The sequence below is a fragment of the Telmatherina bonti genome (assembly GCF_933228915.1).
Source record: "Telmatherina bonti genome assembly, chromosome: 23".
Lineage (NCBI taxonomy): Eukaryota > Metazoa > Chordata > Actinopteri > Atheriniformes > Telmatherinidae > Telmatherina > Telmatherina bonti.
In genome coordinates, this window is record NC_136632.1 from 27,644,170 (window position 1) to 27,716,258 (window position 72,089).

The 72,089-nt window shown below is 49.3% G+C and overlaps 2 protein-coding genes across 3 annotated transcripts in view; both read right to left on the minus strand.

The window, feature by feature from the left end:
- Positions 1 to 10,333: 10,333 nt before the first annotated feature.
- On the minus strand, positions 10,334 to 57,055 carry kiaa0930. Its single transcript, XM_079262840.1, has 11 exons — positions 56,926 to 57,055; positions 56,007 to 56,376; positions 21,921 to 22,069; positions 19,061 to 19,165; positions 18,742 to 18,819; positions 18,557 to 18,658; positions 18,172 to 18,312; positions 16,315 to 16,503; positions 14,774 to 14,933; positions 14,496 to 14,651; positions 10,334 to 12,284 (listed from the first exon to the last, which is right to left on the minus strand). Exons 2-11 carry the CDS (start codon positions 56,146 to 56,148, stop codon positions 12,244 to 12,246), a joined length of 1,263 nt encoding a protein of 420 aa, XP_079118966.1. The 5' UTR covers positions 56,149 to 56,376; positions 56,926 to 57,055; the 3' UTR covers positions 10,334 to 12,243.
- Positions 57,056 to 59,342: 2,287 nt separating this feature from the next.
- Positions 59,343 to 72,089, minus strand: part of fbxo7 (F-box protein 7) — a 15,670-nt gene continuing 2,923 nt past the window's right edge. Inside the window, exons 4-10 of one of the 2 annotated variants that reach the window (XM_079263331.1) lie at positions 65,931 to 66,146; positions 65,716 to 65,860; positions 65,547 to 65,630; positions 64,997 to 65,092; positions 60,557 to 60,733; positions 59,909 to 59,949; positions 59,343 to 59,829 (exon numbers count right to left, since the gene is read on the minus strand). In XM_079263331.1, the coding sequence (XP_079119457.1) occupies positions 59,533 to 59,829; positions 59,909 to 59,949; positions 60,557 to 60,733; positions 64,997 to 65,092; positions 65,547 to 65,630; positions 65,716 to 65,860; positions 65,931 to 66,146 (1,056 nt within the window). In that variant the 3' untranslated portion in view covers positions 59,343 to 59,532. The remainder of the gene's footprint in view (positions 59,830 to 59,908; positions 59,950 to 60,556; positions 60,734 to 64,996; positions 65,093 to 65,546; positions 65,631 to 65,715; positions 65,861 to 65,930; positions 66,147 to 72,089) is intronic. The other variant, XM_079263332.1, reaches the window with a different exon arrangement.

Below are 72,089 nucleotides of genomic sequence, written 5' to 3' on the forward strand. Positions count from 1 at the left end.
TCACCGCAAAAGTTTACTTTAACTCATACTTTACTTCTTCAAAGAGTCACATTTACAGTGAAGACTAGATGGCTGGAAACTACAATCTCAGCAGGTTGGACCACTTGGGATCCAACCTTATGACACATCACAGTTTACGTCCAATGGAACAAAATGAAAGAGATTGAAGCACCAGGAGAAGATAGATAGACAGACATGTGTAATCAACTGATTAAAGAAAAGATGAGTAGTCAGCCATGAAGGGACTTTTCTCCATCTGGAAGTGTGGGACCTTATAGAAACAGTGTGTTAGTCAGCAATAATAAGACCACGACTAACATACAGGTAGAAAAACCCCAAGATAGACAGACTTGATGTCTGACTGCATAGTTCAATGGTTAGCAGACAGAAGATAAACACTGGAGTGTTTGTGGACATAAGATCAAATCTTGCAATGATAGAACTTTGAATGGCAAATGAAAGAGTGAGAGAGGCTCCAAAGGCAGCAGAGCTGTGTGAGAGGGTAGCTCAAACTGGTGGAGATCTGGCTAAAGCACTTAGAAGCTCATCTGCTCCTCTTGGGGAACACACACTGTTTCACATCCACCACTGGGAAAGCTCAACAGTAGCTTTAATACTCTCCCATCATGCTCATCTCTTTGGCTCCGAAATGGATCGTTCTGTGCTACATAGGCAGTTTGTTGTAGAGTTTCTCCAGCAGGTAGATAGCTCACTGAGAATCTCATCTACTCCCCATAGAACACTGGTCCTTGTCAACCTGAAGACTCTCTCTAATGCTCTCCCATCAGAGGAATGGCTCCTTGCTTGTCTCTTTGGCTGCAAAAGAGACATTTTTACACTACATAGGCGGAGAGTTGTAAAGTTCCTCCAGCAGATGGATAGCTCACTGAGAAGCTCATCTGCGCCCCTTACGGGACACGTTGGTTTGACAGAAGGGCAGCAAAAGATAGGGAGGGGGTGGCAGGAGGAGCTGGAGCAAGCAGGATGAGGGAGGAAAGGCAGAGGGAGAAGTTGGTAGAGGAGAGGAAGACAGGGCAATAGGAGGCAGAGGTCAGTGGAGGATGTGGAGAATGCCTCTGCTGGGGGGGGGGTGAAGGGAGTCAGGTTTGGCAGATAGGGGTAGCACAACAGGGAGTTTGGCAGAAAGATGTTGGAGGTGGCAGGGTCTAGTAGGGAGGATATGTGTGGCAAGTAGAAGTTTTCTGGACTACCTCCTCTTGGCCTTATCTCTCTCCCCCTGCCTCCTCCACTCCCTACCCCTCTGTTTCCCCCCATCTCCACCCTGCTAACCCTCCCCTTTCCTTCTGCCTCCAACCTCCTTGTCCCCAACTACCTGTTGTGCTACCTCTATCTCCTCCTGCCTTTCTCCACCCCACTCTCCTCATCTCCCTCTCTTGCACCACCTATGTCCCCCCCCTTCACTCAGTCCTGCTTTGCCCCTGCTAACCCTACCACCTCCCCTTCTGTCTCCTACATCCCCAACTCCCTGTTGTGTTACTTCTATCTCCTCCTGCCTTTCTTCACCCCACCTCCTGCCTCCACCCCACTCTCCTGCTAGCCTTGTCTCCTCCTGCCTTACTCACCCCCCTCTCCTGCTCCCCTACCTATCTCCCCTTTGTCCTGCTTCCCCCCTGTCTCCACCTTGCTACTCTATAACCCCTCTTTGCACTCCCCTTCATCTCTTGTCCCATACTGTTCGCCACCCTATCAATTTCTACCTCTCCTGCCTTCCTATCTTGTAGTTTTGGTAGTAAGAGCACCATCTATGTACCCCAGTGTAGCTACTACACTCTTCCTCTAAAGCCTGTGGTGGCAGCGAACCGATGAGTCCCGTAAGGGGAGCAGACAAACTTCTCAGTGAGCTATCTATCTGCTGGAGGAACTTTACAACCCTCCGCCTATGTAGCGTAGAAATGTCCCTTTCATAGCCAAAGAGACAAGAAAGGACGCATCCCTCTGATGGGAAAGCATGAAAGAGAGTCTTCATGTTGACTGAGGGTGGACATGAACCACTGTAATCCCCACATGGGGATCAGATGAGCTTCTCAGTGAGCTATCTTTCTGCTGGAAGGACTCTACAACTCGCAGGCTATGTAACAGAAAAATCTATTTAGGAGCCAAAGAGAGGAGCGCGATAAAGCTACTGTACAGGTTGACCGCAAGTGGATGTGAATCAGCATATTCTGAATGAAGAGCAGATGAGCTCCTAAGTGAACCATCTATCTGCTGGAATAACTCTTCAACTCGCCGCCTATGTAGCATAGAATCGTCCCTTCAGGAGCCAAAGCAACGAGCAAGGACCCGTATAAAGGGTGCTTCGCAGGTACTGGCCAGGAATCAAACCAGTGATCAGCACACACTCTTAACCTCAAAGATTCTTCTGCCTGAGCTATTTTTCCAGACATACAATCCATCACTTTGGTTAGTTCCTTTCTGTTTTTCTCAGTTTGTCTTGCAAGAAGGAAGAAAGGTGCTTGTGGATCTGCAGCCAGCTTTCCATCACACTGACTTATCCTCTCACATTGCTCTGCTGCCTCTGGACCAGTTCTCACTCTTTCATCCAGTTATTGTTCGTGTCTCAGACCCATAAACAGATCTGATTTTACTCTTGTTTGGAAAAAGCCCATCAGGAAGGATTTTAACCGTTTTTCTCTCCAGCACATCACACACCTGTTTGTGTCTGTAAATCAGGATCAATATTAAACTTCGTGCACGTGAGGGAGCGTCTCATCACTCACACATGTTGCCTGGAAACGGTCAGCTGACCTGATGAATATTCATCAGGTCATTTTCACGATGAGCAGCAGGTCCATCATTCTGATGGACCAGGATGAAAAACATAAAAAGTTTGATCTTGTGGACACAGGATGGACGTCACCACTGCCAGGAAGCAGGCGGGGGTCAGCAGAAGCAGTCGAGTTCACACCATCACAGAAAAGAAGAAGAAAATAATGAGAATTATGAAACCATAATCTTTACTTTTCTCCAGCATTCCCTCCAGTTTAGGATTGTTTTATTCTGTCCCTTCAAGATGCTTTCACATGTAGACACAAAACCCTTGTGGCCTGGGGAACGTCCAGTTCACCCTGTTGCCGTGGCGATGGGTTAAATGACAGATAAGGGCAAACAGCAGCTTTATGATCAGACTTAAAGGGTTTCATGACCACAAAGAAAACTTTCTCCAGGTTTTAAAGACAGAAATATTTAACATGATGCTTTAATTTGCCTGGCTGGAAATGCTGCACCTTGTTTTTACTTCAGTTCCTGAACACACCGCTGGTTCAGCTTGATGTGGATCTGCTCTGGCAGTAAAACCAAAAATGGAGTTGCGTCTGGGTCCGGTCTGAGGTTCTGATTGGGCTCAGCTGTACGGCAGCAGGTTGTACAAACCTCCGTCCACCTCATGTTTGTCCTCCACCTGCAGACAGTCAGTTGTCCTCTCTTGAGACCAGAATCTGTTTTCTCAGAGGTTCTAGAGATGCTGCACCTGCACTTTATTACTGCAGCTTAATCTCAGCCATCATCCTCCTGTTGGATCCGAGATGAAGACCTTCAGCCTATTTAAAACACCCGATAACAGGAGTAATCAGATTACTGTAATATTATAAAAACCGCAACTAGCTAATGAAACCAAATTAAGGTAATGATCAGCAGATAAGATACTTCCTTTGTATGTTGAGCCAGTCTGACGTTATCAGTCCAAACATCCATTCTGCTGTCCGCGTCTCCAGATGGCAGCAAATACCAGGTTACTACAGCAGCAGTGGCGCCGCCACAAAATGGCACCACACTCAAAATGGACATCAGATGAGTCTGTATCTCTGGGCCTAATCGTGTAAACATATAAACATGTAAACAAACTCACTTTGAAGTAGTGGAAGTGGAAGGAAGGATTTGGTGTTGCGTCGGTGGAAGTGATACCCAACAAAGACCACCGCCACCACCAGAACCACCAGCAGCACCATGCCCACCCCCATCCCATGCCAGCCTAAGGCGCCGCCAACATCTCCAATCAGGTGCCACGTCAGATTCAGCAGCTTAAAAACACGATGACATCAGTATGACATGACATCACTCACCTCCTGGTGGGGGTGGGCCTTCAAAAGGTCCCTGGAGGACGTGGATGATCCCGTTTGAGACGGGAAAGCTGGATAGAGTGACGAAGGGGCTGGTGATGTAACAAGATGACTAAGGAGGCGAAACAGGTCACTTTTTCAGAACCAGAGCTGGGTCAGACATGTGGGTTATAATCTGACCAGGACAAACAGGTTAAGCAGGTCAGAAACTTCGAGGACCGTGAGGCTACCCACACGTGTTTGAATCTGGCTGCCGTTCTTTAGTTGGCCAATGACAAGAACCTGACCCACGGACAGGTGGACCTGAATGTCCCACTGGGACAGTCTGTTGGGACAGATAGGTCAGGAAGCAGCGAAGAGTTAAAGCTGGACCAGATGCTGGATGGGACTCACTTGGTTGTCCAGCAGGGTGTCGTTGTCAGAAACGAAGAGCGTGGCTCGCAGCGAGGCGTTGTTGAGCCAGTTCAGGAACAGCCGGCCAGACTCTGACACCCCTGAGCAGTTGCTACAGAAGAGGATAGTTGAGGCTTCCATTCTGGACTTCTGTCAAGATCTGGAGGACCAAAAGCAGGAAGAATGGATCATGGATGTTCCATCATTCATGAACATTTGTCCATCTATCCATCCAGCCATTCATTTATCAAACAGATCGGGCCCAGCCAAACAAAATCTATCCACCTGTGTGAAGTGTTCAACGACTTGCTGAGCGTAAGTAGCCAGGCTGCCCCCCTGCATTACGCAGGTCTGTAGAGCTTGTAATGACCAAGCTTTGAACAGTTGTGGAAAACTCCAAATGTCGCATCTGTTCACAACCACACCATTAGAGAGATTTTACACACTTGATCCAGTTCTTGTCCATGTTTGATGTGCTAAGGGGTAAAGGACCGGACGCAGGCCTGTACCTGCTTACAAGATGAGAACCAGAGATGGGCCCAGACCTGATCTCTGTAGGAAAACTGGAAGCAGACCCAGACATGCTGCCTGGGTGAGAACTGGAGGCCTGTAGAATGTAGAAAGACAGGCCCCTCCCCTTACGGTATCGTCTTGTTTAAACCTTCAAAATGGAGGTCGGTACATTTAGCATCCAGATGGCACTGGCCGTTGTCATGGAGACACCGGATGATTGGCACCTGCTTAACCTCACCTAATACATGTACACACACACACACACACTCACCATTTCTCCTGTCTGGAGGCATTTAGTCTCTTTAGCACAACCATCAGACGGTGCAGGGATCCACCACTGCAGACACTTTATAAGCACTTCAGGCGTCTCACGTTCACATTAGGGCTGATTGGAAAGGCTAGCTGCTAGCATTGTAGAAGACAACTGCTAGCTCGCCTCTGTTCTAAAATTGTAAAACATGTCCCGGAGTCTGATGGTTTAGTTCTGAATCATCACTGAACCATCTGGACATCCTCATACAGATGAAAAATTGTTGTGAAACAGATTTACATGGAAGCACTCTGTTCATATCTGAACAGGTGTGTCCGTCTGCGACAAAATGGCTGACATACAAAGATGTTGTTTTTCTTACTGACAACTTTGAGGGAACAGGGTGGCGAAGACTGGAACACCTACATCTGGAGACAACAGAAACACTGTTAGTCTTTGTCACCTTCTTCACCTATAGAGGTGAAGAATATTCACTTGGTTTCACCTCCAGGTAAACCAGGTGAGTCACCTCTGAACCAGATTAGTCAGCCATAAGCAAGGTAATATGTTGGACTGCACAGGGGCTTGATGTTCTTCTGCTGCCCCCTATTAGTTACTGGAATACTGTAGCTGGACAACTGGACACACTGGACAGAAAGTTTTCAGATTTGAATGAAAGATTTTCTCCCAAAAACAAGTTGGATGTCATATCTAACCAGCCAATCACATAGCAGCAGAAGGCCATGTGAGTAATGCTGCTTCTGTCCCACGATGGATATGGTTTGTTTCCTTAGACGTTTCACGTACGGACTCAAGCTGCAGTTTGTCTTCCAGGTGAGACTCACTTTAGCTTCTCAGTGGAAAGAAGCTACATTTCTGACCCCATCAGCAGATTCCTTTCTCCACCCACCCCCTGCCACGAGAAGCTTTTTAACCACTTCGACGACCTCAGCCCCAGAGATAGGAAAGCCCACCCTAAGCCCCCTAGTTGATCTTCCTCATTAGAAGACATGTTGGTAGGATTGAGCAAGTCCTCAAGGTATGCCTTCCACTGACTTGCAACATTCCGAGTTGAGGTCAGCACTCCCACATTTCCACAATAATTACAGAGCACTGCTTCCTGGGAGGAAACTGGTCTGTGTCAGGAGGACTTACTGGGAGGAAACTGGTCTGTGTCAGGAGGACTTACTGGGAGGAAACTGGTCTCTGTCAGGAGGACTTACTGGGAGGAAACTGGTCTCTGTCAGGAGGACTTACTGGGAGGAAACTGGTCTGTGTCAGGAGGACTTACTGGGAGGAAACTGGTCTGTGTCAGGAGGACTTACTGGGAGGAAACTGGTCTGTGTCAGGAGGACTTACTGGGAGGAAACTGGTCTGTGTTGCACTAGGACTTACTGGGAGGAAACTGGTCTCTGTCGGTGGAGGACTTAATGGGAGGAAAGTAGTCTGTGTCAGGGGTCACATCTTTATTGGAGTTTCGTTCAACCTTGCACATGTTTTTGTATTCCCGCTAAGTACACCCTCCTGGAAGTGGGAAAAAAAGACATTCCCATGCCAATTGGAAAAAATTAGAACGCTTTTTTTTTTCAAAGTGCAACCAAGAGTTCTGGTGGTCAGTGTGCTTCAATACAGTAGTTCATGGGTTCAAGTCCCCATGTGGGGCAAAAAAAAAAAACAAAAGTCGCTTTTTTTTTTTTTTTTTTTTCCAATTTCTTATGTACTTCATATACTTATGAAATTTCATTTCAATCATCAGCATAGTTCAATAAATGGGCATTCACTTATGCTTTTATTTCAATAATAGCTGGTTCTAACTAGTATTATTATATATTATTCCGCCAAATTTTCTTGCTACTACTCCTGCACCGTTCAAGTCACTTCGATCATTCAGATCTTAAACTGTGCAGCTCCTTCAGGACATGTGTTTTATGTTTTAGTTTTTTTTTTAATCTTTGTAGTTTTTGAGATATTTAGCATTTTGTAAAAATAAATTCAGCCTTGTGATTGTATTAAAGTCCTTCAAACCCAATCCAGATTGGACGTTGAAAAAATTCAGCTCGGCGATTGGTCAGTTTTTGCATAATGAGCTGAAAACGGCTTTAACAGAGGTTCGGAGCTCTGCACCGGTTTGCCGTGTCCGGTTCGTCTCGGTCCCAGTCTCCATTGTCTTTTTTTGCAAAATCTTTGAAATGCTACTCCTCCTACACCGTTTGTCTTACTTCAACCATTCAAGTATCAAACTCTTCAGCCCATTCAGGAGATATGTTTAACTTTTTAAGTTATTCAAGTTTTTGGCAATGTATTGAAATCCGTTTCCGTGATTGGACGACACAGAATTCAGCTCAGGTCCATTTTGTGCACTGGGACAAAGGTACACATACAAGGCACTGGTTCAAATGCAGCATTAAACATATAGCGCTGTTGTAGTTTGTTGGCTGTTATTTGTGAGATGGCATGCAGCTCTGCAGGCTGCTCAACGTGAACTGTTAGTCTCAGGTGCATGCTTTAAGGAGCAAAAGACTTTATTTTCAAATGTCAAAGTTAAATATGAAAGATTTGTGGGATGGTCTTTCATATTTACAGTCAGTTTATAGGCAGTCTACTCTCACACTTGAAGACCAGCCACCATTCTCAAGCAATCTCAGTGTGGAGTGAAAGTAGCGTCCACCTGCAACAGTAGTGTGCCAAGCTCCAACGCAAGCTCCGTCCACCTGGCATCATGGAGAGAAATTGACCCTGGCATCTATTCAGGGTTCATGGCTGATCATTAAAGGGCTCAATGTGTTGCTTGGTTATTTTAGCTATCCTCATTGTGTTTCCTATTGTCTTCTTTAATCAGTCTGCTTCACCCCGTTCACCGCACTGTAGCAACTACCCCTCTGCCATTCCCTGCAGCTCCTTCTCTGCCCCGCGGTCGCTGAGTGCTGAGAAGGGTTCTAACAGGTAGACGTGCCTTCTTCTATTCCCCAGCTAGCACTCTAAGGAGCCCCTGTGCAGTCTTATCTGTCATTAAGATATCTACGCAATGTGTGTCCTCCAGTTCTTTGGATGGCATGGTGATCAGTGGACTGGTTGCCGGTGGGATTTGTCAGATTCTTTCTTTATCTCGACAAATCTTTCCCCGTCTCTACTTGGGGAAATGTTTTTGTGTGTACAGGGACCTACATGAATACTGGAAATTCCCACATTTGTTAAAAAGAGGCCTTGGGCTTTGTGGTTCCATTGCAGTATTTGCTGTCCCTGTTTTGTGTTTGCTGTTGCTTTCCGTGTATCAGAGCCTTGTTGGTTAGGCTGACACTGCCTTAAGATATTGTGTTCCTCGGCTTGTTTATGACCCTCTTCCTGCTTTGGGTCTCCCTCACTCTGATCCTTTTCGCGTCTTTCTTGATAGTGATGGCTTTTCTGATTCTGACACTGAGGCGCGAGTGTTTTTCCTCTCAGGATGTTTAATGAGGAATGTTCTTTAATTCTGCCAGGAGTGACCATATTGATGTTTTAGATATTCCTGTACCTCTTTAGGCAGTTTTTTTTTTTTCTGGGTTGTTTTTTTGTTTTCTTGTGTCCCTGAATTGTTCTCTTGTGTTGATCCTGAAAGGATCAAAAGGGTGGAAATTATGCACAGTGTGGTTTCAGTGTTACTCCTTTATTAAGCTTCTTTTATGTAGTACAAAATATATATTCTGCATAGTTTAAAGAAGTTCAGAAAGCTTGCCTTAGTAGGTTCATGCATAAAACTGAATGTTCTATTCAAGGCCTGTTTCAGCTTTGACTGTTATGTTCAAGCTGGCAGTTGTTTTGACTAGTGGTGCCAGGCAGAGGTTGTTTGTGTCTGCCTGAAGAACACATACACAAGTAACCTTTGTGTATGTGCCCTGAGCCAGGGGACAGAGCTCTCGAGACCTCTCGCTCACAACAACTGTACATGGTCAATAAACTGGACAGAGGACAGATGATTTTTAGATTTATTTCACATCAGATAAATTCCACGACAGAGGAATGTGGTCTGTTGCAGGACTTACTGGGAACAAACTGGTCTCTATTGCAGGAGGACTAACTGGGAGGAAACTGGTCTCTGTTGTAGGAGGACTAACTGGGAGGAAACTGGTCTCTGTTGCAGGAGGACTAACTGGGAACAAACTGGTCTCTATTGCAGGAGGACTAACTGGGAGGAAACTGGTCTCTGTTGGAGGAGGACTAACTGGGAGGAAACTGGTCTCTGTTGTAGGAGGACTAACTGGGAGGAAACTGGTCTCTGTTGTAGGAGGACTAACTGGGAGGAAACTGGTCTCTGTTGCAGGAGGACTAACTGACTTACTGGTGCAGGCTCTGCCGTCAGGACGCACAAAACGGGCCTTTCGAAGTAAAAGACAGGGTTATAACCACCGTTTGGCCGCCTCACTGGCGGCAGTGGGTGATGGAACGCTCGTTTCTTCCTGCCTGATGCTGGAGATGCTCCCAGTCGATCCTGTTCCCACAGTGGAGGTCTGCAGCCGGAGCACCTTGTTTTTCCCGCCAGCTGGGGGGCAGGTAGAGGACTTGTAGCCTTTAATCGATTCTCTCAGAGTGGATTTGTTTGTTTAGAGCCAAGGAGACTTGTGTTTCTGTACGAGTGTTGACGTGTGGAATATTGTATCATTTCTGACAATAAATGCAGCAAGTTAATCAATAATCAGGCTAATATGGAGTAAAATCTCTGAGAAATGTGGTGGAATCCTGTTTTAATATGTTACTCATTTATTAAGCTTCTTTTTATGTAGTATAAGTTTTATGTTCTGCATAGTTTAGAGTAGTTCAGTAAGCTTGCTTTAGTAGATTCATGCATAAAACCAAGTGTTCTGTTCAAGGCCTGCTTCAGCTTTAACTGTTGTTATCTCCAAGCTAGCAGTTGTTTTGACTAGTGCTGCCAGGCAGAGGTTGTTTAAAGAACGCTGTAACACTCTGAGCAGGGGCAGAGCTCTCGAGACCTCTCGCTCGCAACATCTGTACATGATCAATAAATCTGAACAGAAAACAGTTGATTAATAGATTTATTTCTCATCGGATAAATTCCACGACAGTTTACCAGAAGTTACCCGCTCATCTGGCAGAAGGTGAGGAAGACTCAGTGAAAAAGCTGAGTTAAAAGTGCACAGGGCCCTGGGCCCGGAGTGTGAATCAACATTTCTAACATCTCTCAGCCAATGGTACCAATAGCAATGCACTAGACTATCTGGCTTTTATTTACATTTTGTTTCATGTCCAAACTGCTGATGTTTGCCCTACGTGGTCCACACATGGGTCCAAGGTGGGTTTAGGCCATATGGGTGCCCATAATGCCCATTGGATAATCCGGCCTTGGCCGTTTCTCCAGCAGGTGGCGCCAAAGCACAGTCGCTCCCAGAAAACAGCCAGAGTCAGTTTTTCTGCTAACGTGTATTTCAGTAAATAAAGGAGAATGTACAGAGTTTAGAAAGAAGAGGAGGAGGAGGAAGAACGGCAACATGCACAACAACATGTATAAACGCTGTGATGAAGTAAACATGAGCAGCTCCAGACGGCGGGAAGCGTCTCCAATGCAGACGTGGTCGGCGTGGGTCCGATCTCCGCTTCATCTGATGCAGATCACAACAGAACCTTCACGGCTGATCTGAGGACATGAACCCACCGACCGATCAGGGTTATTGATCCGTATCAGATCTGAGTCGATGGGAGAAAAATTCTGCAGTTTGACATGAAAAATGAGAAAAAAAACCTAAAAAATCAAATAAAATTAGTGCTTCTCGTCTTTTCTGCATTAAATTCGTCCTTTTATGAAAATGAATTTAAACGTGAAAACGTGACGTTTTGCTTCAGTTTAAATCAGTTTGTGAAGAAACGATGAACTGATTAGTTTTAGAAAATAATTTTAGAGAAAAATGTGAAGCAAGAAAAAGTCTTATAAAAGCTTGTAGAACGGCGGCGGGTCGGGCGCAGAGCGGCGGGTCGGGCGCAGAGCGGCGGGTCGGGCGCAGAGCGGCGGGTCGGTTGGCGGCATGGCGTGAAACGAGAAGCTGAAAGAGGGTTAAGGCTTCAGCAGCGAATCAAACTCAAAGCCTTCAGTTTCAGTTTGGAGGGAAAGTCGTCCTGAAACTTTCATTATTTTAATAAAACTAAATATTTAAACATTAAAACTTCTGTCCCACAAGATCAAACTAATCTTTCATCATTCTTCAGAATTTATCATCAAATTATATGAATTCAGTCTTTTTTTATGAACAAAGTCAGAATTTAATGAAATAAAATCAGTTTTATTTCACATTAACTTAATATTTTTATTATTTATTCAGTTTAAAATCCAGAAAATTAAAAAAATTTTCAATAATGTACTTTTTTTTTTTTAACATTAATATTCATAAAAAGAAGAAAAAAAAGTCATCATCTGACTCGTTTTTATTCCATCTAAACAGCAGCTGGTTTTACATCGTTACTCACGGACCTACATTTGGCTTTTCTCAGGAAAAGGCGAGCCCGGGTTGTTTGGCGTCTGTCTTTCACACCGCGCGCCTCGCCCACCAAACCACGTGTAAAAAAACAGAACTCCACGACGTGCGGGTGAAAGCCAGCACAACGCCGCAGCCCGCCACGCCGCAGCCCGCCACGCCGCAGCCCGCCACGCCGCAGCCCGCCACGCCGCCAGGACATGTGGGTGAAAGCACGACCTCCAGTCAAGGCGTCTCCGTGAGTAAAGCAGCAGGAATATTTACAGGAAACACACATTCTTCCCTTCCCTCTTCTTCAGGTAAGAGTTCAGCCAGTGCCTTCTCACACTGAGGTCACATGATCCTGACGCCAGGCCCGTTTCCGTGGAGACGAGCAGGAACTGGGCAGAAGAGGAGGCACTTCTCGGATGGCTGGTTTGTCTGCGGAGCGTCTCCGGGTGAAGCGGGTGTTTGGTCGCGGGTCTCCGTCCGGACACCGGGGGGCGCTGCTGATGTGGGAGTGGCCTGATGCAGGAGGCACTTGGTAGCGACGCTCCGACGGCGTCCGGCTCTGCTATGTCATCAGGATGGGCTTCTGCCGCACCTCCAAGATGTCTGCCAAGCAAACACAACCCGTCAGAGACAGGAAGATCGGTTCTGGTCTGAGGGTTTACTGGGACGGGTTCTGGTCTGAGGGTTTACTGGGACGGGTTCTGGTCTGAGGGTTTACTGGGACGGGTTCTGGTCTGAGGGTTTACTGGGACGGGTTCTGGTCTGAGGGTTTACTGGGACCGGTTCTGGTCTGAGGGTTTACTGGGACCGGTTCTGGTCTGAGGGTTTACTGGGACCGGTTCTGGTCTGAGGGTTTACTGGGACCGGTTCTGGTCTGAGGGTTTACTGGGACGGGTTCTGGTCTGAGGGTTTACTGGGACGGGTTCTGGTCTGAGGGTTTACTGGGACCGGTTCTGGTCTGAGGGTTTACTGGGACGGGTTCTGGTCTGAGGGTTTACTGGGACGGGTTCTGGTCTGAGGGTTTACTGGGACGGGTTCTGGTCTGAGGGTTTACTGGGACCGGTTCTGGTCTGAGGGTTTACTGGGACCGGTTCTGGTCTGAGGGTTTACTGTGACCGGTTCTGGTCTGAGGGTTTACTGTGACCGGTTCTGGTCTGAGGGTTTACTGGGACGGGTTCTGGTCTGAGGGTTTACTGGGACGGGTTCTGGTCTGAGGGTTTACTGGGATGGGTTCTGGTCTGAGGGTTTACTGGGACCGGTTCTGGTCTGAGGGTTTACTGGGACCGGTTCTGGTCTGAGGGTTTACTGGGACCGGTTCTGGTCTGAGGGTTTACTGGGACCGGTTCTGGTCTGAGGGTTTACTGGGATGGGTTCTGGTCTGAGGGTTTACTGGGATGGGTTCTGGTCTGAGGGTTTACTGGGACCGGTTCTGGTCTGAGGGTTTACTGGGATGGGTTCTGGTCTGAGGGTTTACTGGGACCGGTTCTGGTCTGAGGGTTTACTGGGATGGGTTCTGGTTTGAGGGTTTACTGGGACCGGTTCTGGTCTGAGGGTTTACTGGGATGGGTTCTGGTCTGAGGGTTTACTGGGATGGGTTCTGGTCTGAGGGTTTACTGGGATGGGTTCTGGTCTGAGGGTTTACTGGGATGGGTTCTGGTCTGAGGGTTTACTGGGATGGGTTCTGGTCTGAGGGTTTACTGGGATGGGTTCTGGTCTGAGGGTTTACTGGGACGGGTTCTGGTCTGAGGGTTTACTGGGACGGGTTCTGGTCTGAGGGTTTACTGGGATGGGTTCTGGTCTGAGGGTTTACTGGGATGGGTTCTGGTCTGAGGGTTTACTGGGATGGGTTCTGGTTTGAGGGTTTACTGGGATGGGTTCTGGTCTGAGGGTTTACTGGGATGGGTTCTGGTCTGAGGGTTTACTGGGATGGGTTCTGGTCTGAGGGTTTACTGGGATGGGTTCTGGTCTGAGGGTTTACTGGGATGGGTTCTGGTCTGAGGGTTTACTGGGATGGGTTCTGGTCTGAGGGTTTACTGGGATGGGTTCTGGTCTGAGGGTTTACTGGGATGGGTTCTGGTCTGCAGGTTTCGGCTAAAAGCATCGCTAATGGATCTATGTGCTGGACTGGGAACTGACCCGTCAGATCCGCACTGACCCAGTTCAGATCCAGTTTTCAACCACTGGGTTCCCATGGCAACTGGCTCTGACCAGTTCGGATTAGCCAACAGCTGTGTGTTTACTATAATTAATAAATAATTAACTCTTATTGTAAAACTATTGATTGAATTAATCAGCTGCTCATTTAAATACAACTTGTTATTCATGAGGTGCTTTGCATCGACCATTTAAGGTTTAATGTGGGCGTGTCGAGGACGGAACACGAGGCGGAACCTTGTACGCCAACGTTGAGGTGCAGCTGGGATTTATAAAGGCAACGCTGCTTCCAGGAGCGCCGTGACGCCTTTGTGAACCAGGATTTTATTTCGCTTAAAAAAAACATTTAGAACAGATCCTATGCAACGTTTTAGAGATGAGACCCCCAGGTCCAGGTCTTGTGGTGTAGTCCGGTCGATCCAGGTCCAGATCATGGGGTTTAGTCAGGTCGATCCAGGTCCAGGTCTTGTGGTGTAGTCCGGTCGATCCAGGTCCAGATCATGGGGTTTAGTCAGGTCGATCCAGGTCCAGGTCCAGGTCCAAGACCTGCCGTTTTGTCAAGTCGGCCCAGGTCCAGGTCCTGTGGTTTAGTCAGGTCGATTGGGGTCCAGGTTCTGGTCTAGCTACCATAAAGTGGGGGTGTGCATGTTGACCTCTGACCTGTGGTGATGCGGTGCAGTGGCAGCGTGACGTAGGTCAGGTGCGAGTAGAGCAGGAAGTAGTCCTCGGTCCGGTTCAGTTTGAGCCATGAGCCGACCAGTGAGCGTCCGGTTCCTGACAGAGAGCGTGAGCGAAGGTTGGTGGCGGTGTGAAGATCTGAGGATACAAACTCATCATCAGTCAGGAAAACAGAATGTTATTTAAAAAAAGACTAAACAGGATTCATCTTCACTACAGCATGATGGCGAATTTCCCGAACCAAAATGAACTTTCCTCACCTTCATCTTCCTCCTCCCTGAAGAACTCTTCGCTGTCGTTGGCAGAGTGAGACTTTTTCATCTCTGCAATCCGGTTTCGAGGCATTTTTCTTCTTAGAGACGGTGAGAAGAAGGACGGACGGTTCCTCTCCGGGGTCGGAGGTGTGCTGAAGGACGTCACCTGCAGAGAAACGGTCGGAATGATGGCAATCAGTCAGAATTCTTCCCTAATCAATCAGAATTCTTCCAAATTACTAGAATTCTTCCGAATTACTAGAATTCTTCCAATTCAATCAGAATTCTTATTTTAAAAATCAAAATTCTTCCTAAATCAGTGAGAATTTTTCTTCCTAAATCATTAGAATTCTTCCAAAATCAATCAGAATTTTTCCAAAATTATTAGAATTCTTCCAAAATCAGTCAGAATTCTTTCAAAATCAGTAAGAATTCTTTCAAAATCATTAGAACTCTTCCAAAATCAATCAAAATTCTTTCAAAATCAGTCAGAATTATTCCAAAATTATTAGAATTCTTCCTAAATCATTGGAATTCTTCCAAAATCAATTAAAATTCTTTCAAAATCGTACAGAATTATTCCAAAATCAGTCACGATTATTCCAAAATCAGTCAGAATTCTTCCTAAATCATTAGAATTCTTCAGGAAGATTAATGAAATGAAAAATACTTAATTAATACTTTATTAATCCCCAAAGGGAAATTCAATAAATTAAGGAGATAATTATAGTTGTAATTTTGCTTTATTACCAATAAGTTTAGAAACTATGTGAAACAACAAAATAAAAAGAAAAGAAATTCAGACCATGACACTATCATATTAGTTGTTTTTCAGAAATGACTAAATATTTTCTTTAAATTTGTAAAAAAAATTGTAATTAAATAAGGTTCCAATGGTTATAATGGTGATTAAAAAAAACATTTTCATTGTGTTTCAACGTTACTGTGATCCTAAACGTGACGCCTGCTGGTCTAAAAACTCTCAGATTCTGTTTTCTGACTGAACTTTAGCCTGATATATTACAGATATTTATTACTCCTTTAGAACTTCAGTAAAATCCATATTAATCTGTTATGTAAAAGCATTTTTTAAATCTGATCTGATATAAATGTTTTACTTTGGCTTGTGAAAATCACAATATCAGCATTTCATCCATTTCAATAAAAACACCACAAAGAGCTTAAAGTACTAATTATTCTTTAAAAGGGGTTATTTACATTTTCAATCAGATTGTTATTTTATTAGTTGATTTAAATTAAATCAATTTTATTTATTTATTTAAGGATTATTTAAGGAAAATTTCCTACATTTTTAAGCTCTTAATGTTTTTTCCAGCGACATCTTTCCTGTCAGCATAATTCATTTAGTTTTGTTATCAGTAATTAAAGACAGACTTTAGTCAGACACAGACTGTTTTGTATCTAAGATTCAGTTCAGCTGCATTTATAATTAATGACCTGTTTTTATCCGAGCCAAACTGGAGCTTTGTCAAACTCGTACTAGACTTTATGGGTTTTGTTCTTCCGGCTGCAGTTTTAGTCCTCACCCTCTCGTGCATGGGGGACACCTGGTCCTCCTCGGTGCCGCAGGGCGAGGTGTCGCCTGTTGGCACCCTGCTGACGGCCATCTCGGCGTGACCTTTCCCCTGCGGTCCTTTCATCCTCACAAACTCCATGTTGTTGTATTTGTAGAAGCCAAAAGACATTCGCTGGGCCATCTTAGCAGCAACGCTCACCTGCAGCACAGTGACACGTTAAGCAGCCGTAAACAGCCCGTGTACCTGTCTGGTAAAAAATACAGCAGGCCAATGTAGTAAGCCACCTGCAGTTAGCTTATCACTACAAGTTACATTATTCATGCATTGAAAGACATAAACAGAATCTAGTACATTAGTAAACTGCTTATGAAACAAACCTTTAACATTAAAAAACAGGTAACAGTAAAAGCAGGTCAAAGCAAACTAAAAGACCCAATCGGCTACCTGAGCAAACCGCTAACATAAGCCATCTTCTAACAGTAACTTAAGTTTATTAAAAAACTAACATTTGTAGCTGTTGATCATCAGACAGTTAGGAATACAAAACTGCAAACAGCGAAATAAAAATATCTGGAGATAAACAACACAAAAGAAAAAAAAACACTCAAAAACAAACTCCTGAACAGCAGCCAACTGCCAAAATTCCCAAACTGCTAACATTTGCTGCTAACAGCTGTCACAATTATTAGCAAACTGCTGCAAAACTATTATTTTGCATTAGATGTGGCCCTGCGATGGACTGGTGAGTTGTCCAGGGTGTACCCTGCCTTTCGGCTAAAGACTGCTGGGATAGGCTCCAGCTTCCCCGCAACCCTTAATCGGACTAAGCAGTTTTGATAATGAATAAATGAAAGAATAGTTAACCGATTACAATACTTGTCTGCTAATATCAACACAAAGTGGAAACATCAGTCACAAGTGACAAACCAGTAAATATCTATCCAATTTAACCAACTTCAGCTGGAGCTTCTATTAGCTAACTGTTGAAAAGAATTCAACCTTTATATTAGCTAAAACTGCTATCAGCTTACTGTGAACATTAACATTAGCCAAAAGTATTATAAACATGTAAACAACAACAATCCCTTCAACACTGGCTACTTGCTGTCATTAGGCACCAGCTAAAAATCAATGACAGCAGTTTTGGTCATGTCAACAAACGTTAGCCAAAAGCTAACAATAACTAACCATACCTTACCTCCCTTTTATTAGTTAACAGCTAACAAGAACTAAACTACTAATACTAAAATTCTTGAAAAAAAAACAATGAAAAAAAACCCCCAGAAATTTTAATCCACCCAACCTTAAACGTTAGCAACCTTTAGTTAGCAAAAGGTTGTTAAAATTAGCTCTAAGATCATTAATGCTTTCTACTCCTACACTGCTAGCTGCTAGCAATTATCAACCATTAACCTTACAAATTAACATCAGCTACCAACAATAACTAAATTTTAACTAGCATCAGCCAACAACGTTTAGTTCAACATAAGTCAACTGCTAAACCTCTTACATTAAGCTGCTAACATTAGCTGCTAATGATAATCAACCATGTTAGCAAAAATCTGCCCTTCATTTGCCACTATCAGGCAAATGCTAACATTAACCTAACGTAAAACAGTTCCATCAGAGCATTTTTTTTTCTTCACATTTTTAACTTGCTATTCAGCAATAAAACCCCTCTATTCCTTTTTTAAACCCATAATAACCAAATAAACTACAAAAAAACCAAAAAGTGCAGCAAATGAATTGAAAATGATCAATTTATTTTAGACATATTTATCTAAGTAGAAGCTCGGCCCTTATAAACTGACACAGACGTGTTGGCGTCGCTACCGTCTGTACGCGTGTTTACGGTGTTACTCTCACCCGATTGTCATACACTTTCTTGAGCGCCTCGTAGCGGATGGAGCCCTGAAAGATGACGCCCTGGAAGGTGTTGCTCTTGTCGCTCGCCACCAGCTCCACGCAGACCATCTCGCCTTCGCCCACCGTCATGTCTTTGAACACCTGCAGACATGTCACATCACCGGCTTCCTCTAACTTCCAACACTCACTTCAGTCAGTTCACATAAATTTATTGAAGAGAAGATGTGAGTTTTGTGCAGCTGAAGCTCGTGAGTTTGTCGCATTAGAGAAGAAGAACAGATTGTAACAGATTTTATTCTAGTTTGTGTGCAGGATGGATGAAGCAGAAGCTGGAATTAAACGTGTGCAGAGGAAAGAAGGCTTTGTCTCTTCTGGCTGCCATTACCTCCTCGAAGTTGTCGATCATGAAGAAGATGTTGGGGTAGCTCATCTTGGACTCCTCTCCTTTGCTGTCCATGGCGTGTTTACTGGGAGACGCAAACACTTCCTGTAAGAGACGGACGGAGAGAACACGATGAGCGTTGAGTCTAGCTGCACTGGTGGATGCTGCCGACCGCCGCCACGTCCCACCTGGCATTTCTTCTTGTGGATGTGGATGTCTCCAGCGTCTGAGCGCGTGCAGACGGCGCAGGTGACCACGTAATCCAGCTGGAAGCCAACAGAGGCATCAGTGAGAAACTAACAGCCAATAAATGATGGTCTGAAGCAGAAACATCACAGTCCCCATAAAACCCATGTTTCCAGTGCAAAACCCGCCGTAGGCCTAAACCAGATTCAAATGTTGCCAGACCCTTTTAACATGCGACCATACAGACCAGAACCTGTCCACATCCAGGTCTGCTGAAGATCTGGTTCAGTCCTGAACTGGTCAAGTTCTTCTGGTCTTTACCTTCTGCAGGATCAGATTCAGGTAGACACTTTCCTCCCAGTCAATGTCAGGGTCTCCGAGGCCCGGCAGCTTCTTGGAATCCCTCCTGTAGACCTCCACCTCCACCTAAAACCAGAGTGGGCCAGAATCAGAACCGCATCAGAACCCCGGCATCATGGCGACTTTAGGCGTCTGATCTTCTACAGATAAAGCATGAGACATCTCTTCAGGGACAGACGAGGTCTTTACATGCCAGGATTTATATCAGTCACAGCATTTAGAGCACAGGAATGGTTGCCATGGCGACACCTGTATGTGTGTGTGTGTGTGTGTGTGTGTGTGTGTGTGTGTGTGTGTGTCAAGGCTCTTGAAGCTGCTGGCAAGCTGACATGACGCCACTTAACTTGTTTTTCCTGAAAGAGGTGAAGAGCTTTCTGTTCATCGCAGCAGACGGAGGCATCTCATTGGACGATGCATCATGTGGTTACCATGACAACTGTCTGCCGCTGACATTTTCAAACAGACAATAAAATAAGATGAACGTGAAGCGCTTTTGTTTTTAATGACTGGAAAAATGCAATGTTCTGTTGGGTTTGGGTCTGTTGGGTACTGTTGTGTTTAGTTATGTTAGGTTCTGTTGGGTAATGTTGTGTTTAGTTATGTTAGGTTCTGTTGGGTTCGGTTCTGTTGTGTTGGGTTCTGTTGGGTAATGTGTTTAGTTATGTTGGGTAATGTTGTGTTTAGTTATGTTAGGTTCTGTTGGGTAATGTGTTTAGTTATGTTAGGTACTGTTGGGTTCGGTTCTGTTGTGTTCTGTTGGGTAATGTTGTGTTTAGTTATGTTGGGTACTGTTGTGTTTAGTTATGTTAGGTTCTGTTGGGTAATGTTGTGTTTAGTTATGTTAGGTACTGTTGGGTTCGGTTCTGTTGTGTTCTGTTGGGTAATGTTGTGTTTAGTTATGTTGGGTAATGTTGTGTTTAGTTATGTTAGGTTCTGTTGGGTAATGTTGTGTTTAGTTATGTTAGGTTCTGTTGGGTTCGGTTCTGTTGTGTTGGGTTCTGTTGGGTAATGTGTTTAGTTATGTTGGGTAATGTTGTGTTTAGTTATGTTAGGTTCTGTTGGGTAATGTGTTTAGTTATGTTAGGTACTGTTGGGTTCGGTTCTGTTGTGTTCTGTTGGGTAATGTTGTGTTTAGTTATGTTGGGTACTGTTGTGTTTAGTTATGTTGGGTACTGTTGGGTAATGTTGTGTTTAGTTATGTTAGGTACTGTTGGGTTCGGTTCTGTTGTGTTCTGTTGGGTAATGTGTTTAGTTATGTTGGGTAATGTTGTGTTTAGTTATGTTAGGTTCTGTTGGGTAATGTTGTGTTTAGTTATGTTAGGTTCTGTTGGGTTCGGTTCTGTTGGGTTCGGTTCTGTTGTGTTGGGTTCTGTTGGGTAATGTTGTGTTTAGTTATGTTAGGTTCTGTTGGGTAGTGTTGTGTTTAGTTATGTTAGGTACTGTTGGGTTCGGTTCTGTTGTGTTCTGTAGGGTAATGTTGTGTTTAGTTATGTTGGGTACTGTTGTGTTTAGTTATGTTAGGTTCTGTTGGGTAATGTTGTGTTTAGTTATGTTAGGTACTGTTGGGTTCGGTTCTGTTGTGTTCTGTTGGGTAATGTTGTGTTTAGTTATGTTGGGTAATGTGTTTAGTTATGTTAGGTTCTGTTGGGTAATGTTGTGTTTAGTTATGTTAGGTACTGTTGGGTTCGGTTCTGTTGTGTTCTGTTGGGTAATGTGTTTAGTTTTGTTGGGTAATGTTGTGTTTAGTTATGTTAGGTTCTGTTGGGTAATGTTGTGTTTAGTTATGTTAGGTTCTGTTGGGTTCGGTTCTGTTGTGTTGGGTTCTGTTGGGTAATGTGTTTAGTTATGTTGGGTAATGTGTTTAGTTATGTTGGGTTCTGTTGGGTTGGGTTCTGTTGGGTTCGGTTCTGTTGGGTAATGTTGTGTTTAGTTATGTTAGGTTCTGTTGGGTTCGGTTCTGTTGGGTAATGTTGTGTTTAGTTATGTTGGGTAATGTGTTTAGTTATGTTGGGTTCTGTTGGGTTTGGTTCTGTTGTGGAAATAAATCTGTGTTTGCTGGAATGTTTTTTCATGTTTTGCTGAAACGGAATGAAATGAGCAGAAAACAAACGTTGCGACTGGAAAGTTGATGAAAGGAATGAATCTTATCTGTCATGAATCAGAGCCATTGGAATCGCTTCAGTTTCCGAACAAAAGTCTCTTTTTTCTTTCAGTTTTCGGTGTTTTTCTCTTTAAATCTTTATGATTATCTGCCTTTTTCTTACTCATGAATCCAATTCTGGTTCTGGATCTGAACCTGCAGCCTGCAGGTTGTAATCCCTCTGATCGGAGCGACATCAAACCTCAGATCATCTGCTGGGGTTTTTTAAAGAACCAACCTGATCCCGAACAGGGAGGAAATCTTCCAAGCTTGAAAGAGCAGGAACACCCATCGATGGAAAACTGATGGAAAACATAAAAAAGGACGTTGGAAAAGCAGAACCGGAACGCTTGGATCGCCAATGGAAGCTCAAGACGGCCCAGAGAATCCAACTGGATTTCATTCAGAAGAACATGTGGAAACAGTTTATCACGTTTCCCAAATATCGAACACGAAACGGCAGTGAAGCTACGGAAAGACAGAAGGTCCAAACGGAGAATCATGAAGGGATAAAAGAAAGATCCTTCCCAGTAGGTGAAACCAGAACATCCCTCTGAACTGTCCCAACACCTCCCAGTTTTACGTTCAGCCCGTCCTCCAGATCTCCGACTAGAGTCCCGTCTCCCACACAGAGTCCCGTTTCCAGACCCTGCGTAAGAACAGGGTAGTATAGGTCGTCACCTTTTTGCCCTCGCTGTTGTCCGTGCTGACGTAGGCGAGCTTCCTGCGGACGTAGAACAGCATGTCGTCCTGGCGAGGCGCCCACTTCTCCATGAAGTAGGTGGAGAACATCCAGGTCCAGAAAACGATGCGATCGTCTTTAAAGCAGCCTGTAGACACACAGCAGAGACGGCAGATGAAGGTAAGATCACACAAATTAAACCACAAACAGAACCTGATCGTAGATCTCAAGTCCAGCTGAAGGACCAATGTAGCGCCACCTGCTGGAACATCGGTGAGTTGTACGTTTGCAGACAAGACTAAACATTTCCGGGAATCTGGGAAACTGTCGGAACCAGAATAATTCGGCTGCTGTCAGCTTGTTGATCCAGATATTTTTTTATGTATTTGATAGATTTTGACTTGCAAAATACAGGAAAACGATCCTTTCGACTGGAATCCAATTGATAAATAAGAACTTACATGTTGATAAATAAATTGTAGGACTAAAGCTGATATTAAATATGATTCATCCCGTTTTAGCTGGATAAAGAAACATTATTGATCTGTTTTAAAAAATAAACACATAAATGTTGAGAATCATGTCAGTTTTTATTGGCATAAGTATAAAATATTAATGAACCAGGATTAAAAATTTGGTCCATGTGAAAACAATAAACACAAATAAATCTGGTGTTTTTACGAGTTCATTCCTCCATCATTCATCCTGGCCGTTGTTCTGATCAATGACCTGATCGATCAGTCTCTGCAGGTTTTTAATATAAAAACTGATCAAACTCCAATCTCGTCACATCAGGGCTCTGCTGCCATTCAATGGGCCCAGCCACCTGCCTGGTTGCCTGGCAACAGTTGCTAGGCGTCTGTGGGCTGACATGGCCTTAAATTTAACTTCCTGTCTGCTCTCCTGGACTCCATCAGATCAATCTGGTTTTATTAAAATGTCCTATGTCTCTATCCGTCTTCAGGTTAACAGCAGATCGGAGAGACTGCTCCAGGAGAGGAAGACCTCTGGCCTTCATCCAATCACAAAGATGTGAGTAAATGTGAGCTGTTGGCAAACTGTGCAGGAGAAGCTTAAAAAAACTCAGGGACCGTCTTTTAACTGGCTGTTTGGAATCCAGATCATTAGTTCCCAGGAAAAGCCTCAGCCTGATGGTCTGATGGTGACCCAGACGTTTCCAACACGTTTCCTCAACGTAACCCCGACGTTTCCAAAACATTTCCCCAACGTAACCCTGACGTTTCCAAAACGTTTCCCCAACGTGACCCCGATGTTTCCAACACGTTTCCTCAACGTGACCCCGATGTGTCAAACACGTTTCCTCAACGTGACCCCGACGTTTCCAAAACATTTCCCCAACGTAACCCCGACGTTTCCTCAACGTGACCCCGACGTTTCCAACACGTCTCCTCAACAATGTGACCCCGACGTTTCCAAACATGTCCCCAACGTGACCCCGACGTTTCCAAAACATTTCCTCAACGTGACCCCGACGTTTCCAAAACATTTCCCCAACGTAACCCCGACGTTTCCAAAACATTTCCCCAACGTAACCCCGACGTTTCTAACACGTTTCCTCAACGTGACCCCGACGCTTCCAACACGTTTCCTCAACGTGACCCCGACGTTTCCAAAACGTTTCCCCAACGTGACCCCGATGTTTCCAACACGTTTCCTCAACGTGACCCCGATGTTTCAAACACGTTTCCTCAACGTGACCCCGATGTTTCAAACACGTTTCCTCAACGTAACCCCCACGTTTTTCCAAACATTTCCCCAACGTAACCCCGACGTTTCCAAAACATTTCCCCAACGTAACCCCGACGTTTCCAAAACATTTCCCCAACGTAACCCCGACGTTTCCAAAACATTTCCCCAACGTAACCCCGACGTTTCCAAAACATTTCCCCAACGTAACCCCGACACTTCCAACACGTTTCCTCAACGTGACCCCGACGTTTCCAACACGTTTCCTCAACGTGACCCCGATGTTTCCAACACGTTTCCTCAACGTGACCCCGATGTTTCAAACACGTTTCCTCAACGTGACCCCGATGTTTCAAACACGTTTCCTCAACGTAACCCCCACGTTTTTCCAAACATTTCCCCAACGTAACCCCGACGTTTCCAAAACATTTCCCCAACGTAACCCCGACGTTTCCAAAACATTTCCCCAACGTAACCCCGACGTTTCCAAAACATTTCCCCAACGTAACCCCGACACTTCCAACACGTTTCCTCAACGTGACCCCGACGTTTCCAAAACATTTCCCCAACGTAACCCCGACGTTTCCAACACGTTTCCTCAACGTGACACCGACGTTTCCAACACGTTTCCTCAACAATGTGACCCCGACGTTTCCAACACGTTTCCTCAAGGTGACCCCGACGTTTCCAACACGTTTCCTCAACAACGTGACCCCGACGTTTCCAACACGTTTCCTCAAGGTGACCCCGACGTTTCCAACACGTTTCCTCAAGGTGACCCCGACGTTTCCAAAACATTTCCCCAACGTAACCCTGACGTTTCCAAAACGTTTCCCCAACGTGACCCCGATGTTTCCAACACGTTTCCTCAACGTGACCCCGATGTGTCAAACACGTTTCCTCAACGTGACCCCGACGTTTCCAAAACATTTCCCCAACGTAACCCCGACGTTTCCTCAACGTGACCCCGACGTTTCCAACACGTCTCCTCAACAATGTGACCCCGACGTTTCCAAACATGTCCCCAACGTGACCCCGACGTTTCCAAAACATTTCCTCAACGTGACCCCGACGTTTCCAAAACATTTCCCCAACGTAACCCCGACGTTTCCAAAACATTTCCCCAACGTAACCCCGACGTTTCTAACACGTTTCCTCAACGTGACCCCGACGCTTCCAACACGTTTCCTCAACGTGACCCCGACGTTTCCAAAACGTTTCCCCAACGTGACCCCGATGTTTCCAACACGTTTCCTCAACGTGACCCCGATGTTTCAAACACGTTTCCTCAACGTGACCCCAATGTTTCAAACACGTTTCCTCAACGTAACCCCCACGTTTTTCCAAACATTTCCCCAACGTAACCCCGACGTTTCCAAAACATTTCCCCAACGTAACCCCGACGTTTCCAAAACATTTCCCCAACGTAACCCCGACGTTTCCAAAACATTTCCCCAACGTAACCCCGACGTTTCCAAAACATTTCCCCAACGTAACCCCGACACTTCCAACACGTTTCCTCAACGTGACCCCGACGTTTCCAACACGTTTCCTCAACGTGACCCCGATGTTTCCAACACGTTTCCTCAACGTGACCCCGATGTTTCAAACACGTTTCCTCAACGTGACCCCGATGTTTCAAACACGTTTCCTCAACGTAACCCCCACGTTTTTCCAAACATTTCCCCAACGTAACCCCGACGTTTCCAAAACATTTCCCCAACGTAACCCCGACGTTTCCAAAACATTTCCCCAACGTAACCCCGACGTTTCCAAAACATTTCCCCAACGTAACCCCGACACTTCCAACACGTTTCCTCAACGTGACCCCGACGTTTCCAAAACATTTCCCCAACGTAACCCCGACGTTTCCAACACGTTTCCTCAACGTGACACCGACGTTTCCAACACGTTTCCTCAACAATGTGACCCCGACGTTTCCAACACGTTTCCTCAAGGTGACCCCGACGTTTCCAACACGTTTCCTCAACAACGTGACCCCGACGTTTCCAACACGTTTCCTCAAGGTGACCCCGACGTTTCCAACACGTTTCCTCAAGGTGACCCCGACATTTCCAACACGTCTCCCCAACGTGACCCCGACGTTTCCAAAACATTTCCTCAACGTGACCCCGACGTTTCCAAAACATTTCCCCAACGTAACCCCGACGTTTCCAAAACATTTCCCCAACGTAACCCCGACGTTTCTAACACGTTTCCTCAACGTGACCCCGACGCTTCCAACACGTTTCCTCAACGTGACCCCGACGTTTCCAAAACATTTCCCCAACGTAACCCCGACGTTTCCAACACGTTTCCTCAAGTTGACCCCGACGTTTCCAACACGTTTCCTCAACAACGTGACCCCGACGTTTCCAACACGTTTCCTCAACGTGACCCCGACGCTTCCAACACGTTTCCTCAACGTGACCCCGACGTTTCCAACACGTTTCCTCAAGGTGACCCCGACGTTTCCAACACGTTTCCTCAAGGTGACCCCGACGTTTCCAACACGTTTCCTCAACAACGTGACCCCGACGTTTCCAACACGTTTCCTCAACAACGTGACCCCGACGTTTCCAACACGTTTCCTCAACAACGTGACCCCGACGTTTCCAACACGTTTCCTCAAGGTGACCCCGACGTTTCCAACACGTTTCCTCAACGTGACCCCGACATTTCCAACGGGTTTCCTCAACAACGTGACCCCGACGTTTCCAACACGTTTCCTCAACGTAACCCCGACGTTTCCAACACGTTTCCTCAACGTGACCCCAACGTTTCCAACATGTTTCCTCAACGTAACTCCAACGTTTCCTCAACGTAACCCCGACGTTTCCAAAACATTTCCCCAACGTAACCCTGACGTTTCCAAAACGTTTCCCCAACGTGACCCCGACACTTCCAACACGTTTCAACGTGACCCCGACGTTTCCAAAACATTTCCCCAACGTAACCCCGACGTTTCCAAAACGTGTCCTCAACGTGACCCCGACGTTTCCAACACGTTTCCTCAACAATGTGACCCCGACGTTTCCAACATGTTTCCTCAAGGTGACCCCGACGTTTCCAACACGTTTCCTCAACAACGTGACCCCGACGTTTCCAACACGTTTCCTCAAGGTGACCCCGACGTTTCCAACACGTTTCCTCAAGGTGACCCCGACATTTCCAACACGTCTCAACGTGACCCCGACGTTTCCATAACATTTCCCCAACGTAACCCCGACGTTTCCAAAACGTTTCCTCAACGTGACCCCGACGTTTCCAACACGTTTCCTCAACAATGTGACCCCGACGTTTCCAACATGTTTCCTCAACAATGTGACCCCGACGTTTCCAACACGTTTCCTCAACAACGTGACCCCGACGTTTCCAACACGTTTCCTCAACAACGTGACCCCGACGTTTCCAACACGTTTCCTCAACAACGTGACCCCGACGTTTCCAACACGTTTCCTCAACAACGTGACCCCGACGTTTCCAACACGTTTCCCCAACGTAACCCCGACGTTTCCAAAACATTTCCCCAACGTAACCCCGACATTTCTAACACGTTTCCTCAACGTGACCCCGACGCTTCCAACACGTTTCCTCAACGTGACCCCGACGTTTCAAAAACGTTTCCCCAACGTGACCCCGATGTTTCCAACACGTTTCCTCAACGTGACCCCGATGTTTCAAACACGTTTCCTCAACGTGACCCCGATGTTTCAAACACGTTTCCTCAACGTAACCCCCACGTTTTTCCAAACATTTCCCCAACGTAACCCCGACGTTTCCAAAACATTTCCACAACGTAACCCCGACGTTTCCAAAACATTTCCCCAACGTAACCCCGACGTTTCCAAAACATTTCCCCAACGTAACCCCGACACTTCCAACACGTTTCCTCAACGTGACCCCGACGTTTCCAAAACATTTCCCCAACGTAACCCCGACGTTTCCAAAACGTTTCCTCAACGTTACACCGACGTTTCCAACACGTTTCCTCAACAATGTGACCCCGACGTTTCCAACACGTTTCCTCAAGGTGACCCCAACGTTTCCAACACGTTTCCTCAACAACGTGACCCCGACGTTTCCAACACGTTTCCTCAAGGTGACCCCGACGTTTCCAACACGTTTCCTCAAGGTGACCCCGACATTTCCAACACGTCTCCCCAACGTGACCCCGACGTTTCCAAAACATTTCCTCAACGTGACCCCGACGTTTCCAAAACATTTCCCCAACGTAACCCCGACGTTTCCAAAACATTTCCCCAACGTAACCCCGACGTTTCTAACACGTTTCCTCAACGTGACCCCGACGCTTCCAACACGTTTCCTCAACGTGACCCCGACGTTTCCAAAACATTTCCCCAACGTAACCCCGACGTTTCCAACACGTTTCCTCAAGTTGACCCCGACGTTTCCAACACGTTTCCTCAACAACGTGACCCCGACGTTTCCAACACGTTTCCCCAACGTAACCCCGACGTTTCCAAAACATTTCCCCAACGTAACCCCAACATTTCTAACACGTTTCCTCAACGTGACCCCGACGCTTCCAACACGTTTCCTCAACGTGACCCCGACGTTTCAAAAACGTTTCCCCAACGTGACCCCGATGTTTCCAACACGTTTCCTCAACGTGACCCCGATGTTTCAAACACGTTTCCTCAACGTGACCCCGATGTTTCAAACACGTTTCCTCAACGTAACCCCCACGTTTTTCCAAACATTTCCCCAACGTAACCCCGACGTTTCCAAAACATTTCCACAACGTAACCCCGACGTTTCCAAAACATTTCCCCAACGTAACCCCGACGTTTCCAAAACATTTCCCCAACGTAACCCCGACACTTCCAACACGTTTCCTCAACGTGACCCCGACGTTTCCAAAACATTTCCCCAACGTAACCCCGACGTTTCCAAAACGTTTCCTCAACGTTACACCGACGTTTCCAACACGTTTCCTCAACAATGTGACCCCGACGTTTCCAACACGTTTCCTCAAGGTGACCCCGACGTTTCCAACACGTTTCCTCAACAACGTGACCCCGACGTTTCCAACACGTTTCCTCAAGGTGACCCCGACGTTTCCAACACGTTTCCTCAAGGTGACCCCGACATTTCCAACACGTCTCCCCAACGTGACCCCGACGTTTCCAAAACATTTCCTCAACATGACCCCGACGTTTCCAAAACATTTCCCCAACGTAACCCCGACGTTTCCAAAACATTTCCCCAACGTAACCCCGACGTTTCTAACACGTTTCCTCAACGTGACCCCGACGCTTCCAACACGTTTCCTCAACGTGACCCCGACGTTTCCAAAACATTTCCCCAACGTAACCCCGACGTTTCCAACACGTTTCCTCAAGTTGACCCCGACGTTTCCAACACGTTTCCTCAACAACGTGACCCCGACGTTTCCAACACGTTTCCTCAACGTGACCCCGACGCTTCCAACACGTTTCCTCAACGTGACCCAGACGCTTCCAACACGTTTCCTCAACGTGACCCCGACGTTTCCAACACGTTTCCTCAAGGTGACCCCGACGTTTCCAACACGTTTCCTCAACGTGACCCCGACGTTTCCAACACGTTTCCTCAACAACGTGACCCCGACGTTTCCAACACGTTTCCTCAACAACGTGACCCCGACGTTTCCAACACGTTTCCTCAACAACGTGACCCCGACGTTTCCAACACGTTTCCTCAAGGTGACCCCGACGTTTCCAACACGTTTCCTCAACGTGACCCCGACATTTCCAACGGGTTTCCTCAACAACATGACCCCGACGTTTCCAACACGTTTCCTCAACGTAACCCCGACGTTTCCAACACGTTTCCTCAACAACGTGACCCCGACGTTTCCAACACGTTTCCTCAAGGTGACCCCGACGTTTCCAACACGTTTCCTCAACGTAACCCCGACGTTTCCAAAACATTTCCCCAACGTAACCCTGACGTTTCCAAAACGTTTCCCCAACGTGACCCCGATGTTTCCAACACGTCTCCTCAACGTGACCCCGACGTTTCCAACACGTTTCCTCAACAACGTGACCCCGACGTTTCCAACACGTTTCCTCAACGTAACCCCGACGTTTCCAACACGTTTCCTCAACAACGTGACCCCGACGTTTCCAACACGTTTCCTCAACAATGTGACCCCGACGTTTCCAACACGTTTCCTCAACAACGTGACCCCGACGTTTCCAACACGTCTCCTCAAGGTGACCCCGACGTTTCCAACACGTTTCCTCAAGGTGACCCCGACGTTTCCAACGGGTTTCCTCAACAACGTGACCCCGACGTTTCCAACACGTTTCCTCAACGTAACCCCGACGTTTCCAACACGTTTCCTCAACAACGTGACCCCGACGTTTCCAACATGTTTCCTCAACGTAACTCCGCTTCCAAAACGTTTCCTCAACGTAACCCCGACGTTTCCAAAACATTTCCCCAACGTAACCCCGACGTTTCCAAAACGTTTCCCCAACGTGACCCCGATTTTTCCAACACGTTTCCTCAACGTAACCCCGACGTTTCCAACACGTTTCCTCAACAACGTGACCCCGACGTTTCCAACATGTTTCCTCAACGTGACCCCGACGTTTCCAAAACATTTCCCCAACGTGACCCCGATTTTTCCAACACGTTTCCTCAACGTAACCCCGACGTTTCCAACACGTTTCCTCAACAACGTGACCCCGACGTTTCCAACATGTTTCCTCAACGTAACTCTGTTTCCTACAAGTTTCCTCAACGTAACCCCGACGTTTCCAAAAAAATTCCCCAACGTAACCCTGACGTTTCCAAAACGTTTCCCCAACGTGACCCTGACGTTTCCAAAACGTCTCCTCAACGTGACCCCGACGTTTCCAACACGTCTCCTCAACGTGACCCCGACGTTTCCAACACGTTTCCTCAACAACGTGACCCCGACGTTTCCAAATCGTTTCCTCAACGTAACCCCGACGTTTCCAACACGTTTCCTCAACAACGTGACCCCGACGTTTCCAACACGTTTCCTCAACAATGTGACCCCGACGTTTCCAACACGTTTCCTCAACAACGTGACCCCGACGTTTCCAACACGTTTCCTCAACAACGTGACCCCGACGTTTCCAACACGTTTCCTCAAGGTGACCCCGACGTTTCCAACGGGTTTCCTCAACAACGTGACCCCGACGTTTCCAACACGTTTCCTCAACGTGACCCCGACGTTTCCAACACGTTTCCTCAACAACGTGACCCCGACGTTTCCAACATGTTTCCTCAACGTAACTCCGTTTCCAAAACGTTTCCTCAACGTAACCCCGACGTTTCCAAAACATTTCCCCAACGTAACCCCGACGTTTCCAAAACGTTTCCCCAACGTGACCCCGATGTTTCCAACACGTTTCCTCAACGTGACCCCGACGTTTCAAACACGTTTCCTCAACGTGACCCCGACGTTTCCAAAACATTTCCCCAACGTAACCCCGACGTTTCCAAAACGTTTCCTCAACGTGACCCCGACGTTTCCAAAACATTTCCTCAACGTAACCCCGACGTTTCCAACACGTTTCCTCAAGGTGACCCCGACGTTTCCAACACGTTTCCTCAACAACGTGACCCCGACGTTTCCAACACGTTTCCTCAACAACGTGACCCCGACGTTTCCAACACGTTTCCTCAACAACGTGACCCCGACGTTTCCAACACGTTTCCTCAAGGTGACCCCGACGTTTCCAACGAGTTTCCTCAAGGTGACCCCGACGTTTCCAACACGTCTCCTCAACGTGACCCCGACGTTTCCAACACGTTTCCTCAACAACGTGACCCCGACGTTTCCAACACGTTTCCTCAACGTAACCCCGACGTTTCCAACACGTTTCCTCAACAACGTGACCCCGACGTTTCCAACACGTTTCCTCGAGGTGACCCCGACGTTTCCAACACGTTTCCTCAACAACGTGACCCCGACGTTTCCAACACGTTTCCTCAAGGTGACCCCGACGTTTCCAACACGTTTCCTCAACAACGTGACCCCGACGTTTCCAACACGTTTCCTCAACGTAACCCCGACGTTTCCAACACGTTTCCTCAACAACGTCACCCCGACGTTTCCAACATGTTTCCTCAACAACGTGACCCCGACGTTTCCAACACGTTTCCTCAACAATGTGACCCCGACGTTTCCAACACGTTTCCTCAACAACGTGACCCCGACGTTTCCAACACGTTTCCTCAAGGTGACCCCGACGTTTCCAACACGTTTCCTCAACAACGTGACCCCGACGTTTCCAACACGTTTCCTCAATGTGACCCCGACGTTTCCAACGGGTTTCCTCAACAACGTGACCCCGACGTTTCCAACACGTTTACTCAACGTAACCCCGACGTTTCCAACACGTTTCCTCAACAACGTGACCCCGACGTTTCCAACATGTTTCCTCAACGTAACTCCGTTTCCTACACGTTTCCTCAACGTAACCCCGACGTTTCCAAAACATTTCCCCAACGTAACCCTGACGTTTCCCCAACGTGACCCCGATGTTTCCAACACGTTTCCTCAACGTGACCCCGATGTTTCAAACACGTTTCCTCAACGTGACCCCGACGTTTCCAAAACATTTCCCCAACGTAACCCCGACGTTTCCAACACGTTTCCTCAACGTAACCCCGACGTTTCCAACACGTTTCCTCAACAACGTGACCCCGACGTTTCCAACATGTTTCCTCAACGTAACTCCGTTTCCTACACGTTTCCTCAACGTGACCCCGACGTTTCCAAAACATTTCCCCAACGTAACCCCGACGTTTCCAAAACGTTTCCTCAACGTGACCCCGACGTTTCCAACACGTTTCCTAAACAATGTGACCCCGACGTTTCCAACACGTTTCCTCAAGGTGACCCCGACGTTTCCAACACGTTTCCTCAACAATGTGACCCCGACGTTTCCAACACGTTTCCTCAAGGTGACCCCGACGCTTCCAACACGTTTCCTCAAGGTGACCCCGACGTTTCCAACGGGTTTCCTCAACAACGTGACCCCGACGTTTCCAACACGTTTCCTCAACGTAACCCCGACGTTTCCAACACGTTTCCTCAACAACGTGACCCCGACGTTTCCAATACGTTTCCTCAACAATGTGACCCCGACGTTTCCAACATGTTTCCTCAAGGTGACCCCGACGTTTCCAACACGTTTCCTCAACAACGTGACCCCGACGTTTCCAACACGTTTCCTCAACAACGTGACCCCGACGTTTCCAATACGTTTCCTCAACAATGTGACCCCGACGTTTCCAACACGTTTCCTCAAGGTGACCCCGACGTTTCCAACACGTTTCCTCAACAACGAGACCCCGACGTTTCCAACACGTTTCCTCAACAACGTGACCCCGACGTTTCCAACACGTTTCCTCAACAACGTGACCCCGACTTTTCCAACACGTTTCCTCAACAACGTGACCCCGACGTTTCCAATACGTTTCCTCAACAATGTGACCCCGACGTTTCCAACACGTTTCCTCAAGGTGACCCCGACGTTTCCAACACGTTTCCTCAAGGTGACCCCGACGTTTCCAATACGTTTCCTCAACAATGTGACCCCGACGTTTCCAACACGTTTCCTCAACGTGACCCCGACGTTTCCAACACGTTTCCTCAACGTGACCCCGACGTTTCCAACACGTTTCCTCAACGTGACCCCGACGTTTCCAACACGTTTCCTCAACAACGTGACCCCGACGTTTCCAACACGTTTCCTCAACAACGTGACGCCGACGTTTCCAACACGTTTCCTCAACAACGTGACCCCGACGTTTCCAAAACATTTCCTCAACGTAACCCCGACGTTTCCAAAACATTTCCCCAACGTAACCCCGACGTTTCCAAAACATTTCCCCAACGTAACCCCGACGTTTCCAAAACATTTCCCCAACGTAACCCCGACGTTTCCAAAACATTTCCCCAACGTGACCCCGACGTTTCCAACACGTTTCCTCAACAACGTGACCCCGACGTTTCCAACACGTTTCCTCAACGTGACCCCGACGTTTCCAACATGTTTCCTCAACAATGTGACCCCGACGTTTCCAACACGTTTCCTCAAGGTGACCCCGACGTTTCCAACACGTTTCCTCAAGGTGACCCCGACGTTTCCAACACATTTCCTCAACAACGTGACCCCGACGTTTCCAACACGTTTCCTCAAGGTGACCCCGACGTTTCCAACACGTTTCCTCAAGGTGACCCCGACGTTTCCAACACATTTCCTCAAGGTGACCCCGACGTTTCCAACACATTTCCTCAAGGTGACCCCGACGTTTCCAACACATTTCCTCAAGGTGACCCCGACGTTTCCAACACATTTCCTCAACAACGTGACCCCGACGTTTCCAACACATTTCCTCAACAACGTGACCCCGACGTTTCCAACATGTTTCCTCAACGTGACCCCGACGTTTCCAACACGTTTCCTCAACAACGTGACCCCGACGTTTCCAACACGTTTCCTCAACAATGTGACCCCGACGTTTCCAACACGTTTCCTCAACAACGTGACCCCGACGTTTCCAACACGTTTCCTCAACAACGTGACCCCGACGTTTCCAACACGTTTCCTCAACAATGTGACCCCGACGTTTCCAACACGTTTCCTCAACAATGTGACCCCGACGTTTCCAACACATTTCCTCAACAACGTGACCCCGACGTTTCCAGCACGTTTCCTCAACGTGACCCCGACGTTTCCAACACGTTTCCTCAACAACGTGACCCCGACGTTTCCAACACGTTTCCTCAACAACGTGACGCCGACGATTCCAACACGTTTCCTCAACAACATGACCCCGATGTTTCAAACACGTTTCCTCAACGTAACCCCCACGTTTTTCCAAACATTTCCCCAACGTAATCCCGACGTTTCCAAAACATTTCCCCAACGTAACCCCGACGTTTCCAAAACATTTCCCCAACGTAACCCCGACGTTTCCAAAACATTTCCCCAACGTAACCCCGACGTTTCCAAAACATTTCCCCAACGTAACCCCGACACTTCCAACACGTTTCCTCAACGTGACCCCGACGTTTCCAACACGTTTCCTCAACGTGACCCCGACGTTTCCAACACGTTTCCTCAACGTGACCCCGATGTTTCAAACACGTTTCCTCAACGTGACCCCGATGTTTCAAACACGTTTCCTCAACGTGACCCCGACGTTTCCAACACGTTTCCTCAACAACGTGACCCCGACGTTTCCAACACGTTTCCTCAAGGTGACCCCGACGTTTCCAACACGTTTCCTCAAGGTGACCCCGACGTTTCCAACGGGTTTCCTCAACAACGTGACCCCGACGTTTCCAACACGTTTCCTCAACGTAACCCCGACGTTTCCAACACGTTTCCTCAACAACGTGACCCCGACGTTTCCAACATGTTTCCTCAACGTAACTCCGTTTCCAAAACGTTTCCTCAACGTAACCCCGACGTTTCCAAAACATTTCCCCAACGTAACCCCGACGTTTCCAAAACGTTTCCCCAACGTGACCCCGATGTTTCCAACACGTTTCCTCAACGTGACCCCGACGTTTCAAACACGTTTCCTCAACGTGACCCCGACGTTTCCAACACGTTTCCTCAACAATGTGACCCCGACGTTTCCAACACGTTTCCTCAACAACGTGACCCCGACGTTTCCAACACGTTTCCTCAAGGTGACCCCGACGTTTCCAACACGTTTCCTCAAGGTGACCCCGACGTTTCCAACGGGTTTCCTCAACAACGTGACCCCGACGTTTCCAACACGTTTCCTCAACAACGTGACCCCGACGTTTCCAACACGTTTCCTCAACAACGTGACCCCGACGTTTCCAACACGTTTCCTCAAGGTGACCCCGACGTTTCCAACGAGTTTCCTCAAGGTGACCCCGACGTTTCCAACACGTCTCCTCAACGTGACCCCGACGTTTCCAACACGTTTCCTCAACAACGTGACCCCGACGTTTCCAACACGTTTCCTCAAGGTGACCCCGACGTTTCCAACACGTTTCCTCAACAACGTGACCCTGACGTTTCCAACACGTTTCCTCGAGGTGACCCCGACGTTTCCAACACGTTTCCTCAACAACGTGACCCCGACGTTTCCAACACGTTTCCTCAAGGTGACCCCGACGTTTCCAACACGTTTCCTCAACAACGTGACCCCGACGTTTCCAACACGTTTCCTCAACGTAACCCCGACGTTTCCAACACGTTTCCTCAACAACGTCACCCCGACGTTTCCAACATGTTTCCTCAACAACGTGACCCCGACGTTTCCAACACGTTTCCTCAACAACGTGACCCCGACGTTTCCAACACGTTTCCTCAACAACGTGACCCCGACGTTTCCAACACGTTTCCTCAAGGTGACCCCGACGTTTCCAACACGTTTCCTCAATGTGACCCCGACGTTTCCAACGGGTTTCCTCAACAACGTGACCCCGACGTTTCCAACACGTTTCCTCAACGTAACCCCGACGTTTCCAACACGTTTCCTCAACAACGTGACCCCGACGTTTCCAACATGTTTCCTCAACGTAACTCCGTTTCCTACACGTTTCCTCAACGTAACCCCGACGTTTCCAACACGTTTCCTCAACAACGTGACCCCGACGTTTCCAACACGTTTCCTCAACAACGTGACCCCGATGTTTCCAACACGTTTCCTCAACGTGACCCCGATGTTTCAAACACGTTTCCTCAACGTGACCCCGACGTTTCCAAAACATTTCCCCAACGTAACCCCGACGTTTCCAACACGTTTCCTCAACGTAACCCCGACGTTTCCAACACGTTTCCTCAACAACGTGACCCCGACGTTTCCAACGGGTTTCCTCAACAACGTGACCCCGACGTTTCCAACACGTTTCCTCAACGTGACCCCGACGTTTCCAACACGTTTCCTCAACAACGTGACCCCGACGTTTCCAACACGTTTCCTCAACAACGTGACCCCGACGTTTCCAACATGTTTCCTCAACGTAACTCCGTTTCCTACACGTTTCCTCAACGTGACCCCGACGTTTCCAAAACATTTCCCCAACGTAACCCCGACGTTTCCAAAACGTTTCCTCAACGTGACCCCGACGTTTCCAACACGTTTCCTCAACAACGTGACCCCGACGTTTCCAACACGTTTCCTCAAGGTGACCCCGACGTTTCCAACACGTTTCCTCAACAATGTGACCCCGACGTTTCCAACACGTTTCCTCAACAACGTGACCCCGACGTTTCCAACACGTTTCCTCAAGGTGACCCCGACGTTTCCAACACGTTTCCTCAAGGTGACCCCGACGTTTCCAACGGGTTTCCTCAACAACGTGACCCCGACGTTTCCAACACGTTTCCTCAACGTAACCCCGACGTTTCCAACACGTTTCCTCAACAACGTGACCCCGACGTTTCCAATACGTTTCCTCAAATATGTGACCCCGACGTTTCCAACATGTTTCCTCAAGGTGACCCCGACGTTTCCAACACGTTTCCTCAACAACGTGACCCCGACGTTTCCAACACGTTTCCTCAACAACGTGACCCCGACGTTTCCAATACGTTTCCTCAACAATGTGACCCCGACGTTTCCAACACGTTTCCTCAAGGTGACCCCGACGTTTCCAACACGTTTCCTCAACAACGAGACCCCGACGTTTCCAACACGTTTCCTCAACAACGTGACCCCGACGTTTCCAACACGTTTCCTCAACAACGTGACCCCGACGTTTCCAACACGTTTCCTCAACAACGTGACCCCGACGTTTCCAACACGTTTCCTCAAGGTGACCCCGACGTTTCCAACACGTTTCCTCAACGTGACCCCGACGTTTCCAACACGTTTCCTCAACGTGACCCCGACGTTTCCAACACGTTTCCTCAACAACGTGACCCCGACGTTTCCAACACGTTTCCTCAACAACGTGACGCCGACGTTTCCAACACGTTTCCTCAACAACGTGACCCCGACGTTTCCAAAACATTTCCTCAACGTAACCCCGACGTTTCCAAAACATTTCCCCAACGTAACCCCGACGTTTCCAAAACATTTCCCCAACGTAACCCCGACGTTTCCAAAACATTTCCCCAACGTAACCCCGACGTTTCCAAAACATTTCCCCAACGTGACCCCGACGTTTCCAACACGTTTCCTCAACAACGTGACCCCGACGTTTCCAACACGTTTCCTCAACGTGACCCCGACGTTTCCAACATGTTTCCTCAACAATGTGACCCCGACGTTTCCACGTTTCCTCAAGGTGACCCCGACGTTTCCAACACGTTTCCTCAAGGTGACCCCGACGTTTCCAACACATTTCCTCAACAACGTGACCCCGACGTTTCCAACACGTTTCCTCAAGGTGACCCCGACGTTTCCAACACGTTTCCTCAAGGTGACCCCGACGTTTCCAACACATTTCCTCAAGGTGACCCCGACGTTTCCAACACATTTCCTCAAGGTGACCCCGACGTTTCCAACACATTTCCTCAAGGTGACCCCGACGTTTCCAACACATTTCCTCAACAACGTGACCCCGACGTTTCCAACACATTTCCTCAACAACGTGACCCCGACGTTTCCAACATGTTTCCTCAACGTGACCCCGACGTTTCCAACACGTTTCCTCAACAACGTGACCCCGACGTTTCCAACACGTTTCCTCAACAATGTGACCCCGACGTTTCCAACACGTTTCCTCAACAACGTGACCCCGACGTTTCCAACACGTTTCCTCAACAACGTGACCCCGACGTTTCCAACACGTTTCCTCAACAATGTGACCCCGACGTTTCCAACACGTTTCCTCAACAATGTGACCCCGACGTTTCCAACACATTTCCTCAACAACGTGACCCCGACGTTTCCAGCACGTTTCCTCAACGTGACCCCGACGTTTCCAACACGTTTCCTCAACAACGTGACCCCGACGTTTCCAACACGTTTCCTCAACAACGTGACGCCGACGATTCCAACACGTTTCCTCAACAACATGACCCCGATGTTTCAAACACGTTTCCTCAACGTAACCCCCACGTTTTTCCAAACATTTCCCCAACGTAATCCCGACGTTTCCAAAACATTTCCCCAACGTAACCCCGACGTTTCCAAAACATTTCCCCAACGTAACCCCGACGTTTCCAAAACATTTCCCCAACGTAACCCCGACGTTTCCAAAACATTTCCCCAACGTAACCCCGACACTTCCAACACGTTTCCTCAACGTGACCCCGACGTTTCCAACACGTTTCCTCAACGTGACCCCGACGTTTCCAACACGTTTCCTCAACGTGACCCCGATGTTTCAAACACGTTTCCTCAACGTGACCCCGATGTTTCAAACACGTTTCCTCAACGTGACCCCGACGTTTCCAACACGTTTCCTCAACAACGTGACCCCGACGTTTCCAACACGTTTCCTCAAGGTGACCCCGACGTTTCCAACACGTTTCCTCAAGGTGACCCCGACGTTTCCAACGGGTTTCCTCAACAACGTGACCCCGACGTTTCCAACACGTTTCCTCAACGTAACCCCGACGTTTCCAACACGTTTCCTCAACAACGTGACCCCGACGTTTCCAACATGTTTCCTCAACGTAACTCCGTTTCCAAAACGTTTCCTCAACGTAACCCCGACGTTTCCAAAACATTTCCCCAACGTAACCCCGACGTTTCCAAAACGTTTCCCCAACGTGACCCCGATGTTTCCAACACGTTTCCTCAACGTGACCCCGACGTTTCAAACACGTTTCCTCAACGTGACCCCGACGTTTCCAACACGTTTCCTCAACAATGTGACCCCGACGTTTCCAACACGTTTCCTCAACGTGACCCCGACGTTTCCAACACGTTTCCTCAAGGTGACCCCGACGTTTCCAACACGTTTCCTCAAGGTGACCCCGACGTTTCCAACGGGTTTCCTCAACAACGTGACCCCGACGTTTCCAACACGTTTCCTCAACAACGTGACCCCGACGTTTCCAACACGTTTCCTCAACAACGTGACCCCGACGTTTCCAACACGTTTCCTCAAGGTGACCCCGACGTTTCCAACGAGTTTCCTCAAGGTGACCCCGACGTTTCCAACACGTCTCCTCAACGTGACCCCGACGTTTCCAACACGTTTCCTCAACAACGTGACCCCGACGTTTCCAACACGTTTCCTCAAGGTGACCCCGACGTTTCCAACACGTTTCCTCAACAACGTGACCCTGACGTTTCCAACACGTTTCCTCGAGGTGACCCCGACGTTTCCAACACGTTTCCTCAACAACGTGACCCCGACGTTTCCAACACGTTTCCTCAAGGTGACCCCGACGTTTCCAACACGTTTCCTCAACAACGTGACCCCGACGTTTCCAACACGTTTCCTCAACGTAACCCCGACGTTTCCAACACGTTTCCTCAACAACGTCACCCCGACGTTTCCAACATGTTTCCTCAACAACGTGACCCCGACGTTTCCAACACGTTTCCTCAACAACGTGACCCCGACGTTTCCAACACGTTTCCTCAACAACGTGACCCCGACGTTTCCAACACGTTTCCTCAAGGTGACCCCGACGTTTCCAACACGTTTCCTCAATGTGACCCCGACGTTTCCAACGGGTTTCCTCAACAACGTGACCCCGACGTTTCCAACACGTTTCCTCAACGTAACCCCGACGTTTCCAACACGTTTCCTCAACAACGTGACCCCGACGTTTCCAACATGTTTCCTCAACGTAACTCCGTTTCCTACACGTTTCCTCAACGTAACCCCGACGTTTCCAAAACATTTCCCCAACGTAACCCTGACGTTTCCCCAACGTGACCCCGATGTTTCCAACACGTTTCCTCAACGTGACCCCGATGTTTCAAACACGTTTCCTCAACGTGACCCCGACGTTTCCAAAACATTTCCCCAACGTAACCCCGACGTTTCCAACACGTTTCCTCAACGTAACCCCGACGTTTCCAACACGTTTCCTCAACAACGTGACCCCGACGTTTCCAACGGGTTTCCTCAACAACGTGACCCCGACGTTTCCAACACGTTTCCTCAACGTGACCCCGACGTTTCCAACACGTTTCCTCAACAACGTGACCCCGACGTTTCCAACACGTTTCCTCAACAACGTGACCCCGACGTTTCCAACATGTTTCCTCAACGTAACTCCGTTTCCTACACGTTTCCTCAACGTGACCCCGACGTTTCCAAAACATTTCCCCAACGTAACCCCGACGTTTCCAAAACGTTTCCTCAACGTGACCCCGACGTTTCCAACACGTTTCCTCAACAACGTGACCCCGACGTTTCCAACACGTTTCCTCAAGGTGACCCCGACGTTTCCAACACGTTTCCTCAACAATGTGACCCCGACGTTTCCAACACGTTTCCTCAACAACGTGACCCCGACGTTTCCAACACGTTTCCTCAAGGTGACCCCGACGTTTCCAACACGTTTCCTCAAGGTGACCCCGACGTTTCCAACGGGTTTCCTCAACAACGTGACCCCGACGTTTCCAACACGTTTCCTCAACGTAACCCCGACGTTTCCAACACGTTTCCTCAACAACGTGACCCCGACGTTTCCAATACGTTTCCTCAAATATGTGACCCCGACGTTTCCAACATGTTTCCTCAAGGTGACCCCGACGTTTCCAACACGTTTCCTCAACAACGTGACCCCGACGTTTCCAACACGTTTCCTCAACAACGTGACCCCGACGTTTCCAATACGTTTCCTCAACAATGTGACCCCGACGTTTCCAACACGTTTCCTCAAGGTGACCCCGACGTTTCCAACACGTTTCCTCAACAACGAGACCCCGACGTTTCCAACACGTTTCCTCAACAACGTGACCCCGACGTTTCCAACACGTTTCCTCAACAACGTGACCCCGACGTTTCCAACACGTTTCCTCAACAACGTGACCCCGACGTTTCCAACACGTTTCCTCAAGGTGACCCCGACGTTTCCAACGAATTTCCTCAAGGTGACCCCGACGTTTCCAACACGTTTCCTCAAGGTGACCCCGACGTTTCCAACGAATTTCCTCAAGGTGACCCCGACGTTTCCAACACGTCTCCTCAACGTGACCCCGACGTTTCCAACACGTTTCCTCAACAACGTGACCCCGACGTTTCCAACACGTTTCCTCAACGTAACCCCGACGTTTCCAACACGTTTCCTCAACAACGTGACCCCGACGTTTCCAACACGTTTCCTCAACAATGTGACCCCGACGTTTCCAACACGTTTCCTCAACAACGTGACCCCGACGTTTCCAACACGTTTCCTCAAGGTGACCCCGACGTTTCCAACACGTTTCCTCAACAACGTGACCCCGACGTTTCCAACACGTTTCCTCAACGTAACCCCGACGTTTCCAACACGTTTCCTCAACAACGTGACCCCGACGTTTCCAACATGTTTCCTCAACAACGTGACCCCGACGTTTCCAACACGTTTCCTCAACAATGTGACCCCGACGTTTCCAACACGTTTCCTCAACAACGTGACCCCGACGTTTCCAACACGTTTCCTCAAGGTGACCCCGACGTTTCCAACACGTTTCCTCAATGTGACCCCGACGTTTCCAACGGGTTTCCTCAACAACGTGACCCCGACGTTTCCAACACGTTTCCTCAACGTAACCCCGACGTTTCCAACACGTTTCCTCAACAACGTGACCCCGACGTTTCCAACATGTTTCCTCAACGTAACTCCGTTTCCTACACGTTTCCTCAACGTAACCCCGACGTTTCCAAAACATTTCCCCAACGTAACCCTGACGTTTCCCCAACGTGACCCCGATGTTTCCAACACGTTTCCTCAACGTGACCCCGATGTTTCAAACACGTTTCCTCAACGTGACCCCGACGTTTCCAAAACATTTCCCCAACGTAACCCCGACGTTTCCAACACGTTTCCTCAACAACGTGACCCCGACGTTTCCACCATGTTTCTTCAACGTGACCCCGACGTTTCCAACACGTTTCCTCAACAACGTGACCCCGACGTTTCCAACACGTTTCCTCAACAACGTGACCCCGACGTTTCCAACACGTTTCCTCAACAACGTGACCCCGACGTTTCCAACACGTTTCCTCAACGTGACCCCGACGTTTCCAACACGTTTCCTCAACGTGACCCCGACGTTTCCAACACGTTTCCTCAACAATGTGACCCCGACGTTTCCAACACATTTCCTCAACAACGTGACCCCGACGTTTCCAACACATTTCCTCAACAACGTGACCCCGACGTTTCCAACACGTTTCCTCAACGTGACCCCGACGTTTCCAACACGTTTCCTCAACAACGTGACCCCGACGTTTCCAACACGTTTCCTCAACAACGTGACGCCGACGTTTCCAACACGTTTCCTCAACAACGTGACGCCGACGTTTCCAACACGTTTCCTCAACAACGTGACCCCGACGTTTCCAACACGTTTCCTCAACGTGACCCCGACGTTTCCAACACGTTTCCTCAACAACGTGACCCCGACGTTTCCAACACGTTTCCTCAACGTGACCCCGACGTTTCCAACACGTTTCCTCAACAACGTGACCCCGACGTTTCCAACACGTTTCCTCAACAACGTGACGCCGACGTTTCCAACACGTTTCCTCAACAACGTGACCCCGACGTTTCCAAAACATTTCCTCAACGTAACCCCGACGTTTCCAAAACATTTCCCCAACGTAACCCCGACGTTTCCAAAACATTTCCCCAACGTAACCCCGACGTTTCCAAAACATTTCCCCAACGTAACCCCGACGTTTCCAAAACATTTCCCCAACGTGACCCCGACGTTTCCAACACGTTTCCTCAACAACGTGACCCCGACGTTTCCAACACGTTTCCTCAACAACGTGACCCCGACGTTTCCAACACGTTTCCTCAACAATGTGACCCCGACGTTTCCAACACGTTTCCTCAAGGTGACCCCGACGTTTCCAACACGTTTCCTCAAGGTGACCCCGACGTTTCCAACACGTTTCCTCAAGGTGACCCCGACGTTTCCAACACATTTCCTCAAGGTGACCCCGACGTTTCCAACACATTTCCTCAACAACGTGACCCCGACGTTTCCAACACGTTTCCTCAACAACGTGACCCCGACGTTTCCAACACGTTTCCTCAACAACGTGACCCCGACGTTTCCAACACGTTTCCTCAACAACGTGACCCCGACGTTTCCAACACGTTTCCTCAACAACGTGACCCCGACGTTTCCAACACGTTTCCTCAACAACGTGACCCCGACGTTTCCAACATGTTTCCTCAACAACGTGACCCCGACGTTTCCAACACATTTCCTCAACGTAACCCCGACGTTTCCAAAACATTTCCCCAACGTAACCCCGACGTTTCCAAAACATTTCCCCAACGTAACCCCGACGTTTCCAAAACGTTTCCCCAACGTAACCCCGACGTTTCCAACACGTTTCCTCAACAACGTGACCCCGACGTTTCCAACACATTTCCCCAACGTAACCCCGACGTTTCCAAAACATTTCCCCAACGTAACCCCGACGTTTCCAACACGTTTCCTCAACAACGTGACCCCGACGTTTCCAACATGTTTCCTCAACGTGACCCCGACGTTTCCAACACGTTTCCTCAACGTGACCCCGACGTTTCCAACATCTTTCCTCAACGTGACCCCGACGTTTCCAACACGTTTCCTCAAGGTGACCCCGACGTTTCCAACACATTTCCTCAACAACGTGACCCCGACGTTTCCAACACGTTTCCTCAACAACGTGACCCCGACGTTTCCAACACGTTTCCTCAACAACGTGACCCCGACGTTTCCAACACGTTTCCTCAACAACGTGACCCCGACGTTTCCAACACGTTTCCTCAACAACGTGACCCCGACGTTTCCAACACGTTTCCTCAACAACGTGACCCCGACGTTTCCAACATGTTTCCTCAACAACGTGACCCCGACGTTTCCAACACATTTCCTCAACGTAACCCCGACGTTTCCAAAACATTTCCCCAACGTAACCCCGACGTTTCCAAAACATTTCCCCAACGTAACCCCGACGTTTCCAAAACGTTTCCCCAACGTAACCCCGACGTTTCCAACACGTTTCCTCAACAACGTGACCCCGACGTTTCCAACACATTTCCCCAACGTAACCCCGACGTTTCCAAAACATTTCCCCAACGTAACCCCGACGTTTCCAACACGTTTCCTCAACAACGTCACCCCGACGTTTCCAACATGTTTCCTCAACGTGACCCCGACGTTTCCAACACGTTTCCTCAACGTGACCCCGACGTTTCCAACATCTTTCCTCAACGTGACCCCGACGTTTCCAACACGTTTCCTCAAGGTGACCCCGACGTTTCCAACGGGTTTCATCAACAACGTGACCCCGACGTTTCCAACACGTTTCCTCAACGTAACCCCGACGTTTCCAACACGTTTCCTCAACAACGTGACCCCGACGTTTCCAACATGTTTCCTCAAGGTGACCCCGACGTTTCCAACACGTTTCCTCAACAACGTGACCCCGACGTTTCCAACACGTTTCCTCAAGGTGACCCCGACGTTTCCAACACGTTTCCTCAACAACGAGACCCCGACGTTTCCAACACGTTTCCTCAACAACGTGACCCCGACGTTTCCAACACGTTTCCTCAACAACGTGACCCCGACGTTTCCAACACGTTTCCTCAACAACGTGACCCCGACGTTTCCAATACGTTTCCTCAACAATGTGACCCCGACGTTTCCAACACGTTTCCTCAAGGTGACCCCGACGTTTCCAACACGTTTCCTCAAGGTGACCCCGACGTTTCCAACACGTTTCCTCAACAACGTGACCCCGACGTTTCCAATACGTTTCCTCAACAATGTGACCCCGACGTTTCCAACACGTTTCCTCAACGTGATCCCGACGTTTCCAACACGTTTCCTCAACGTGACCCCGACGTTTCCAACACGTTTCCTCAACAACGAGACCCCGACGTTTCCAACACGTTTCCTCAACAACGTGACCCCGACGTTTCCAACACGTTTCCTCAACAACGTGACCCCGACGTTTCCAACACGTTTCCTCAACAACGTGACCCCGACGTTTCCAACACGTTTCCTCAACAACGTGACCCCGACGTTTCCAACACGTTTCCTCAACGTGAGCACGACGTTTCCAACACGTTTCCTCAACAATGTGACCCCGACGTTTCCAACACGTTTCCTCAAGGTGACCCCGACGTTTCCAACACATTTCCTCAAGGTGACCCCGACGTTTCCAACACATTTCCTCAACGTGACCCCGACGTTTCCAACACATTTCCTCAACGTGACCCCGACGTTTCCAACACATTTCCTCAACAACGTGACCCCGACGTTTCCAACACGTTTCCTCAACAACGTGACCCCGACGTTTCCAACACGTTTCCTCAACAACGTGACCCCGACGTTTCCACCATGTTTCTTCAACGTGACCCCGACGTTTCCAACACGTTTCCTCAACAACGTGACCCCGACGTTTCCAACACGTTTCCTCAACAACGTGACCCCGACGTTTCCAACACGTTTCCTCAACAACGTGACCCCGACGTTTCCAACACGTTTCCTCAACGTGACCCCGACGTTTCCAACACGTTTCCTCAACGTGACCCCGACGTTTCCAACACGTTTCCTCAACAATGTGACCCCGACGTTTCCAACACATTTCCTCAACAACGTGACCCCGACGTTTCCAACACATTTCCTCAACAACGTGACCCCGACGTTTCCAACACGTTTCCTCAACGTGACCCCGACGTTTCCAACACGTTTCCTCAACAACGTGACCCCGACGTTTCCAACACGTTTCCTCAACAACGTGACGCCGACGTTTCCAACACGTTTACTCAACAACGTGACGCCGACGTTTCCAACACGTTTCCTCAACAACGTGACCCCGACGTTTCCAACACGTTTCCTCAACGTGACCCCGACGTTTCCAACACGTTTCCTCAACAACGTGACCCCGACGTTTCCAACACGTTTCCTCAACGTGACCCCGACGTTTCCAACACGTTTCCTCAACAACGTGACCCCGACGTTTCCAACACGTTTCCTCAACAACGTGACGCCGACGTTTCCAACACGTTTCCTCAACAACGTGACCCCGACGTTTCCAAAACATTTCCTCAACGTAACCCCGACGTTTCCAAAACATTTCCCCAACGTAACCCCGACGTTTCCAAAACATTTCCCCAACGTAACCCCGACGTTTCCAAAACATTTCCCCAACGTAACCCCGACGTTTCCAAAACATTTCCCCAACGTAACCCCGACGTTTCCAACACGTTTCCTCAACAACGTGACCCCGACGTTTCCAACACGTTTCCTCAACGTGACCCCGACGTTTCCAACACGTTTCCTCAACAATGTGACCCCGACGTTTCCAACACGTTTCCCCAACGTAACCCCGACGTTTCCAACACGTTTCCTCAACAACGTGACCCCGACGTTTCCAACACATTTCCCCAACGTAACCCCGACGTTTCCAAAACATTTCCCCAACGTAACCCCGACGTTTCCAACACGTTTCCTCAACAACGTGACCCCGACGTTTCCAACATGTTTCCTCAACGTGACCCCGACGTTTCCAACACGTTTCCTCAACAACGTGACCCCGACGTTTCCAACACGTTTCCTCAACGTGACCCCGACGTTTCCAACACGTTTCCTCAACAATGTGACCCCGACGTTTCCAACACGTTTCCTCAACAACGTGACCCCGACGTTTCCAGCACGTTTCCGCAACGTGACCCCGACGTTTCCAACACGTTTCCTCAACAACGTGACCCCGACGTTTCCAACACGTTTCCTCAACGTGACGCCGACGTTTCCAACACGTTTCCTCAACAACGTGACGCCGACGTTTCCAACACGTTTCCTCAACAACATGACCCCGACGTTTCCAACACGTTTCCTCAACGTGACCCCGACGTTTCCAACACGTTTCCTCAACAACGTGACCCCGACGTTTCCAACACGTTTCCTCAACGTGACCCCGACGTTTCCAACACGTTTCCTCAACAACGTGACCCCGACGTTTCCAACATGTTTCCTCAACGTGACCCCGACGTTTCCAACACGTTTCCTCAACGTCACCCCGACGTTTCCAACACGTTTCCTCAAGGTGACCCCGACGTTTCCAACGGGTTTCATCAACGTGACCCCGACGTTTCCAACACGTTTCCTCAACGTAACCCCGACGTTTCCAACACGTTTCCTCAACAACGTGACCCCGACGTTTCCAATACGTTTCCTCAACAATGTGACCCCGACGTTTCCAACATGTTTCCTCAAGGTGACCCCGACGTTTCCAACACGTTTCCTCAACAACGTGACCCCGACGTTTCCAACACGTTTCCTCAACAACGTGACCCCGACGTTTCCAATACATTTCCTCAACAATGTGACCCCGACGTTTCCAACACGTTTCCTCAAGGTGACCCCGACGTTTCCAACACGTTTCCTCAACAACGAGACCCCGACGTTTCCAACACGTTTCCTCAACAACGTGACCCCGACGTTTCCAACACGTTTCCTCAACAACGTGACCCCGACGTTTCCAACACGTTTCCTCAACAACGTGACCCCGACGTTTCCAATACGTTTCCTCAACAATGTGACCCCGACGTTTCCAACACGTTTCCTCAAGGTGACCCCGACGTTTCCAACACGTTTCCTCAAGGTGACCCCGACGTTTCCAACACGTTTCCTCAACAACGTGACCCCGACGTTTCCAATACGTTTCCTCAACAATGTGACCCCGACGTTTCCAACACGTTTCCTCAACGTGATCCCGACGTTTCCAACACGTTTCCTCAACGTGACCCCGACGTTTCCAACACGTTTCCTCAACAACGAGACCCCGACGTTTCCAACACGTTTCCTCAACAACGTGACGCCGACGTTTCCAACACGTTTCCTCAACAACATGACCCCGACGTTTCCAACACGTTTCCTCAACGTGACCCCGACGTTTCCAACACGTTTCCTCAACAACGTGACCCCGACGTTTCCAACACGTTTCCTCAACGTGACCCCGACGTTTCCAACACGTTTCCTCAACAACGTGACCCCGACGTTTCCAACATGTTTCCTCAACGTGACCCCGACGTTTCCAACACGTTTCCTCAACGTCACCCCGACGTTTCCAACACGTTTCCTCAAGGTGACCCCGACGTTTCCAACGGGTTTCATCAACGTGACCCCGACGTTTCCAACACGTTTCCTCAACGTAACCCCGACGTTTCCAACACGTTTCCTCAACAACGTGACCCCGACGTTTCCAATACGTTTCCTCAACAATGTGACCCCGACGTTTCCAACATGTTTCCTCAAGGTGACCCCGACGTTTCCAACACGTTTCCTCAACAACGTGACCCCGACGTTTCCAACACGTTTCCTCAACAACGTGACCCCGACGTTTCCAATACATTTCCTCAACAATGTGACCCCGACGTTTCCAACACGTTTCCTCAAGGTGACCCCGACGTTTCCAACACGTTTCCTCAACAACGAGACCCCGACGTTTCCAACACGTTTCCTCAACAACGTGACCCCGACGTTTCCAACACGTTTCCTCAACAACGTGACCCCGACGTTTCCAACACGTTTCCTCAACAACGTGACCCCGACGTTTCCAATACGTTTCCTCAACAATGTGACCCCGACGTTTCCAACACGTTTCCTCAAGGTGACCCCGACGTTTCCAACACGTTTCCTCAAGGTGACCCCGACGTTTCCAACACGTTTCCTCAACAACGTGACCCCGACGTTTCCAATACGTTTCCTCAACAATGTGACCCCGACGTTTCCAACACGTTTCCTCAACGTGATCCCGACGTTTCCAACACGTTTCCTCAACGTGACCCCGACGTTTCCAACACGTTTCCTCAACAACGAGACCCCGACGTTTCCAACACGTTTCCTCAACAACGTGACCCCGACGTTTCCAACACGTTTCCTCAACAACGTGACCCCGACGTTTCCAACACGTTTCCTCAACAACGTGACCCCGACGTTTCCAACACGTTTCCTCAACGTGACCACGACGTTTCCAACACGTTTCCTCAACAATGTGACCCCGACGTTTCCAACACATTTCCTCAAGGTGACCCCGACGTTTCCAACACATTTCCTCAACGTGACCCCGACGTTTCCAACACATTTCCTCAACGTGACCCCGACGTTTCCAACACATTTCCTCAACGTGACCCCGACGTTTCCAACACATTTCCTCAACAACGTGACCCCGACGTTTCCAACACGTTTCCTCAACAACGTGACCCCGACGTTTCCAACACGTTTCCTCAACAACGTGACCCCGACGTTTCCACCATGTTTCTTCAACGTGACCCCGACGTTTCCAACACGTTTCCTCAACAACGTGACCCCGACGTTTCCAACACGTTTCCTCAACAACGTGACCCCGACGTTTCCAACACGTTTCCTCAACAACGTGACCCCGACGTTTCCAACACGTTTCCTCAACGTGACCCCGACGTTTCCAACACGTTTCCTCAACGTGACCCCGACGTTTCCAACACGTTTCCTCAACAATGTGACCCCGACGTTTCCAACACGTTTCCTCAACAATGTGACCCCGACGTTTCCAACACATTTCCTCAACGTGACCCCGACGTTTCCAACACATTTCCTCAACAACGTGACCGCGACGTTTCCAACACGTTTCCTCAACAACGTGACCCCGACGTTTCCAACACGTTTCCTCAACAACGTGACCCCGACGTTTCCAACACGTTTCCTCAACAACGTGACGCCGACGTTTCCAACACGTTTCCTCAACAACGTGACGCCGACGTTTCCAACACGTTTCCTCAACAACATGACCCCGACGTTTCCAACACGTTTCCTCAACGTGACCCCGACGTTTCCAACACGTTTCCTCAACAACGTGACCCCGACGTTTCCAACACGTTTCCTCAACAACGTGACCCCGACGTTTCCAACACGTTTCCTCAACAACGTGACGCCGACGTTTCCAACACGTTTCCTCAACAACGTGACGCCGACGTTTCCAACACGTTTCCTCAACAACGTGACGCCGACGTTTCCAACACGTTTCCTCAACAACGTGACGCCGACGTTTCCAACACGTTTCCTCAACAACATGACCCCGACGTTTCCAACACGTTTCCTCAACGTGACCCCGACGTTTCCAACACGTTTCCTCAACAACGTGACCCCGACGTTTCCAACACGTTTCCTCAACGTGACCCCGACGTTTCCAACACGTTTCCTCAACAACGTGACCCCGACGTTTCCAACACGTTTCCTCAACAACGTGACCCCGACGTTTCCAACACGTTTCCTCAACAACGTGACGCCGACGTTTCCAACATGTTTCCTCAACAACGTGACGCCGACGTTTCCAACACGTTTCCTCAACAACATGACCCCGACGTTTCCAACACGTTTCCTCAAGGTGACCCCGACGTTTCCAACACGTTTCCTCAACAACGTGACCCCGACGTTTCCAACACGTTTCCTCAAGGTGACCCCGACGTTTCCAACACGTTTCCTCAACAACGTGACCCCGACGTTTCCAACACGTTTCCTCAAGGTGACCCCGACGTTTCCAACACGTTTCCTCAAGGTGACCCCGACATTTCCAACACGTTTCCTCAACGTGACCCCGACGTTTCCAACACGTTTCCTCAAGGTGACCCCGACGTTTCCAACACGTTTCCTCAAGGTGACCCCGACGTTTCCAACACGTTTCCTCAAGGTGACCCCGACGTTTCCAACACGTTTCCTCAAGGTGACCCCGACGTTTCCAACACGTTTCCTCAACAACGTGATCCCAACGTTTCCAACACGTTTCCTCAACGTAACCCCCACGTTTTTCCAAACATTTCCCCAACGTAACCCCGACGTTTCCAAAACATTTCCCCAACGTAACCCCGACGTTTCCAAAACATTTCCCCAACGTAACCCCGACGTTTCCAAAACATTTCCCCAACGTAACCCCGACGTTTCCAAAACATTTCCCCCACGTAACCCCGACGTTTCCAACATGTTTCCTCAACATAACCCCAACGTTTCCCAAACATTTCCCCGATGTTCCCCCGATATTTCCGTTACATTTCCCCAACATTTACATAACGTAACCCTAACATAACCCTGACCTTTCCTCAATATTTTCCCAACGTTTCCCAGATATTTTTCCAACGTTTCCCTGATGTTTCCCCAACGTCTCCATAAGATAAACCCAGCATTTCCCCGCTTCCCCAATGTTCCCCGATATTTCACCAACATTTCCCCGACATTTACATAACATAACCCTAACATAACCCTTACCTTTCCCCGATGTTTCCTCAACGTAACCCCGACGTTTCCAACATGTTTCCTCAACGTAACCCCCACGTTTCCAACACGTTTCCTCAACGTAACCCCGACCTTTCCAACGCGTTTCCTCAACGTAACCCCGACGTTTCCAACATGTTTCCTCAACGTAACCCCCACGTTTCCAACGCGTTTCCTCAACGTAACCCCGACCTTTCCAAAACATTTCCCCAACGTAACCCCGACGTTTCCAAAACATTTCCCCAACGTAACCCCGACGTTTCCAAAACATTTCCCCAACGTAACCCCGACGTTTCCAAAACATTTCCCCAACGTAACCCCGACGTTTCCAAAACATTTCCCCAACGTAACCCCGACGTTTCCAAAACATTTCCCCAACGTAACCCCGACGTTTCCAAAACATTTCCCCAACGTAACCCCGACGTTTCCAAAACATTTCCCCAACGTAACCCCGACGTTTCCAAAACATTTCCCCAACGTAACCCCGACGTTTCCAAAACATTTCCCCAACGTAACCCCGACGTTTCCAAAACATTTCCCCAACGTAACCCCGACGTTTCCAAGACATTTCCCCAACGTAACCCTGACGTTTCCAAAACATTTCCCCAACGTAACCCCGACGTTTCCAACATGTTTCCTCAACGTAACCCTGACGTTTCCAACATGTTTCCTCAACATAACCCAGACGTTTCCAACATGTTTCCTCAACATAACCCCGACGTTTCCCAAACATTTCCCCGATGTTCCCCCGATATTTCCGTAACATTTCCCCAGCATTTACATAACGTAACCCTAACATAACCCTGACCTTTTCTCGATATTTTCCCAACGTTTCCCAGATAGTTTTCCAACGTTTCCCTGATGTTTCCCCAACGTTTCCATAGCATAAACCCAGCCTTTCCCCCCCTGTTCCCCAATGTTCCCCGATATTTCACCAACATTTCCCCGACATTTACATAATGTAACCCTAACATAACCCTTACCTTTCCCCGATGTTTCCCCAACGTAACCCCGACTCGGTCGGCCTACAAACACAGGTCTCGGTCCGTTTTAAGCGGACCAAATACAGGAAGCGAACTACAAAACAAGTCCCTTCCTGCATGTGGCGTAGCATTGCATTGTGGGTAAATCCATAGCGATGGCGTTAAGGGTCCTCTGCCTCGTCTGGTGTTCATACTGCGTCCATTGTTGCAGTGGATTTCTGCAGTATACTTGCATAAGACACAATAAAAACCCAAAACAGCCATAGTTTGGTCTCCATGTTTAACTGGCAGGTGGAGGAAACAGAGTTTTCTTCTTCACGCCGGTCTGGTCCTCTCTTCTGCTAAATACGAGTGCAGCGCCACCTCTAGTGGGAATGGGGAGATATTATTCTAATGGTTTGGCTGGTTTGAACAAAGTGTAGTGTGAACATGATCTCGGTCCGCAACTGGACCGAGTCTAGCGGACTATCCTGATGGGAATGCATCCTTAGTGGTTCCACTAGTTCCGTCTGTGAGCTTTTGAGCCCTGTAGGCGGAGCCCTTCATCACCGTTTCTGGTTTTAAGTGGAAAAATATCTTAAAACCAGAAACGGTGATGAAGGGTTCTGCCTATAGTGGAAAGAGGAATAATATCTTTATGAAATATTTAATTATGACTGGATGGTTTTTATTCCATTCATCTTTCTGACGACGGACCAGCTCTCATCCAGATCACTGGAGCGTCGCTCACATACATAAAACTGTCAGGAGGATAAACGCAGCTCCTGATTGGTCAGTCCAGGCTGGGTGATGCAGCTCATCTCATAACATGACGTGATGCTGCGCCCGCTTCATAACAGCTGATGTATTTTTAAAATGCGAAGGCAGCTAAGAATAGCGGCTGCAGTGTGGAGCTGCTTCACAGCCTCGTTTCCACCTGGTGGAACCGCTGCAGGAGCTCTTCTTCACATCTTTTAGCTTCTTGTGGTCACAAACATCTGCAACTATGACGGAGCCATGTGACCCCTCCTGTCACGCCAGTCATGTGGTCAGGCGGGATGAATGAATGAAGTCATGTGACCAGTCTCATGCAGCAGGTCTGGAACAAGGCTTCATCATGAAGATGTCGCTCTGCAGGATCCTGCAGCTGCTTCCATTTTCTCTATCTTTTGTTTCCCAGATGAAGTTTCTGACCGTCTTCCTGATCCGTCTTCCCAACGTTTCCACACAAGCTTCCGAACTGTGTCCCAGTTACATCTCTGTCTCGTTTTAATGAGCTTCCTGCAATGCAAATGTTGGTTTAGGAGATAAGCAACGACTGTTTCTATTTATGTCTAATTTAGCGTATAAGGAACCGCCGTCGAATCAGAGGAAACACAAATAAAGAGAAAAAATAAACGTAAACGGACTGCTGAATTTCGATGATGGCATTTTTAGACTGATCGTAACAAGCTCAATGACTCCAGCAAAACTTTTCCACAACTTTCCAAGCACCATCTGAAAAAAAAACAACAATTTCACTGCAATAATTCACATTTAAAATAAACTAGAAAAATTTCACAATAAAAAATAAAACTAAATAAATATAAAAATTGGAAATGCAGTCAGTCAAATATAAAAAATATTTAAAAAAATAAAATAAGTTAAATTTAAAAAATGCAAATGAAATTTAATCAAATTGAAATTAAAAATGCAAAACTAAACAAAAATATACACATTTTATTAAAAAGCAGTCCCCAGCCGACAGTCCCACTTCCACGCAGCCCGACTCGCTGTCTCGTTAACTTGGACCCGGATCGGTTATTACCTTCCTGGACTGATTTATTGTCACAAGCTGGGAAATGCATTTCTGTCCATCGTCCCCAGCTGACTGGAAACCAGTTGTGGAACTGGGCGGAGGACAGCAGCAGCAGACTTGGACATTTTCCCGCCTCCAGCAGCAGACGTGCTGACGGACGCGTTGATGTCATGGCTGCTAACAGCTCCATTGATCCCCACAGAAACACCGTGTCAGCTCCTTTCCTATCAGCTGCAGGGTGTTGTGGAGGATCTGGTGACCCGTCGGATCAATCCCAACGATCACGTGATGAAGAGGACTCGTTAAAGTCAGACATGTTCTGCCTCAGATGGTCATAAAACCGACTCATTTACTCGCTTTATTTGATCACTTTCTCTGATTTAGGAATTATCTTAGAATTTTTATATCAGATATTAAAAACATAAAATATTTCAGCTACTCTGAAAGACTAACTGACAAAGTTTATTTCAGACTCTTATAAAATTGGATATTGATCTTAAATACAGATTTAATCCACTTTGATACACATTTCCTTTAAATGATGGAAATCTTCATCCTGATGAGTTAAATGTTGGAAATAAATCTGAACAACAAAAAGAGATTTTCTGCAGGATGAATGAAATATTTGGGGTAAAAACAGGAAGCGTGAGAGCAGCCACGTCTCCGTCTAGTTCCTCAGGAAATAAACGACACGTATCACGCTGCCTGACCAGTTTCCATCTGGAAATGATGTAGAGGCAACGTCCAGCTTCCACCAATCAAAGAGCTTAAACTGACCGCAACGTCCAATCAGATCCCGGCCTTTATGCTGCTACAAGGCGTCGCGTCTGCAGGCTGACTCGGATTAAAGCTTCAACCCGGAACTGTCCCTGCAGGGACTTTCTGAGAGGAACTGAGAAGGATTCCTCAGACTGGAGCTCCGTTGTGGTCTCAAGTCTGGATCAGATCCACCTGCTGCAGGACGGAGGAGATGGGAACTGCTGGGAGGACGCAGCCAATCACTAGCCACTAAAACCTGGAGAACCCCCCCCGCCGCCCACAGAGGTTAGATCTGTCCGGACCCTGGTCTGACCCCCCACCAGGTGAAACGGTTTCTGACAGCTCCCTGTCTGCTAAACGCGTTTAAAGCTCCAAGTGAATGAACAGGTGAGCAGAGTGCACCTGTCCTCTGATTGGCTGATACACCTGAGCGCCTCCGCTGAGTTAAACCGGGTTAAAACGGCCCGAGCTGCGCGCGAGCCACGCCACGAGATGCTCACCGAGTCCGCTGATCTCCTGTCGGCTGTTCAGGCGGTTCCTCTCGTCGGCGATGGCCTTCAGCATCTGCTGCAGGGATCCATCCAGCTCTCCGTCCTCCTCCGCGGGCCCGACAGCCTTGCACACACCGGGGAAGGACGCCATCTCCGCGCTGGGACCATGACAGTCCGGGCCAACCGCGACCGAAGGCACCGCGACACGGCTGCTGCCTGGCGGCTGACGGGAGCAGACCGAGGACTCCCCCCGGGTCTTCCGGAGGTCGGGACCGGCGCGTTGTGCCGCGTTGCCCCAGAACAGCGCGCGCAGGTCGGTCTACGGAGGAGCCTCGGGTCCTTCTGTTGTCAGATCAGCTGGAAACACCCCTCACACTTCCTGGAACAACAAGACGCGTTTAAAGGGACAGGACCGAAAAACGGCGCGCGAGCGCGCCACGGCGGAACGCGCGAAACGGGGGGTGTTACGGAGGATTCTGCTTCCCTCACATCCCGTGACCAAGGTGGCCTGAACGCGCCTGAATCATTCTGTTCAGTTAATTATTATTACATGTGGTGCGTTGCAGTCTTTCATACGGTTGTTTTACTTTGTCTTGAATTATCTTTATGGAGCAGTGTGTCTAAAATAAAATTATTAAACACAAAAAGATGGAACGGAGGAAAATAAATTATAACTAAATGTGACAGTTATTATATCCAAAACTTAATAAAATGTATTAAAGATAAAAAAAAAAATACATATTAAAACTGGTTATTTTTGTGTCGATTACAATGCTCCTTATTGTAAAATGTTGACGAAGTTGTAACATATTTAATTATAAAATAGATTAAAAGTATACAAAAAAAAATAGAAGCTGAGAAAATTCTACAAACTTCAGTATTGCTATATATGAAAAACTGTTGTGGATAAATGATAAAAAATACTCACGAAAATGAAAACAGTTGCATTTGTAAATCTAAATAATCGTTCCTGTACTCCAGTTTTTGATCACAGTGATGTTTAAAGCAGGGGAAGGCACCTCCAGTCCTGCAGGTTTTAGACAGATCCAGCTCACCTGAAGAAACAAGTGTGATGGTTCAACAGCTTGCTGCTGACAGTAATCTGATTACTCATCAGGCGTGTTGGAGCTGTAAAGCATCTAAACCCTGTTGTATGGCAGCCCTCGAGGACAAAAATCCATCCCCACTATGAACTATTTAGTTTAATTCATTTTTACTGTTTTATGAACTAATTTCCAGTCGTGACGTCAAACGGTACTTAGCGGCTCACAAATAGTAGGCAGGTGAACTGGGTTCGTGACACAAACTAAACCCTCTGGTTGTGTTAAAACTGCTGTAACTTACCTGCAACCAAACAAACACTCACGCGCTCCCTCCACGTTTCTTCATGTTTAAAAGTAGCGAGCTACAAGCTAAAGTTAGCCGAAGCTAGCCGGGTCACGGACGCTCCGCACGAGACTGTCAGCGTGCTTTCTCCATTTTTAACTTTCTCTTCTCTTCAGGTTATTTCTTAATAACCTTAATAACGCTGGCACCTGAAACTGCACGCGGCAGCAGTTAGTTCAGGAAGGATAACCAGGCAGGTTTATTCACCATGAGGTCATTTTCTGACCGGTGACACAATCCGACACAACACCGATGCGCCGCAGCAAACCCCGCCCGTGCGGGCTGCACCCAGCTGCAGGTGGAAGCAGTTCATCTTAAACAAGCGAACCCTTTTGTTTAAAGACAAAAGAAGACGTCATCTTTCTCACGCGCTGGAGGAGACCGGAAATCAAAATGAATTTTTAATTACTGAACGTGTATGTTTCATCTTTAACATGCAACACCGAATTGTTACCGCGATTATTTATCTTATATAAATTAGAATTATTTTTATGTAGTTTTGTATGTGGATATAATGGGGAATGGAACGTCATCGGCTGTGCCTCATGCGTCATCTCGACATGTTGGCGTCTGATGTAACGTCCGGCAGCATGCAGCGTTTGTTTTGGTCACAATTCAGGGCAGAAAATAGATTTGCTTGCTGTATGATCGGTTTCTCCAGCACTTTTCACCACTTTCCTGCTTGGAGGAAGAGAAAGTCGCCAAATATCAGACCTAAAGATGTACAAGGGAGCAAAATGCCTTCACCTGCGTAATAAACTAATAATTTATGTCACTTATGAAGATTGTCACTTATTAAAGACCAGAACCAACAAGGGAGTCACGTTAAAAATATGTATATTATATATGATCCCAATGAAACCAGTTTTAACCAAACAAAACTTGTTTTAATCTCAAATTTAATCTCAAATTAAACTAGTTTGATCAAAATAAAACCATTTTATTTTCAGATGAAACCAGTTTGATCCAAATTAAACCTGTTTAAATTTCAAATTAAACCAGTTTGATCCAAATAAAAGCTGTTTTAATCTAAAATGAAACCATTTTGATCCAAATTAAACCTGTTTTAATCTTAAACTAGTTTGATCAAAATAAAACCATTTTATTTTCAGATGAAACCAGTTTGATCCAAATTAAACCTGTTTAAATTTCAAATTAAACCAGTTTGATCCAAATAAAAGCTGTTTTAATCTAAAATGAAACCATTTTGATCCAAATTAAACCTGTTTTAATCTTAAACTAGTTTGATCAAAATAAAACCATTTTATTTTCAGATGAAACCAGTTTGATCCAAATTAAAACTGTTTAAATTTCAAATGAAACCAGTTTGATCCAAATTAAACCCGTTTTAATCTCAAATGAAACCAGTTTGATCCAAATTAAACCCGTTTTAATCTCAAATGAAACCAGTTTGATCCAAATTAAACCTTTTAATCTCAAATTAAACCAGTTTGATCCAAATTAAACCTGTTTTAATCTTAAACTAGTTTGATCAAAATAAAACCATTTTATTTTCAGATGAAACCAGTTTGATCCAAATTAAACCTGTTTAAATTTCAAATTAAACCAGTTTGATCCAAATAAAAGCTGTTTTAATCTAAAATGAAACCATTTTGATCCAAATTAAACCTGTTTTAATCTTAAACTAGTTTGATCAAAATAAAACCATTTTATTTTCAGATGAAACCAGTTTGATCCAAATTAAAACTGTTTAAATTTCAAATGAAACCAGTTTGATCCAAATTAAACCCGTTTTAATCTCAAATGAAACCAGTTTGATCCAAATTAAACCCGTTTTAATCTCAAATGAAACCAGTTTGATCCAAATTAAACCTGTTTTAATCTCAAATTAAACCAGTTTGATCCAAATTAAACCCGTTTTAATCTCAAATGAAACCAGTTTGATCCAAATTAAACTGAATCCAAACACTTTTCTTTCCGTCAGAAACGAAATGGAAAACACAAGTTGTTTTATTAACATCTTTTCAGGAGAAGAAACAGAAACTTCTGGAAAACCAGGAGGAATCTGGTCTGAACACGTTCATCCGAAGAGTTCAGGTGGGAGGAGCTTCATCTCACGCTCACCTGTCTGACCGCCAACAGGAAGTGACAAACAGCTGTGCTTATTGGGGAGTCCTGGAACGAGTCATCAGATGAACCCTTGCCGGATGTCTGAGGCTCGCCCCCCCCGTGGCGGTCTGTGCAGACCGGAGCGAGGCCGTGCACTGGGATCTGCGATGGGGCCGATGGGGTCGTAGCGGGGCCGGGGCAGCAGGGCGTGAGGGAGGGCCGGCCTTTGGTCATACTCCCCCCCGATGATTCCCGGCACCGTAGGGAGGAAGGGACGGGGCGTGGTGAAGATGTCCCAGTGAGAGGGCGGGGGCAAGGGGTGGTGATGGCGTGCACGGCGGCGTTCAGAGCGGCTCCGATGGGCGTTCTTGTAGAGCTGAAGGAGGAGAAACATCCGAGTTGATTAGAAACTTCCCATCCGAGGTGAAAACCATGGAGAGAACAGAGCTCCTCACCTCCTTCCAGTCCGTGTCTCTGGACCTGCCGCCATCTGAATCTGAACAACCACAAACACATCCAGCAGATTAAAAACAGACGCTCCTTGTCGTCATGACAACTGCATATCTGCTCCACATCCTGAAGGTTTCGCTTCATCGTCCGTTTGAAGCGTCAACGAGTTCATTTTGAGCCAAACCGGGACGGGAAACAGACCTGAAGCTGTGATTGGCTCAGAGAGCTGTCAATCAAAGCCGGTCAGGCCACTGATGTCCTCTGTGGGACTCAGTCACCGATCGTTTCTCACAAATCTTAGTAAATGTGTTCTTAGTTTTATTTTAATGAAAATCCTTCGTCAGATTTACAAACAAGTTCTTTTCCGTGCTCGGACAGAGCAACAAGACGCCTCCCGTAGCAACAAGACGCCTCCCATAGCAACAAGATGCCTCCCGTAGCAACAAGACGCCTCCCGTAGTCGCATACCCGACATCGGCGAGGACTTCATCCCCCCAACTTCACGCATTAAAGATGGCTGCTGATTCCCAGACATGACTGAGGATGTAATGAAACCTCCAGGTGAGTCCGACAGTTGTTGGTAACCAGGCAACCAACATGTTTCATGCTGCTGATCACTGAAATAACCTCTGAAGCTGGAGCTCTGGTCTCACCTGGGAAGTCTCGGCGGTACAGGTGTCTCCACAGCGTGGAGTCGGCGGCAGCGACGTTGAAGTGGCGGCTGACCGCCGACAGCCTGACCACGGAGCAGGCATCTAGCAGCCGGAGGACTCGGAGGAGGAGCTCCGGCGGGAGAACCGGCAGGCCGAACGCCACCGGCAGAGCCATGGCTGGAAAATAAGACACCTGATGGTCACATGACTTTATCTGACAAACGTTTCTGTCGTCACGGCTGATCTTCAGCACTTCCTGCTTTCCCTCGTCAGCATTGACGTTGCTGTACTCCACGTCAACGTCAACTCGTGTGTCTGAATGTACAACACGGCTCTGCTTGTCTGAAACGAGACCGCAGATCCGTCCAGGATCTGGACAACCATGATGTGAGTTGTCCCACTTTCTGTCTGCATCCAGAACTACTTTGTTTTTCCTCTTTTTATCCGTTGATTTACTCGTCTTATTCTAATAAATCTTGATCGTCTTTGTCCACCTCATCCTGACTCAGTTTTCCCACAACACTGTTCACCTGCTTTCATATGGGAAAAAAACCCAAAAACATTTAAGTTAAAAATGTCTCCCTCCCTGAGCCGTCACCTTATCGTGGTGGAGGGGTTTGTGTGTCCTGAAGATCCTAGCAGCTATGTTGTCGGGGGCTTTATGCCCCAGGTAGGGTCACCATGGAAACAGGTGTCTTGGGGAGGGACCAGACCAAGTCCGGCTTGGAGGACTCGAGCACAAGGAGCTTGTGCGCGAGGTTGAGCGGTTCCGGCTAGATATAGTTGGACTCACCTCGACGCATGGCTTGGGCTCTGGAACCAGAACCCTCGAGAGGGGCTGGACCTTCTTCCACTCTGGAGTTGCTCATGGTGAGAGGCGCCGAGCAGGTGTGGGCATTCTCATCAGCCCCCAGCTTGGTGCCTGCACGTTGGGGTTTACCCCGGTGGATGAAAGGGTAGTTTCCCTCCGCCTCCGGGTGGGGGGACGGGTCCTGACTGTTGTCTGTGCTTATGCACCGAACAGCAGTTCAGAGTACCCACCCTTTCTGGAGTCCTTGGAGGGAGTGCTGGAGGGTGCTCCTTCTGGGGACTCCATTGTTCTGCTGGGGGACTTCAATGCTCACGTGGGCAATGACAGTGAGACCTGGAGGGGAGTGATTGGGAGGCATGGTCCCCCCCCCTCTGAACCCAAATGGTGTTTTGTTATTGGACTTCTGTCCATAACGAACACCATGTTCCAACATCAGAGTGTCCATATGTACACCTGGCATCAGGATTCCCTGGGTCGCAGTTCCATGATCGATTTTGTAGTCGTATCGTCGGACCTGCGGCCACATGCCTTGGACACTCGGGTGAAGAGGGGGGCGGAGCTGTCAACTGATCACCACCTGATGGTAAGTTGGCTCAGATGGTGGGGGAGGAAGCCGGTCAGAGCTGGCAGGCCCAAACGTGTTGTGAGGGTCTGCTGGGAACGTCTGGCTGAGTCCCCCGTCAGAGCGAGCTTCAACTCCCACCTTCAGCAGAGCTTCAACCATGTCCCGAGTGAGGTGGGGGACATTGAGTCCGAATGGGCTGTGTTCCATGCCTCTATTGCTGAAGCGGCCGGCCGGAGCTGTGGCTGTAAGGTTGTTGGTGCCTGTCGTGGCGGTAATCCCAGGACTCGTTGGTGGACACCAGCAGTGAGGGATGCCGTCAAGCTGAAGAAGGAGTCCTATCGGGACTTCTTGGCCTGTGGGACTCTGGCGGCAGCTGATAGATACCGACAGGCTAAGCGGCATGCGGCTTCGGCTCTCGCCAGTGCAAAAACTTGGGTGTGGAAGGAGTTCGGCGAGGCCTTGGAGAAAGACTTCCGGACGGCTTCGAGGAGATTCTGGTCCACCATCCGGCGGCTCAGGAGGGGGAAGCAGTGCTCCATCAACACTGTGTACAGTGGAGATAGGGAGCTGCTGACCTCAACTTGGGACGTTGTGGGTCGGTGGAGGGAATACTTCGAAGACCTCCTCAATCCTACCAACACGTCTTCCGATGAGGAAGCAGAGCTGGTGGACTCTCCTATCTCTGGGGCTGAAGTCGCTGAGGTGGTCAAAAAGCTCCTTGGCAGCAAGGCCCCGGGGGTGGACGAGATCCGCCCGGAGTTCCTTAAGGCTCTGGATGCTGTGGGGCTGTCCTGGCTGACACGCCTCTGCAGCATTGCGTGGACATCGGGGACAGTACCGCTGGACTGGCAGACTGGGGTGGTGGTCCCCCTTTTTAAGAAGGGGGACTGGAGGGTGTGTTCCAATTACAGGGGAATCACACTCTTCAGCCTCCCTGGTAAGGTCTATTCAGGGGTCCTGGAGAGGAGGGTCCGCCGGATAGTCGAATCTCGGATTGAGGAGGAGCAGTGTGGTTTTCGTCCTGGTCCCGGAACAGTGGACCAGCTCTATACCCTCTCTGGGGTCCTGGAGGGGGCATGGGAGTTTGCCCAACCAGTCTACATGTGCTTTGTGGACCTGGAGAAGGCATTCGACCGTGTCCCCCGGGGGCTCCTGTAGGGGGTACTCCGGGAGTATGGGGTACCGGACCCCCTTGTATGAGCTGTCCGGTCCCTGTACGACAGGTGTCAGAGCTTGGTCCACATTGCCGGTAGTAAGTCGGATTCGTTTCTGGTGAGGGTTGGACTCCGCCAAGGCTGCCCTTTATCACCGATTCTGTTCATAACTTATATGGACAGAATTTCTAGGCGCAGCCGAGGTGTTGAGGGGATCCGGCTTGGTGGCCTCAGGATTGGGTCCCTGCTTTTTGCGGATGACGTGGTCCTGTTGCCTTCATCTGGATGTGATCTCCAGCTCTCACTTGAGTGATTCGCGGCCGAGTGTGAAGCGGCTGGGATGAGAATCAGCACCTCCAAATCTGAGACCATGGTCCTCAGCCGGAATAGGGTGGATTGTCCTCTCCGGGTCGGGAGTCAGGTCCTGCCTCAAGTGGAGGAGTTTAAATATCTCGGGGTCTTGTTCACGAGTGAGGGAAGGATGGAGCGCGAGATCGACAGACGGATTGGTGCGGCGTCTGCAGTAATGCGGGCTCTGCGCCGGTCTGTCGTGGTGAAGAAGGAGCTGAGCCAGAAGGCGAAGCTCTCGATTTACCAGTCGATCTACGTTCCTACCCTCACCTATGGTCATGAGCTGTGGGTCGTGACCGAAAGAACCAGATCTCGTATACAGGCGGCTGAAATGGGTTTCCTCCGCAGGGTGGCCGGGCTCTCCCTTAGAGATAGGGTGAGGAGCTCGGTCATCCGGGAGGAGATCAGAGTAGAGCCGCTGCTCCTCCGCATCGAGAGGAACCAGTTGAGGTGGCTCGGGCATCTGGTCAGGATACCTCCTGGACCTCCCTGGTGAGGTGTTCCAGGCACGTCCCTCTGGGAGGAGACCCCGGGAAAGACCCAGGACACGCTGGAGGGATTATATCTCTCGGCTGGCCTGGGAACGCCTCGGGATCCCCCCGCAGAGTTGGCAAATGTGACTGGGGAGAGGGAAGTCTGGGCTTCCCTGCTTAGGCTGCTGCCCCCGCGACCCGACCCCGGATAAGGGACAGAAACATATTTAACAAATATATATATATATATATATATATATATATATATAAATATATATAAATATATATATAAATAAATAAAAATATATAAATAAATAAATATATATTTATATATATATAAATATATATTTATATATATATATAAATAAAAAATAAATAAAATATAAATAAAAAAATAATGAAAATCGTCAAAAAAAAAAAAAAAAAAAATCATGTAAATATAAAACAATTTATATAAAAAATTAAATATATATATAGGAAAAGTAAAAATCATTTGAAATATAAAAACTAAAAATAACGATATGATAATGAATATTTTTTAAAACTATAATTAAAAATATTTTTCAAAAATTATATTATTTAATTATATTTTTTCATTATAAAAAATATGAGGAAAAAAAATCATGTCTGAAAGCCGTTGGCATCCTCTATTGGTCGTCAAAGGCGGAAAGTTCCAGTTCATCTCATCAAAATATAAAACATACTTCGTCAGTAGATCCTCCATTAAAGACAAAAACATTCATAAAAAATCTGAATAATTCTGTTATTTTCTGCAGCTTTTGTCTCATCAGGACAAACACGAGAAAATCCTTGACCTTGTTCATTTTTTCAGCTTCAGTTTAACTTTTTAAACTGTTTTAGTTTGTTTTAAATCCAAACATCATTTAAGAATCTTTTCTTCTCCATTCTGGAGATAATTAAGTTTCATTTAATACACACAAATTTGTTCCTTTTCACAGAAAAAGAAGTGATTTTTTTCTTTATTTATAAACAGTAACGGAGACAAGATGAACGTGAATCTGTGTTTTTCTGCTTTACAGTTCAGAGAATAGAAATGTGACGCAGCATGTGTTTGGGAGCATCTACCTTCTCTGGCGGCGGCGATCAGTGGGTACGCCAGCTGGTCCTTGAAGATCCGGGACAGTTTCTTCAGATCTTTAAAGGCTGCAGCAGCACTTCCACCTGAACAAGCCCAACAGACACCAAACACCGCAACGAGAGGCGGGTTGTACGTTATGTTCACGCCAACAGTCAGCTACGTCAGTGTAAATACTAGCTGCAAACAACGCAATCATGCTGCGGCCAAAACGTTCAGTACTGGAGGTCACCGCTAGGGGGCAGCGGTGGTGAAAAGGTCAACCTGCCGGTGTGTCATTTCAGTAAACAGCAGCTGACTGTCAGGCTGTCTGTCGCCGTGCAACGTGAGGAACTATCATAAAATGAAATGCGAAGCTCCATCCACCATTGTGTTCACCTCCGAACCCGTGTTCATGTTCCTGTCAGCAGCGTTCAACTTCCTGCTGCATCAACACGTGACCTCGCGTCAGCACAGGCAGCCTGCAGGCCAAAGGTCCCCATGATGCGTTGCCTGCAGCAAGTACATCCCAGGCCTTAGACCGACCAATCACAGCTCTACCTGCCCACTCGGCCGTCACGTAGCTGGACGCCTTCAGCTGCAGCTTCCGGACCAAGTCGACGGTTTCCGTCACCTTCACCGTCGCTGCAGGAGAGCGAAACACACAGGAGGTAAAAGAGGAGTAAAAATCCATCCGAGCGACGGCCGTCTGGGTCGGGTCCCAACTCACCGTTGATGACCAGCAGGGGTCCCATGCTGACGCCAACCACCGACGCCCGGCTGTTGTCACACAGAGGGTGGGTGTAGTCCAGCCTGTAGACTCCGCCTGCAGACCGCCACCCTGCAGGCATCTCGCCGGCCCTTCCCTCGCTGCCCTGAACACAAACACAAATGTGGTTCAGCCCCTTCCAAGCGCCGCTTCCAAGTGCCGTTCTGCAGCCTCACCTGAGGGGCAAAGCCCGTCTCCAGCATGAGGAGGTGTGCCGCCACCAAGATGGCGTCCTTTGGGTCGGTGGTCTGGGCCGCGTGGTAGAGGAGGTCCAGAGAAAGCGGTGCCTGACCGTCCTCTGCCTCGCTGCAAAGCATGGGTTCCCAGACGGAGGCCGGAGGTTTGGGGTCCGTCTCAGAGGGCTGGGGCGGCGCCGCAGGACCGCCAATCATCTGCATACGGTCAGAAACAACGTCAGCATCTTCGGTTTTCTCTCAGAACATGTCACATTTAGATCAATCTGCTTCATCTTCACAAGAACAGCGGATGGAAGACGGACGGGAGATGGACGGGAGACGGATGGAAGACGGACGGGAGATGGACGGGAGACGGACGGGAGATGGACGGGAGACGGATGGGAGATGGACGGAAGACGGACGGGAGATGGACGGAAGACGGATGGGAGATGGACGGAAGACGGACGGGAGATGGACGGGAGACGGATGGGAGATGGACGGAAGACGGACGGGAGATGGACGGAAGACGGATGGGAGATGGACGGAAGACGGACGGGAGATGGACGGGAGACGGACGGGAGATGGACGGGAGACGGACGGGAGATGGACGGAAGACGGACGGGAGATGGACGGGAGACGGATGGGAGATGGACGGAAGACGGACGGGAGATGGACAGGAGACGGATGGGAGATGGACAGGAGACGGACGGGAGATGGACGGGAGACGGATGGGAGATGGACGGAAGACGGACGGGAGATGGACGGGAGACGGATGGGAGATGGACGGAAGACGGACGGGAGATGGACAGGAGACGGATGGGAGATGGACGGGAGACGGACGGGAGATGGACGGGAGACGGATGGGAGATGGACGGGAGACGGATGGGAGATGGACGGAAGACGGACGGGAGATGGACGGGAGACGGATGGGAGATGGACGGGAGACGGACGGGAGATGGACGGGAGACGGACGGGAGATGGACGGGAGACGGACGGGAGATGGACGGGAGACGGACGAGAGATGGACGGGAGACGGATGGGAGATGGACGGGAGACGGATGGGAGATGGACGGAAGAGACGGACGGGAGACGGACGGAAGACGGACGGGAGACGGACAGGAGACGGACGGAAGACAGACGGGAGACGGACGGAAGACGGACAGGAGATGGACAGGAGACAGAGACGGACGGAAGACGGACGGGAGACGGACGGGAGATGGACGGGAGACGGACGGGAGATGGACGGAAGACGGACGGGAGATGGACGGGAGACGGATGGGAGATGGACGGAAGACGGACGGGAGATGGACAGGAGACGGATGGGAGATGGACAGGAGACGGACGGGAGATGGACGGGAGACGGATGGGAGATGGACGGAAGACGGACGGGAGATGGACGGGAGACGGATGGGAGATGGACGGAAGACGGACGGGAGATGGACAGGAGACGGATGGGAGATGGACGGGAGACGGACGGGAGATGGACGGGAGACGGACGGGAGATGGACGGGAGACGGATGGGAGATGGACGGGAGACGGATGGGAGATGGACGGAAGACGGACGGGAGATGGACGGGAGACGGATGGGAGATGGACGGGAGACGGACGGGAGATGGACGGGAGACGGACGGGAGACGGACGGGAGATGGACGGGAGACGGACGGGAGATGGACGGGAGACGGACGAGAGACGGACAGGAGACGGACGGAAGACAGACGGGAGACGGACGGAAGACGGACAGGAGATGGACAGGAGACAGAGACGGACGGAAGACGGACGGGAGACGGACGAGAGACGGACGGGAGACGAACGGGAGACGGACGGAAAACGGACGGAAGACGGACGGGAGACGGACAGGAGACAGAGACGGATGGAAGACGGACGGGAGACGGACAGGAGACAGAGACGGACGGAAGACGGACGGGAGACGGACGGAAGACGGACGGGAGACGGACAGGAGACAGAGACGGAGACGGACGGAAGACGGACGGGAGACGGACGGAAGACGGACAGGAGACAGAGACGGACGGAAGACGGACGGAAGACGGACGGGAGATGGACGGGAGATGGACGGAAGACGGACGGAAGACGGACGGGAGATGGACGGAAGACGGACGGAAGACGGACAGGAGACGGACAGGAGACAGAGATGGACGGAAGACGGACGGGAGATGGACAGGAGACAGAGACGGACGGAAGACGGACGGGAGATGGACGGAAGACGGACGGAAGACGGACGGAAGACGGACGGGAGATGGACGGGAGACGGACGGGAGATGGATGGGAGACGGATGGGAGATGGACGGAAGAGATGGACGGGAGACGGACGGAAGACGGACGGGAGACGGACGGAAGACGGACAGGAGACGGACAGGAGACAGAGACGGACGGAAGACGGACGGAAGACGGACGGGAGACGGACGGGAGACGGACAGGAGACGGACGGGAGACGAACGGGAGACGGACGGAAAACGGACGGGAGACGGACAGGAGACAGAGACGGACGGAAGACGGACGGGAGACGGACAGGAGACAGAGACGGACGGAAGACGGACGGGAGACGGACAGGAGACAGAGACGGACGGAAGACGGACGGGAGACGGACAGGAGACAGAGACGGACGGAAGACGGACGGGAGACGGACAGGAGACAGAGACGGACGGAAGACGGACGGGAGACGGACGGAAGACGGACGGGAGATGGACGGAAGACGGACAGGAGACGGACAGGAGACAGAGATGGACGGAAGACGGACGGGAGACGGACAGGAGACAGAGACGGACGGAAGACGGACGGGAGATGGACGGAAGACGGACGGAAGACGGACAGGAGACGGACAGGAGACAGAGACGGACGGAAGACGGACGGGAGACGGACAGGAGACAGAGACGGACGGAAGACGGACGGGAGACGGACAGGAGACAGAGACGGACGGAAGACGGACAGGAGACAGAGATGGACGGAAGACGGACGGGAGACGGACAGGAGACAGAGACGGACGGAAGACGGACGGGAGATGGACGGAAGACGGACGGAAGACGGACAGGAGACGGACAGGAGACAGAGATGGACGGAAGACGGATGGGAGATGGACGGAAGACGGACGGAAGACGGACGGGAGATGGACGGGAGACGGACGGGAGATGGACGGGAGACGGATGGGAGACGGACGGAAGAGACGGACGGGAGACGGACGGAAGACGGACGGGAGACGGACGGAAGACGGACAGGAGACGGACAGGAGACAGAGACGGACGGAAAACGGACGGAAGACGGACGGGAGACGGACGGGAGACGAACGGGAGACGGACGGAAAACGGACGGAAGACGGACGGGAGACGGACAGGAGACAGAGACGGACGGAAGACGGACGGGAGACGGACAGGAGACAGAGACGGACGGAAGACGGACGGGAGACGGACGGGAGATGGACGGAAGACGGACAGGAGACAGAGATGGACGGAAGACGGACGGGAGACGGACAGGAGACAGAGATGGACGGAAGACGGACGGGAGACGGACAGGAGACAGAGACGGACGGAAGACGGACGGGAGACGGACAGGAGACAGAGACGGACGGAAGACAGACGGGAGACGGACGGGAGATGGACGGGAGACAGAGATGGACGGAAGACGGACGGGAGACGGACAGGAGACAGAGATGGACGGAAGACGGACGGGAGACGGACAGGAGACAGAGACGGACGGAAGACGGACGGGAGACGGACAGGAGACAGAGACGGACGGAAGACAGACGGGAGACGGATGGGAGATGGACGGAAGACGGACGGGAGATGGACGGAAGACGGATGGGAGATGGACGGAAGACGGACGGGAGATGGACGGGAGACGGATGGGAGATGGACGGAAGACGGACGGGAGATGGACGGAAGACGGACAGGAGATGGACGGGAGACGGACGGGAGATGGACGGAAGACGGACGGGAGATGGACGGGAGACGGATGGGAGACAGAGACGGACGGAAGACGGACGGGAGATGGACGGAAGACGGACGGAAGACGGACGGGAGATGGACGGAAGACGGACGGAAGACGGACAGGAGACGGACAGGAGACAGAGACGGACGGAAGACGGACGGGAGACGGACGGGAGACGGACGGGAGATGGACGGGAGACGGATGGGAGATGGACGGAAGAGACGGACGGGAGACGGACGGAAGACGGACAGGAGACGGACAGGAGACAGAGATGGACGGAAGACGGACGGGAGATGGACAGGAGACAGAGACGGACGGAAGACGGACGGGAGATGGACGGAAGACGGACGGGAGATGGACGGAAGACGGACGGAAGACGGACAGGAGACGGACAGGAGACAGAGATGGACGGAAGACGGACGGGAGATGGACAGGAGACAGAGACGGACGGAAGACGGACGGGAGATGGACGGAAGACGGACGGAAGACGGACGGGAGATGGACGGGAGACGGACGGGAGATGGATGGGAGACGGATGGGAGATGGACGGAAGAGATGGACGGGAGACGGACGGAAGACGGACGGGAGACGGACGGGAGACGGACAGGAGACAGAGACGGACGGAAGACGGACGGGAGACGGACAGGAGACAGAGACGGACGGAAGACGGACGGGAGACGGACGGAAGACGGACAGGAGACGGACAGGAGACAGAGACGGACGGAAGACGGACGGGAGACGGACAGGAGACAGAGACGGACGGAAGACGGACGGGAGACGGACAGGAGACAGAGACGGACGGAAGACGGACGGGAGACGGACGGAAGACGGACGGGAGATGGACGGAAGACGGACAGGAGACGGACAGGAGACAGAGATGGACGGAAGACGGACGGGAGACGGACAGGAGACAGAGACAGACGGAAGACGGACGGGAGATGGACGGAAGACGGACGGAAGACGGACAGGAGACGGACAGGAGACAGAGATGGACGGAAGACGGACGGGAGATGGACGGGAGACGGATGGGAGATGGACGGAAGACGGACGGGAGATGGACGGGAGACGGACGGGAGATGGACGGGAGACGGATGGGAGATGGACGGAAGAGACGGACGGAAGACGGACGGAAGACGGACGGGAGACGGACGGGAGACGGACGGGAGACGAACGGGAGACGGACGGAAAACGGACGGAAGACGGACGGGAGACGGACAGGAGACAGAGACGGACGGAAGACGGACGGGAGACGGACAGGAGACAGAGACGGACGGAAGACGGACGGGAGACGGACGGGAGATGGACGGAAGACGGACAGGAGACAGAGATGGACGGAAGACGGACGGGAGACGGACAGGAGACAGAGATGGACGGAAGACGGACGGGAGACGGACAGGAGACAGAGATGGACGGAAGACGGACGGGAGACGGACAGGAGACAGAGATGGACGGAAGACGGACGGGAGACGGACAGGAGACAGAGATGGACGGAAGACGGACAGGAGACAGAGATGGACGGAAGACGGACGGGAGACGGACAGGAGACAGAGATGGACGGAAGACGGACGGGAGACGGACAGGAGACAGAGACGGACGGAAGACAGACGGAAGACAGGACGACTGAGCTTCATTTGGAGTCCAAAGTGAGTGAAAATGTTTCAGGTTTCGGTGTTCCACGTCGAGGCTATTGGATGACGACGGAGACGTCGCGCCTGTTGGATGTCTCCCTGGCCGGGAGTAGCAGTTCCTGTTGTCTGTTGTCTTTCTGTCCTCTTCCCCCCACACAGCAGAGGCAGATGGCTGCCTGTCCTGAGCCGGGTTCTGCCGGAGGTTTCCTTCCTGTTAAAAGGGAGTTTTTTCCTTCCCACTGTCGCCAGTGTGCTTGCTCAGGATGGGAGATTGAGTTGGACTCAACTCAGTCTGTTGGTTTCCTTATATAGGCTGTTATGAATTGGCCTTCATTATGTTTTCCCCTCTGTCTGTAAAGCGTCTTGAGATGGCATTGCCGTGATTTGACGCTATATAAATAAAGTTGAATTGAATTGAGATGATTGTTGTGAATTTGTGGTGTTTAAATAAAGCTAAACTGAACTGGCTTGTTGGTTAAATGTGAAGTTAAATAATGTTTATGACTTTTCCACCCATAAACATCTAGTTTATGTTTATTCTTTACAAACAACTTGAACGTCGACAGTTTCATCAAGCTGAGTTTGGGAATTT

Excerpts from the sequence above, each read along its gene's own strand:
- kiaa0930 (XM_079262840.1), bottom strand. The coding sequence starts at position 56,148 with ATGGCGTCCTTCCCCGGTGTGTGCAAGGCTGTCGGGCCCGCGGAGGAG. Across the intron at positions 14,934-16,314 it reads TGTCCCCCATGCACGAGAGG|GTGACGTCCTTCAGCACACC; the intron begins GTGAGGACTAAA and ends GTTTCTCTGCAG. Across the intron at positions 12,285-14,495 it reads ACTGCACCGCATCACCACAG|ACATCTTGGAGGTGCGGCAG; the intron begins GTCAGAGGTCAA and ends TTTGCTTGGCAG.